We start from the raw sequence: 72,089 nt of genomic DNA, 5'->3' as shown, positions 1-72,089 counted from the left end.
TCACACATCGATGTTTCCCTCCCTTTCTCCCTACCTTCCCCTCTCTCTAAAAATAAATAAATAAAATAAAATATTTTTTAAAATATTGAATGTAAATGAATGGAAAAAATTTAAGAACTTTAAAAATTAAAAAATAATTTAAAAATAACCAGGATAAATATGTTAAAAATATAACAAAAAATGTGGACAGAATGTGTGAAGAGATTGAGAATTTTAGCAGAGTAATAAAATATAAAAAAGTACCAAATGGAAATTATAGAAATAAAGTATTTGTTAGGAAAAATGACCAATTGATGGAAAACTGAACATAACAGAAAAGGATCACGGAGCTTCAAGATTATCTGAATAGAAGCCTTTGGAAAAAAAAAAAAGTGAAGGAAAATGAATCAGAGCATTTGAGGTCAATGGGGCAACATTCATCAGTCTTACACTACCAATAAATTGTCCAATTTGATATTTGTCAAAACTGCACTACAAAGTTGCAGATTTTTTCAAGTGTATATGGACTATTCACCAATATAGATTATATGGTGGGTCACAAATTAGGTCTCAACAAATTGTAAATTATTGAAATTACACAGAGTATGTTTCAGGTCACAATAATAATACATTAAAATTAATAATAATAACAACAACAACAAAAAACCTGGCTGAGTAACTCAGTTGGTTAGACTGTCATCCTAATATGCCAAGGCTGTGGGTTCGATCCCTGGTCAAGGCACATACAAGAGTTAACCAATGAATGTGTAAGTAAGTGGAACAACAAATTGATGTCTCTCTGTCAAAAAAATCAATAAATAAATTTTTTAAAAAGAACAATAGCAAAAAAATGGACCTCAATCCTAGGGGACAAAACAAACCTCTGGATCAAACTCATCCTGAAGCCATTTCTTTTGGATATCCCACTGCACAAGCTGGTATATTGCTTATTGTTTAAGTCCTTTTGAGTTGGACTGTCTGTTCTGTATAGTTAAAAGTATACTAATTAATGTAATTTTAAAAAGAGACATTTGGCTCACTTAGCACTAACCAAGTCTTACCACAACACCCTCATTGCCTGAGCAAGGCAAAGAGCGTGTACTGCCACTGTTTTCTTTCACTGATACCCTTTATGTTGCTCATTTATGGTCTCTTCTTCCAAAAGCTGTTCTTAACTAATTGAATTAGGTGCCTGATGCATGGTATACATACAGTAAATACGAGGTTCCATTCATTCACTGATGTGATTAATATTTCTTGAAGTCCTGCTGTGTACCAGGTACTGTTCTAGGTGCTGAGCATATACAGTGGTGAATAAACAGACAGAAATCTCTGCCTTCATACCAGTAGGGGGAGACAGATAATAAGAATCATAAATATGTAAATTATAGAAAGTATTAGAAGTTAGTATATATAGGGAAGAAAAAAAAACAGGATAAAGGGAATGGGGAGAGTTCAGGACAGGGAGCAGGCTGCCACCGAGATAATAATAAGCTATTACCACTATCTATCTATCTATCTATCTATCTATCTATCTATCTATCTATTTTTTAATTTGGGAACTTTGTATTATGTATTTTACTTTAAATTTAGACATGTGTCAGTTAAGCATGAGATAAAGAAGTATTTGCATAGAATAAAATCTAGAGGAATTACAAATTTTCACTCATTCCCAAAGATTTTGTCTGGGTGCTTCTTCCTTAGCTGTTGCCAAGCTGCTACTGTTGATGCATAGATGACATACCCCCAGAACAGTAGTACGATCACGAGGAGGAGCACTGAGTAAATCTAATCCAGGGTGCGACAACTCTCTGGCTTCATGGTAAGGAGGCGATGGCCTTCCGTGGGAAAGGGTAGGACCTGTAGGCTCTAGAGTAACCTTGCGGCTGTGGCTGCCGGGTGGTGACAGCCATCTTACGCCTGGCACCACTATCAATATTTATTGAAGCCCTGGCTGGTGTGGCTCAGTGGATGGAATGCCGGCCTGTGAACCAAAGGGTAACTGATTTGATTCCCAGTCAGGACACATGCCTGGGTTGTGGGCCAGGTCTCCGGTTGTGGGTGTATGAGAGGCAGCCACACAGTGATGCTTCTCTCCCTCTCTTTCTCCCTCCCTTCCCCTCTCTCTGAGTGAAAGTAAATAAATAAAGTTTAAAAAAAATATTTATGGAAGTCAGATCTTACCTGGCCCACAAAAGTGGCATTTATCTCACCTCTCCCTATGCCGCTACTACCTATGTCACAATGATTCTAGACGATCCATTCCCCACGCTAGAGAGGAGGCTGAATTGGGATATTGTTATATTCTGTGAAGGTGATGACATCACCATCATGCATCTCAGTACCTCGTGTAAATATTCATCCAAAGTCTCTTCATTTTCTGTATTTTTAACATTTGACTAATTAGTAACATATGCAATTCATGTTTTTGTATGTGAATTGATGTAGGGCTTCTATTGTCCTTTTCCCCAAATGCTTGTCTAATAGTCCCAGGACCATCTTCGAAGTAATTCACCAGATCTGTCATATACTAATTACTTACAGGCACTGTACGAGGCTAAACAATATGGAGTTGCTGTTTTAGCATCAGAGGGAGTAGAATATTAGCAATTCCATACGATTCAAGCTAATACTAACTTGGCAAAAGTGGACTTTCCTTTTGTTAAAGGAGGATGTAGAATATTTGAATGGTTGAAAAAAAATAAGCTCAGTTATAAAAGAATTCAGATGTGTGTCACCAAGAAATTTCAGCTGGCAAGAATAAATGAGTTGAGATGAGATGAAGTCAGTGGGTGGGGTTGACTCTCAAGCATTTTGTTCCCCTTAAAAATAAAAGTAAACACTGTACACTGCATTTTTAAAAATATGATATTCTTTTCCCCATGTAGACTTTTGGGTCCAGTTCACACCAGCTGAGCTCGCTCACTGAGCAGAGTTCTCCTTGTAAGGTCTTTCCTGCTCCCCCGTATTCTCCCTGCTGGTCTCATTATTAAAAATGTGCTACTGTCAGATATAAATGATGTTTCTCACTAAGTACACTCAATAGCATTTTCCTTTCACTCTGCTTTTCCTCCAAATCTAACAATAAGCCATTTTGCCTTAGTGAGAAAGATCCCAAGCCTCTCTGACTACTCCCAGGCTTGCAACTTGCCGTGACTGGCAGTGATTGATCCATAACCTTTGGGCACGCAGGCAATTATAAGTTGGCAATAAGCTTTGCTGTGCCAGCAGAGCAAATAAAAAAACTTGGGCATCTACTTCTGAGTCAGCAAAGTCCTCTTTTCATGATATTCTGTGAAATACGAATTATACCTGTAAGAGGGAACTCTTTAGAGCACAATGAGCATTATTTGTATTTTCCTTTGTAATCATCATGAACCATGATAGTGATTACTTATTTTTTCTTCTTTGTTCACGCTGCATTTTTTTCTCCTTCCAACCTTCAACATTTCTTCTAAAGCCTTTCCGCTAATCTAGATATTAGGGGAGAGAAACCCAAGTTTCTGGTGTTCAAAGAAAAATGAAAGTCAGAAATGGCCCTTGTGAACCAAAGATTCAATATTTCCATTCGCATAATTCTGGGAGTTGTCAATGGTTTTTATTTTCACTAATGAGGCAAAAACTCAGGAACTGGTCCTTTGCAGGAGACAGATATTATGAAACGGAACTGTCATTTGTCTCAGAGCTCTGCTTTATGCAGAGGCCTCTGTGTATGTGCTTGTAGGAAAATGGACAGTTTTTCCTTAGCCAAGATAGAATGAGCTGTAATAGACTGATTACTAGACAGTTGATCATAAAATCTTAGTACTGGAAGAGAACATTACAGGCCATCCAGTTCAATCTCCTGTCTACAAATATTCTTATTCAAAGCGTAAGGGCCAGGTTCACACGTTTTTGAAGCTGCTAAACACTGTTATCATCTAATTGTATGACTGACCTCTCTCTTTGCAAAATATTTTATGACACGTGTATTTTTACAATTGTCTTGAGAGTTTTGTGACATTGAGAAAAATTACAGGCATCCTAGACTAGGTTATAATACTCTCAGGAAAATGATGTTTTCCCAGAAGAATAACTAGTTCACTTTTCTATTTAGTTTTAGCTGTTATCTGCTGGTTGTAGGAAGAGAGCACACTGCTCCTAATCTCCCTGTGGTTGATTGTGAAATTAATGGCCTCCATGCACCACTCCTTCCTGTCTGCCCTGGTGTAGTCCCCCACCCCCACCCCAGAGAAGCTAGGCTTGGCCATGTGACTTCCTTTGGCCAATGACTTAGATGTCCAGTTCACCACACTTCACTACAGACATTCTGCTTTTGATATTTAGTGGAGTCAGAAATAAAAATAGAGAAAAAGTGAGTGATTAAATCATTTTGTGACTATAAGTTATGTTAGGAAAGATTCTCTTTAATTGGCAATACTTTAAGAACTCAGTGCAGATAAGTTTTTAGGTGGCTTATTTAAATGTATATGCCTCTGAAGAAAATGATGTATTATCTTCTTTTTTTATTTCAACCAGCTTGTGTGCAGTTTTAATTTAATTTAACTTAATTTAATTTTTAAAAAGATTTTATTTACTTATTTTTAGAGAGAGGAAAAGGGAGAGAGAAAGAGAGGGAGAGAAACATCAGTGTGTGGTTGCCTCTTGTGTACTCCCAACTGGGGATCTGGCCCACAACCCAGGCATGTGCGTTGACTGGGAATCGAACCAGCGACCCTTTGGTTTGCAGGCTGGTGCTCAATCCACTGAGCTACACCAGCCAGGGCCAGTTTTAATTTTAAAACTCATTTCTTGATTGATTGATAAATGTAATGCTTCACTAAAACAGACACTCATGCAACACTTACTATGTACCAAGATAGGTTTCAATGATAAATAATATATAATTTTTAATCTCAGGAAATTCTTCAGGTAGACTGAGGAAGGGCCAGGGAGAAAAATGTAACAAAATAGCACAATAATGTAAATTTGATAGGGTAATAGAATGTTGTACATAAGAAAAATAAATTATTTTAGGAATTGTTTTTTTAAATTTATTATTACCCAAGACTTAATTATATAGCTCACTGATAATGTAGAATCTCTTTAAAGGATTGACAGACTTATTTTTTTACTCTATCATTTATTTTTATAACAATTTCATCTTCATTTTTTAGTTAGTTTTTTGTTTTTAAATTAAATTTTAACTGCTCATAGTTGAAAGTGTGGTCTCAAAGTGTGGTCTGCAGGCCCCTGGCAGTCTCCAAGACACTTTCAGGGGGCCCATAATGTCACAATAGTAATAATACAAAAACTTTTTTGGCATTTTTTTCTGTGTTACCATCGCATTAATGATACAAAAACGAAGGTGGGTAAAACTTCTGACTCGTTAATGCAAATTAAGACACTGACATCACTATACTAGTAGTTATTATATTCTTCATCTCCACACAGCTGGGAAAAAAGTCAGTTTCACTTAACATGTCATTGAATATGCAGTAAAAATGATTAAATTTTGATCATGCACACATATCTTTTTAATAGTGTGTGTGATGAAATGACTATTATGCTCTATATGAAAAGATGATGGTTGTCTCAAGAAAAAGGACTCATGGGATTATTTGTGTTGTGAATCGAACTAATTGCTTTGTTCAGGGAGCACCATTTTTACTTGAAAGAATAACTGATAAACTATGGTGTTTTTGATATGGGTATTTGGCAGACATTTTCTCAAAAATGAATGAAGTGAGTCTGTCACTATAGGAAAATCAGCTGGCAGTATTTGTTGCCAATAAAAACTCACTAAATGCCTTCTTGTTCTTTTTTTAACATGTCAGAATCTCACAAATGTTAAGAATTTGTGAGGTGCATTGGACCCAAAGACCTTTGGAATTTGTTGACAGGCAATTTGGTTTCCATGAGAAACAAAGTACAAAGATTAGTGTGCAGTTCTGAGTATTTTTGTAAATAAATCTAGATGTGATTACTTTCACAATCTGTGACTCATAACTAAGGTTTGCAGGCAGTTAAATGCGTTGTGAATTTACCCACATATTCTGTGGCTTTTCTTGGAAGGACTTCCCTTGTTAAGGCAATTGAGCTCACCACAAGAATAAAATAGCTTGCTTACTCTCCACCATTAACCATGTCTTCTATTGTACTAAAAGGCCCATAACTGTAACCACAGATAATGTTTACACTTTTACAATAGGATGGTCAAAATATGGGAATAGGGCTTCGGAAAATGGGCTGAACTATTGGTAGACAAAGTAAAAGAAATAACAATGCATATTACATTTGTAAAGTTAGTCTTAAAAAGTTTTCTAGTTTAGAACATTCAGGATATTTTTTTTTAATGATGTACATTCTCATTATGTAAATAACACATACTCATTTTAGAAAATCTGGGCAAGAGAGAAAATCATAATGCAGAAAATGAAAATCCTTTCTAATCTTAATATCCCAAATTAACCATGATTAATCAGTGGGCGTGTTTTCTGCCAGCCTCTTCCTAATCCTTTCCAGACAGGGCTGGAAGGGACCTCACAAATTATCTAGTCCAACCTACTCATTTTACAGATGAAGGGACCCCATTAAAAGGTTGACTCTCTTTCTGGTTTTGTTTCAAGTCCTTTAAGCAAGAACAGTAGACTCTCATGATAAGAGAGTTCATTTTGCAGTGCAGATATATTTAGAAAAACCCTGGGTTAGATCGCGGGCCCCCAAAGAGCAGGCCCAGACAAAGAGCCTGATCTAACCCAGTTGGCTTCTAAAGCCTTCCTGCTTTTATCTTTGCCTGTGATGATGTGACATTTGGAGCTGCAGCAGCCTTTTGTGACCTAAAGTGACAAGCCTAAGGACAAAAAGCTCACACATTGAGGGTGACAGAATAAAATGATAGAAAGAACATGGGGTCTTTAATGACATAATTGAGCTGCCAAACCAACCCTAGAATTGTCTACCCTCAGATCTCTTGGTGAGAAAATCAAATGCTTCTATTGTTTAAGTTTCTTTAAGTTGGATATTCTGTTACTCATAGCCCCAAAATCCAAATTCGTAAACCCTGTGACCTTGAGCACATACAGGTATTAACTATTTTCTATTCTCTGCCTAGGTGCCTTTATTGGTAAAATAGAGATAATGTATACAAATCTTTTACAAAATTATACACATTTTTCTATTCTACTTCTGTCATCTAACATTATATCACGAGAGTCTTTTGTGTTCCTTAAAAGTTTTCTAAAAGGCACAAGCTTTGATGGTTACATGTTTTTCTCCAAATGCCCCTATTGTTGAGTGTTTACATTTTTAGCAAATTTTATTTTATGTAACCAAAGGTTGCAATGACGACTCCTTGTACATGATTTGTCGTATCTTCAATTATTTTCTGAGGATAAATTCCTAGAAACAGAAATACTGTATCATATTTTTTAAGATTTATGTTATCAATTGCTACATTGGCTTCCCTCTGCCTCCCACAGACTTAACATTGCTATTAAAAGTGTACAAGAGCCCTGTCAGGAACTCAGTTGGTTAGAGCATCATCCCAATATGCCAAGCTTGCAAGTTTGATCCCCGCTCAGGGCACATAAAAGAATCAACCAATGAATGCATAAATAAGTGGAACAAGAAATCAATGTTTCTCTCTCCCCCATTCCTCTCTCCCTCCTCTTCCTCTCTCTCCAATAATCAATTTAAAAGAAGACTGTATTTAAAAAAAGCGTACAAAAGTGTGCAATATTTGTTTTAATATGTAATGCACTTACATCATTCTAAAAGTATTTCAGTGTATTCAGAGGTATACACTGAAAAGTTCTCCCCTCCCTGTCCCTAGCTTCCCAGTTCTACTTCCAGTTACCTTAAGCATATATGGGGCCTTGGCAGGAAACAGATGGTACAGTCCAATTAATCAATTTAAGGAAAAGGAATACTTATAAAGTGAAGCGGAATGCTGAGGAGCCCAAAGGAAGAGTGTGATACCCTGGAGCTAAGAGCAAGGGCTTCCCAGGACTAAAGTGGAGAGACTGAAATGCAGGCAGGAGGGCTGTGTGGAGAAGGCTGGCTGAGAGGAGCTTTGAGCTTTAGCAGAGGAGCCCCAAATGGAGGGGCTGGGCGAATAAGCCACCTGAAGTCATCACCCTCCTGCTGGTGCTACACTCCTGCAGAAACCAGAGGACAAGGGAGCCTGCCGCCATCACCCCCATTGGTACTAGGAAGCCTGAGTTCGGGGCAGCATCTCCTCGGCTCAGTCTCAGTATGCAGAGGACAGCCACTCGCAGTTTCAGAGATAGTGTTACCCTTCCCACTAGCGCATTCCTTATTCTTTCACCGAAGTAAGTGTCCCGTGGGCCCTCCCATGGTTCTCCGGCTGCACATATTAATCCATTCTTACATTCTTTCTCTTTCACCTTGTGACCCCTTTTCGGTGCTCTGGCAGGTAGTTCCAGAATCTGTGAAACAGGCTATCTGCTGTCTGCCTGGGCTTCAAGGACCCATCCCGGCAACGTAATTAAGACCAGTCCCAGGGGGCCTTGTTGTGAGTGAAACTCTGGGTCGTGGCAGAATGCTCCCGTGATAATACATTTCTCTCCATCTAGCCTTATGATCCACTCCCGTGCCCCACTCCCACTGGTCCCAACTGTCATACTAGGGGTCTTTAGAAAGCGGAGCCCAACTCAATGCTTAAATCCCAATGCTTTATTGAAAGTGGGGTTTGCCTGGGGCTGTCCACGTTTTAGTACTGATCGTCCCATATTCTGGCAATGCCCTCAGTCCTAGGCAAGCCTGGGTGATCTGTCACCCTAATTGAGAGGTGCAATCCCAGGGCAGCGAGAATGAGGGGGCAAGGGCAGCAAGGCAAAGGAGCAGGGAAAGCAAATACAAGGTGATGGATTAACAGGCTGGTCAGACCTTCAGGAGAAAAATGCAGCTGCTTGCTCCATCATGTGACTTATCTCCAGAAAGGCTGCACCACGCCACTGCTCCTGGGAACTGTCTGTTGGAAGGAGGAAGGAAGAGGATTGTGTCTGCCAATTTCTGTCTGGCTCATATCTGTCACTGGTCAGAGTTCACCATGCGGAGTGTTAAGCCCTCTGCAACTCTGGGCTCTGTCACCTAGCCTTTCTGAAGGGCTGCTGGGGAAGTCACATTGCATACTTCCTGCTGCGGTACGGTGACTCCCCACTTAACACCGCTGATAGGTTCTTGGAACTGCAGCAAAAGGATGTACAATGAAACCAGTTTTACCATAGGTCAGTCGATACAAACAAGAGTTTAAGCTCCTATGGCATCTCATCAACTTCGTAAGAAAATGACGCTGAACGAAAGGACATTATTTGAGGACCTGCTGTAGTTCTTCTGAGTCTGTGGGTCTGGTTAGGTCAGACCTCTGGGCAGCGGAGCTCTATGGCTCCCACTGCAGTGCATGTAGTGGAGGCCGAGACCTGGCCCTCACTTGAGGGCCCATAGAAGAGTGGGCAGTGGTGGGAAGTGAGGCAAGTGAGGACCTGGAAGGCAGGTGCTCATAGAGCAAATCAGGGGAGGTGTATAAATGGGTTACAGTACAGTAGCTCATGTTCGTCGGTGGATTTGTCAATGTACGTTAATATTTTGAACTGGTGTGAAGGCAGCATAATAACATGGTGGTTTAATACTTGCACTCTGCAATCAAACTTGGATTTGAATCCCAGCTCTGCTCCTTGCCAGCAGTATTGTTGGGCAAGTTACTTAACCTCATACATACAATGGAGATGACAGTAGTGCCTTCTTCATATGTTTGTTATGGAAAGCAGAGGAGATAGGGCCTGTAAGGTGATTATAAGAGTGTTTGAAACTCAGAAGTATTTAGCAAGTGTTAGCGATTATTAATTTGTGTCAGTACTTCTAAAAGTACATTGCTTAGACACTTAGCAAAATTTCATTCAGATGTCCTCTTCTTTCATTCAGAATGGCTAATAATAACCACCACCACTTTCTGAATATTAGCTATGTACCAGGAACTATGCATTCAACATTCATTTCCACATAACACTCTGAAGAAGGTGTCTTCATTTTCCAAAGAGTAACTCAAGGCTTAGAGAGCTATGCAACGTCTCCAAGACTGTAAGTAGCTGGAAGGATTTTTAAAAGTTTATTTCCATTTTCTATCACTCAAGGTCCCTGTAGAGAACTTATGGCACGTTGAAATTGTATAATTGAAGGATGTTTAAAAAGTTGTGAGCAGGACAGCCAATATTGTTGTGCCCACCTCTATTTTTTGGTTAGATCGAGGTTTATGGAAACCAACAAAGATGGGACAGAACCCTGGGGTTAGCTACAACTGAAAGCTGTACTCACTCCTAGTCCTGAAGAAGAAGGTGGCTGGCCAAAGAGACTCAAATATTCACAAGACTGGTTACTTTGTGTACTTCATTATCAGGCCCACCTCGGAAATTGGATGACCTCTGCTGGGCATTTCTGGGGATACAAATATCTTCAAACTTGCTTTCCATTCTGAGAAATCCATCCGTATACCTCTCCCCTGTCCTTGTCATCAGTGTTTCAATCGTAGTCTTTCTAAATTCTCTGAACAGCCAGCCAATTTATTATTCACCTTAGTGTAGTCCTTATGTTAGGCCATTTCTTCTGCTGAAGAAAGTGGACAGCCAGGTTTATAAACTGAAGTTGGGCCCTCTGGGTGGATGGATTCCCCTTCACCAATGTCTCTCAAGGCCACCCACGTATAGGTGGCTCTTGACTTCTAGCTGCTGCTAGCATGCTATGCAGATCCATCTAGAAATCAGGCCTAAGCTTTACTGCTTCCATTAACTGGTCAGAGGGAACTCCTCATGAGGCCGTAAGTGTGGATTAAAGGCAATATGGTAAAGCAGTAGGAGCGGGTACCATGCGAGTGCAAGCCACCAGCTGGAGCAGTTTATTTGTGCCTTTTCTAGACTCGCTTGGATCTATTCCTATATGTACTATTTTTATTTTACAATGGAATGCTGCTGTGCAATTTAGCTTTATGATAAAGTGGGTAAGTTGATATCCAGTTCATAGTGGGCAGTTTACCTTGCTCAGGTACAGTTTCTACCAGGGCCTAGTAGCAAGTCAGGTATTGCTTTTCAAATGGAGACTTGTTGGTTAGAAGTTTCTTCTATTGAGACCTGCCTGAAGCTCCGTGCAGTTCTGCTGTCTGCTCCTAGATACTTCTGATAGTGGTTTGTTGACAGATAAGGCCCAAGTGACAGGACAATTAGTATTGCAGCTGGACCTACCACAGTCTTATCTTGCTCCAGGCCCCACTTAATGGGTTCAAGAAGCGTGACCAAATGTAGTCTGTGTTGACTCTAAAGTCACTGTTCCTCTTTCATTGTGATAGGTTATATAAGGAGAGGCGGCTTCTCTCATTAAGAGGCGATTTCCCAGCATACTCAAGACCACTAGACCCCTAGAAACCTAAATGATGGTCCAGGTCCCAGAGTCTTCTTGCTTCTTTCTTTGGCTCTGGCATGCATGTATCTTACTTCCTATGACTACTTCCAGTTCACTGGGTCCAGTTGCCCTAATGTCATAATTATACTGTGTCAGCATGCTACTTTGTGAGAAATCAAGATGATCAGGGGGTTCTCAGGCTCTATGATGGAAGAGAACAAGAGAGCTGACATAACCCTGAGTATACTCAGGTATACTGCTGTCCCTGCATGTGAAGTCAAATGGCTTCTAATAACCTCTGTTGACAGAGAGAGGTTAAACAAGTTTCTTATGTCAGTAGCTACAAACCAGGTGCCAGAGGTTCTATTTATTTGCCCATATAAAGGTACTATATCCAGAACCATAACTGTGATTGGAATCATTATCTGATTGGAAGACAGTCTGGAGGGTCTGCCTCCTCCAGGGAGGTGGGGTTGTTCAGGGAGATTTGGGATTCGAAATTCTCAGTCTTGTCTGCGTCTATCCAAATGTCCATTTCTATTGTATTTCTCAGGGCCCCACTTAGTATCCGTGAGCTTGGTCCACAACCATGTGTGCCCTGCAACTTCAGGAGGTGACCAACTACTTCAGGCGCCTTCAAGGCTTTCTAATTTTGCACCTGTGCCCTGAGTTGAAAACCAAGCTCTCAATTTATTCTCTCTCCCATATACTCTTTCTAGGATGATTAAAAATATTAGCTGATTCACAGTCTTTATAATCACTATTAATTATTGCATGGTGACCCAACTCCACAACTATTTGCTCTCACAAAATTTTGCCCTCCACCTCTACTATGTGATAATTTGAATTATTGTGGTGTCGCTGAATCCAGAGGGATTACCAGAGTTCCAAGGAAGTTATCTATGTACTCCTCAAATTTGTAATCCACTGTATTCCAGAATTTCATTTTAGTCTTCTGGGTCTTGGGGCCAATTCTGATGTCAATTACTGTATCATTCAGAGTTCCAGCATGAACCAAATTGCACATTCAAATGAAGTAATTAAGGTGAGCGAATAAAGGGGCCATTTACAAAGATGTGGGTAGGGTTGTAATACTCCAGGGCTAGCAACTGTATGAAGGAGCAAATTGAGGAAGAGTTATCAGAGCCAGGTAGAGTAGTTGTATGGAAAGGATCCCTAGAGAGAACCTATGGCCTTTGATACCCTCTCTACTCTCCTCCTACCTTCCAGTCTCTGGCTAAGACTGAACCCAATCTTAAACTGGAAGAATCAATAGTTCAGCCTTGGAGGCACAGAACAGAATATTGATAGGTGGAGAGGAGATTGGAGGATCAAATGAAAATGTCCAGCACAACTGTACATCCTGTGCTTCTCATTACTATATATGAAGATACTAGCCCCAGTCTATTATTTGTAATACCTTTAGAAATAGGAAATCTCAGAGAATTTCATGATTATTTTGTGTTTATCAGTCCAGGATTTTACTATGTCTGTTGAGATTGGGGAACCCAGTTCCATCCAGATGACAGTCACCACAAAGAGTTTCAAGGGTGGTGATACCTACATTTACTAATTTTTGAAAGGGATATGTATTTCATGCACTTTTTATGTATTAAAAAAATTTAAATAAGAAAATTACAATATTAAGAACACAAGTGCCTACATAGTCTTTTATTCAATTATGACTCTTCAGTCATTTATTTAATAAATTCCTACTGGATTGACTATTGCCAACAAACAAATAATCAAAACAAACAAAATTCATGAATTTCATTCTAGTGGGATAGTCAGACACATCAGAGACAAAGGCAGAGGCTAGATTATACAGTAAGGAGTTTGTACTTTCTTTGTGGCACAATATAAAGTCATTGGAGAATTTAAGCAAAAGAGTAATACGATTTCTGATCTATGTTGAGTGTAAATGATCATTTGGCTGCTGTCTGGAGACTAAACTACGGTGGAGAAAGGGTGGAAGTGGGACCATTTAGGAGCCTACTGTAGTAGCTTAGAAAAGAAATGATGGTGTTTTGAACTAATATGTTAAAAGAGGAGGCAGAGAGAGGAGGTTGTACATCTGATGGATTTTGGACATAGAGCTAACACAATTTACTAACAGATTGCAACTAAAGAGAGGAATGGAAAGAACTGAAGACAACTTCTATTCTCCTGTCTGGTCAACTGGATGATGGGAGATGCCAGTAATAGCTGTGGTAAGAGAATTCTGGGAGTCCAGGGTAGGGCATCAGGGGTCCTGTTTTGGCCATGTGAGGTTAGATATACATGTGTAGAATAGGTAGTTGGCTATAGGAACATGGCATTCAGAAGAGAGGGCAGGGCTGGAGATGTAAATATGGGAGTCATGAGAATACAGATGGTATTTCAAGTTATGGGACAGGATGAGTTATGCATGGAAAAGTGTGAGATAGAGAAGAAGACCCAGACGCTCAACCTTTAGAAGCTGGGAAGAGAAGATAGAGCCAGAAAGGAGACTGAAAGGGATAAGAGTGGTAAGCCAGGGGGATTTGACATTCTAGAAGCAAGTTCAGGAATGTGGAGCAGACAAATTTCCAATTGCAGATTAAAGATATTTAGGAGAAAGGAAGTGGAGAAAATGCATGTACCCAATCTTCCCATACATTTCACTGTGAATGGAACAGAGGAACGGAGCTATAAATAATTTAATCTCCTGCCATGGCTGGTGTGGCTCAGTTGGTTGGAGTGTCTTCCCATGAACCGAGAGGTCATGAGTTTGATTCCCCATCAGGGCATGTCCTGGTCAGGGCATGTGTGAGAAGCAACTGACGGATGCTTCTCTCCCTCCCTTCCTCTCAAAAAAAAAGTAATATTTTCTTCTCTCTGTTAATGCAGTGTTTAAAGATGACACCTTTTATAACATTTAGCTTTTGCTACAAAACAAACTACCCCAAACTCAGTGGCTTAGAAGATATATTTTTTAAATACACAAATATTTATAATTTCTTATTATTTGACTGGCTGTTCTGATCTGGGTAAGCTTGGCTGAGGTTGGCTTATCTCAGATGACCTCTTTCATGTGTCTGGCCCTATGTCAGGTAAGGCAGGGGATGACCTGGCCATGATTTCCTCATCATCCAGCAGGCTAACCCGGGCTCATTCACCTGGTCATGATTATAGAACTCTCAAGAACAATGCACATGCACTTTTTGGGTCTTTGCTTATGTCACATTTGCTGTTGTCCTATTAACGAAAGCAAGTCACATGAGCAAGCCAAGAGTCAGTGTGGGAGGGAAATGCTCAAGGGCAGAGAGAGGGAAGAAAGTATTGTAGTCCTTTTTGCAAGTAATCTTCCATAACTATTAATATATTTCTAATTATGTGAACTCATCCTCCTAGTTGCTCACGTTAGAAACCTCAGTTATTTTCTACTTTTTCTCTCCTGGTATAAAATAGAAAGTTATTTAATTAGCTAAGTAAAAATGTATTTTGTGGGCAATCATTTTCTCTCAGTACTTTAATAATCAAAATATTAATATAAACTTAGCTCACAGACCCATCACAGTTTTAATTAGTTATTTTCAGAAACTGGAGAGAAATAACATAATTGGCAGACTAAAATATGACATTTATCTAAATCCCTTATAAAAAATGTGGCTTAATAGCTCAGTAATGCATTTCATTTTATTTGTTTTCTTGCAAATATGAAAAGAGGTAATCACCAATAAGTGGTAATAGTTAGAAATATTAAGCAATACTCCTGTCTTAGATGATTGTGTATATGCTTCTTATCTGAAGTTGGAAGCAAATGAAATTAAATCGTTTTTCAAATGACTGCTTTATTAATTCACCTTCTTTCAGCTAATTGATTGATCTTTGTCATTGCTGCTTCCCAAGCAGGTCACTTGCACTAAGTGGGTGTTCATGGGAGATGGTATCGCACATGTGCAGAGCTTCCCGGGCCAGCATTCACCACGTCAGACCCACTGAGTGAGCCCCCTTGTTGTTACAAAGGATGGCGCTGTCCACACAGAGTGGAGGAGGGTCTCCGTGACACAGAACAGGGATAGGCAGGTTAACATAAGATGCCTCTGTGAAAGGTTGCAGGTCATCCTGGGATCAGTAACCACCAGAAGTCTCGACTCCCAGAAGGCTGCCTGGATGTGGTTAGTGAAGGTCCCAGGAGTGGAACGGCGGGCAGTAGGAGAGGCCTCAGGGGCAGCAGCAAACTGCAGTACAGCTCACTGGCCAGCATTCTTTCACTTCTTTGGTTAAATTTATTTCTAAGTATTTAATTTTTTAAATGCCATTGTGAATGGGATTGTATTCTTTATTTGTTTTTCAGATATTTCATCATTCGTGTATTGAAATGCAACTGATTTCTGCATGTTGATTTTGTATCCTGCTATTTTACTGAATTGGTTCATTATCTCTAATAGTGTTTTGGTGAAGTCTTTAGGGTTTTTATATATAAAATTATATGATCTGCAAACAGAGGCAATTTTACTTCTTTTCTAATTCAGATGCCTGTTATTTCTTCTTCTTGCCTAATTGCTTTGGCCAGGAATTCCAGTACTATGTTGAATAGAAGAAGGAAAGGTGAGCACTCTTTTCTTGTTCCTGATTTTAGAGGAAAAGCTTTCAAACTTTCACCATTGAGTATGGTGGTAGCTGTGGGTTTGTCATAAATATACTGTATTACATTGAAGTACATTCCTTATATACCTAATTTCTTGAATGTTTTTCATCATAAAAGTATGTTGTATTTTTATCACATGTTTTTTCTTCATCTATGGAAATGATCGTGATTTTTATCTTTCATTCTATTAATGAAGTGTAGCATATTATTGATTCATATGTGCTGAATCATCCTTGCAATCCAGGAATAAATCCAACTGGGTCTTGTTATATAATCCCCTTTATGTGTTGTTAAATTCAGTTTTTTAATATTTTGTTGAGAATTTTTGCATCTATATTTATCAGGCATATTGGTTCCTAGTTTTCTTCTAGTATCTTTATCTGACTTTGATATCAGGGTAATGCTGGCCTGGTAAAATGAGTTTGGAAGTGTTCATTCTTCATTTTTTTTGAGGAGTTTGAGAAGAATTGGTATTAATTCTTCTTTAAATGTTTGGTACAGCTACCCAGTGAATCTATCTGATCCTGAGGTTTTCTGTATTGGGAGTGTTTTTTATTGAATCAGCAATCTCCTTACTCATTATTGTTCTGTTCAGAATTTCTTCATCATTCAGTCTTGGTAGGTTATATGTTTCTAGGAATTGATTTATTTCTTCTAAGTTATCTAATTTGTTGACACATAATTGTTCATAGTTGTCTTGTATGATTCTTTCTATCTCTATAGTATCAGTTGTAATAATGTCTCTTTCATTTCAGATTTTGAGTCTCTCTTTTTTCTTAGTCTAGCTAAAGTTCTACCAATTTTTTTTTTGGAAAAAAGAAAGTTTTTAGTTTCATTGATTTTCTTAAAAATTCTTTTCTGGTCTCTATTTCATTTATTTCTACTCCGATTTTTATTTCTTTCCTTCTGCTTACTTTGCTCTTAGTTTGTTCTTTTTTCTAGTTCCTTGAGGTGTAAAGTTAGGTCATTTATTTGAGATCTTTCTTTTTTCTTAAAGTAGGCATTTATCACTGTAAGCTTCCCTTTTAGAACTGCTTTTGCTATATCCAATAAGTTTTGGTATTTTTTCCCCCTATTTTCATTTGTTTCTAGATATTTTTTGATTTTCCTTTTGATTTCTTCTTTGACCCATTTTTTGTTCAGGAGTGTGTTAATTTCCACATATTTGTGAATTTTTCAGTTTTCCTCTTCATATTGATTTCTACTTTCATACCATGTGGTCAGAAAAGATACTCGGAATGATTTCAGTCTTCTTAAATTTGCTGAGACTTGTTTTGTGACTTGTTCTGTATGCACTTCAGAAGACTGTATATTCTGCTGTTATTGTATGGAATATTCTGTGCATGTCTGTTAGCTACATTTCATCTGAAGTATAGTTAAAGTCCAATGTTTCTTTATTGATTTTTTTTTTGTCTGGGTGATGTATCCATTGTTGAAAGTGGGGTATTGAAGTCCTCTCATATTATTGTATTTTTGTCTATTTCTTCCTTCAGATGTAAATTTATTTAGGTGCTCAGATGCTGGGTTTATGTATATATTTATGATTATTATACCTTCTTGATGAATTAACCCTTTTATCATTATATAATGACTTTCTTTGTCTCTTGTTACCATTTTTGGCTGGAAGTCTATTTTGTCTGATATAAGTATTGCTACCCTTGCTCTCTTTTTGTTTCCACTCACATGGAATATTTTTTTTATTCCTTCATTTTGAGTGCATGTTATGTCCTTAAAGCTGAAGTGAGTCTCTTGCAGATAGTATAAACAAACAAAAACAAAAACAAAAACTAAAATGAAAGACTTTATTTGGCTCAGAACAAATTATGGAGGTAACATTTAAGCACAAACTCAAATTCATCCAGCCACTCTGTGCTTTTTGATTGGACAATTTAATTTAATCCATTTACCTTTAGAGTAATTATTGATAAGTAAGGACTTACTTATGCCATCTTATTGTTTCATTTTTTTTTTTTCCATTGGGTAAATTAGATCTCCATGTCCTTGAGGTAGGTTCCTGGAAAATTATGACCCTTTCATGGTGTCATGATTTTTTGATTTACCATGTTCCTTGAAGTCTTGCATTGTTGTTATCTCATTTAAAATAGCAGTCACCTCCTCCAGTATTTTGCCTTAGGGAGCAAAATACCTTCCATTGGCCTTCCTAGGGATTCTGAAGCTTTCCCAGATCTTCTGTGGATACACCTGCTCCACGCTTCTTGCTCCATGCTTCTTGCTCCATGCTTCTTGCTCCCTCTTGTGGCAAAATTCTTAAGCTTATGTGCCTTCTATTGATCCTGCAATGCTGACAGCACAGGGTGGGGTGTATATGGGTGTGTTACAGAGTACTGAATGTACCCATGGCCCCATTGATGGGATCTCCAGGTGAGGTGTTTCCAGCTGCTCATGAGAGGGCTTCTTGATGGAGTCCTTGACAGTTAGTAGGATTTGCATCCCTTTAATTCTTTCTGAGCATCCTATCTGCTGCTCTGTCTGCTGTTCTCCCAGCCATGTCTGCTCCCTAATCTTTTCTTTTTTAAAAGATTTTATTTATTTATGTATAGAGAGAGGGGAAGAGAAAGAGAGAGAGGGAGAGAAACATCAGTGTGTGGTTGCCTCTCACGCACGCCCAACCAGGGACCTGGCCTGCAGCCCAGACATGTGCCCTGACTGGGAATTGAACTGGTGACCCTTTGGTTCACAGGCTGGCACCCAATCCACTGAGCCACACCAGCCAAGGCTGTTCCCTAGTTTTTGCATCTGATGACTCATTACTCTGGATTGGGTGAGTGAGAGGAATGGGTCTCTCTGCCAGCAGGGGAAGCTAGGTGCTCACTCATGCACTCCCTGAGGGACAAATCATGGGCCAGGAAGGCCTCTCTTGACGCTGAGCTGTGCCACCTTGGGAAAGGGTGAGGTGGGTGAAGTAAAATGCAGCAACTTCTCTGTTGCAAACCTGTACTTCCACATAGGCTCTCTTATTCCTGCTCTAAGACTCTGTTCTCCAGGGTCTCCCAGACCATGACTGCGAGGGGCCAGAGCTGGTTCATGGGTCCTGCAGTATCTACAGTGGAGACCAAAAGCTGTCTGTTTAATACCTGGAAAGTATTATCTTTAGAATATTATCTATATCTTAGAAACAAGAGATTTGAGTTTGTGCCTACATGTTACCTCCATGATTTGTTCTGGGTCAAGTAAAGTTTTTTTTATCCAGGTAAATGGTGGTTTGGGTAAAGAAGCAGGTAGTCTGCCCACCTGGTTAGTAACTAAGACATGTAACAGGAACCACCTCCCACCCTCTCTTCACTGAAGTCACAATGAAACCAGGCAGAGCCAGCATCTGGGAGGTTCCTGGCCACTAGAGCCAGCAAGCCACCCAGCTGAAGTCAAGAACGTCTGAACTGGAGCATGCTGCTGCTTACGTTATGAGTCCAGTTCATTCAAAATGAGGAAAATGAGGCTAGAATGTTTTTAAGGAAAAAGAAATGTAGTTTCAATGTGTTCCACAGAGATGTCTCTGTTTTTCAGCCTTGCAAAGACTTTCCGGAACATGTCTTAAGCAAATTAATCAAGTAGAGAATGTGTGTCTTTGGGGTAACTGTCCATGTCCTCTAAAAGCCCCATGTGTTCCTTTTAAGCATAATGCTTTCCTTCCTACCCATCCCTGTTTGAAATAAAAAATAACTTTAAGCGTTCTTCCCCTCCCCCCCATATCATTTGATTTCCCAGAAGCAATCATGAATGTCTTGCTCCTTCCTCACTTCTCTTGAGGCTAAATGCTCTCTTTCTAGTGTGTGCTCCTCTCTTCCTTCTGGGCTGCACTTCTAGAAGGGGAATGAAGGGAGGTTCTTGTGGCCTTAGAGAAGATGGGAGAGAATACGGGAGATGGCCTTTTCCAGCTGAACACTGTAGTCTCTTGTAGGAAGTAAAAACAAACAAACAAACAGAAACACACATGCACAAAACAACTTTATTTGGCCCAGAACAAATGGGATTCTGATGCTAGATTCTTCAGTGTTTGTTCCCTGAATTTTAAGGGATATTCTCTTTGAGAAAGAGACTTAGAAAATATATACTAAAGTATTTAAGGTACAGAGTCACAATGTATGCAATTACTCTCCAATGAGTCAGGGTACATATATTATATATGCATGTACATGTAGGTATATATTTATGCTCAATTATTTGAGAGTAACAGAGAGAATATGTATATGTATGTATGTATGCATACACACACACACACAAATACACATACAAAGTGTGTCCTCAATGTCATCAATAGATTCTGTGACTTTAAGAGAAATGAGGTATAGTAAAACCAATTTTATCATAGGCTAATTGATATAAACAAGCTTTCTGCAGCATCTCATCAAAATTATAACAAAATGAAATTGAACGAACAAAATGATATTAGTTGAGGACCTGATCTGTGTGTGTTTGTGTGTGTACATACATACATACATACATACATACATATATATATATATATATATAGAGAGAGAGAGAGAGGGAGAGAGAACCAGAGTACAAATGATAAAGCAAATGAGGCAAGATGTTGACAATAAGTGATCGATAACAAACTCTGGATAAAGGATCGGCTGTTCTATGTACTATTCATATTCTTGCAGCTTTTCTGTATGCTTGAAACTACCTCCAAAGAAAATGTTAAATGCAAAATGTTAAAACTACTCTTTTTAAATGAAGTGTTTGTATGCAATCATCTATTTCTTATATCATGCCTCCCACTTTTTCAGGAAGTGTGGCTTCAGAGTGACCCTGTCACCCCTGAGCTGTTAGGTGGAGGGAAGGCAAGCGTTGAGGCAGCCTGGACCTTCCATGTCTCCTTCTAGCCCACTCAGCGGTCCGCTCCTCAGAAAGTGGGCCCCCTGCCCTCCCCGATCTGATATCCAGGCAAACAGACCTGGGTGGGACTTTCTTGCTCCCAGCATGTGCTTTATCTCTTCTTTCTAGGCCTTAGCTTCGCTTGCCTTCCAAGGCGGCACACAGCGAACCCACCAAGGGACCCGTGTGAAAGAGCTCCACGAAAGGCAGTCAGTACTGCTGTTTTTTCTCAGCCACTTGCTCTTCTGCTGTTACCTTCTGTGAGAGTGACAAAGAAGAGATAATTCAATGAAAAGGAAAAGGTGGTAGAGGCTAGGGCCTGTCGTAAAATATATTGCAAAAACTGCCACAGATTCTTCCCACACCTGTCTGCATGCCTCTGTTCAATGTGGCCTTGCAGATACTCCCATTCAGAGGTGGCCTTCGTTTCTCCACCTTCTGGGCTGGCTTTGTGACCCAGCAACCTGACCCCAGCAGAGGCCTGAAAGCCTCCTGTGCTAGGACTCCTTCCGCTGCACTTGGAACCCTGAGACCCCCATGTGAACGAGCCCAAGCTAGCCTGCTGGATGATGGGAAACACGTGTGGCAGAGTCATCCCCATTGTCCTGGCTGACGCTGAGCCAGTTTCGAGACAGGTGCGTGAGGCTATCCTAGTCCCTCCATGCCCTGCTGAGCCACCAGCTGGCCCCAGTCACAGTGTGAGTTCTGCAGAAGTCACTAAAATGGAGCAGGCAAAAAGAAGTGCCCCACCAGCCCAGAGTAGAGTGAGAAGGAATTCCCACTCGTTTTAAGTCACTCAATTCTAGAAAGGGTTCATTTGCAGTGAAAGCTAACCATAATAGGGTTTGTCCCCAGTCAACACGGGTGCTGTGTTTGGACTCTGAAGCCATTACTTCAGCATCACGTCACACGGAGAGCTGCCTTGCTTACCTGAATGTTTGGCTTTCTCTGGCTTCCCTCTTGGTCGGTTGGGCTCCAGCCAATTGTCACTGGTCCAAAACAAACAAACAAACAAAAAAAGGAGAGCGCCGTGGCTAATTTACTTCTGAAACTTCTACTTGATCTGACCTAGTATGCTTTCTGTCTATGCTGGGAAATCATTGTCCTGAAAGGAGCAGTCAATTTTACATTATAAACTGTTATTCTCTTTAAGGAAGCAAACAGTTAAATGTATATGTGGCCTGTTTGTTTTGATGACAGCTTCTATCTAGAGGGTGATATCTTTATCAAGAAGTAGTCAAGATGTAGATGAACACCAGAGGGATTCCTGGAAAAACACCCCTCTGCGGTGTATTTCATAATAGCAATGGCCCCATCCATCTCCAGAGAGGGAAGGAGGTGGCAGCTGGAGAGGGGTTTCTAGTTCTGTGAATAAAGGTTTATTACTTTCCTGTACCTTCCATCAATCAGCTCAATGTTAGGAGAACTAAAAAGAAAAGAGCAAACCTAATCTTTGTGTCTGCTCATAAACTAAAATGGGCAGAATATTCCCTCATTCCTGACCTTGAAAGTAACTTTTTCAAACTTGGGTAAAACCAGGGAACATTACGTGATTAGAAACAGAAACTGGAAGAGAGGATCTCTAGCTTTCAATATCAGCTTCAACATTTGTCCAACTGTCACAGTTCAAGGGAGCAAACGTTTAGGGGCCCCTACTTAGTGCAGGGAGCAAGGTCAATGATGCAGAGAGCACCGAGATGGCCAGGACACAGTATCTGCCCTCTCTAGATTCACAAAATAGCAGGTAGTATAAGACACAAGTAATATGCAACAGAAGGTGTTAGAATCCAAGGACAAGTGAATGAAGGGAAGGGACAGATTAATTCTGACTTTGGGGCCAGGATAACTTAACAGCCAGAGTAGCTGGCCTTTTTGCAAAGGCACTTGGTTTTCACAGGCAGAAATCTGGGAAAGATGGCTTCTGAGAGATGGGAGAGCTGGAGCATTTGCCTGGACAATAGATAGAAGCTGTATCTTTAGGAAGCCCCAGACTTTTTACCCTAGGACTATTGGATGAGAGAGAAATAAATTTGCATCTTGTTTCAGCCATTGTCTTAAAAAGAAGTGGTGGGAAGAGAATTCTAGACAAAGAACAGGACAGAGAAGGGGAAAGTGCATCAGGCAGTTCAGCAATCGCAGGAATCCAGGGAAGGCTGGTTGGGCAGTAGGGGTCAGGTGTGGAAAGGGGAAGGTGGAGAAGAGCTTGTTGGAAAGGTGGAGGCGGGGGTAAGGGAATGGAGGAGCTGCTTGTGTGCTTAAGATTGTATCTGAAAACATAAGCCCCCCTCACCGCCCCCACCAGAGAATTTTCTTTGCTACTATTGGGGGCATGGGGACACTAGCAGTACAGGATCACTCCATCCAGTTTGAGGACAGGAAGTTTGGTGATCCCCTTGAATGACTTGAGGCTGGGCTGCATGTTCATGTGGGTTTGCTTTCAGCTTTTTCTGACTCCTAGAGTAAGTTACCAAGGTGTGCACCCTTGATAGGCCCTAGACCCTGACATTTGTCTTCCTAGTCCTGAGAATCCACCACAGCATAACTTGCTCTCTCAGCTGCCCAGTCAGGATTAACAATGCCCCCAATATCCCCCAACCCAAGGGCACAACCAACATAAATGCTGCTGTCATCTTCTCAAATTTCTTCACAGATTAGTTTCTCGCCACTATTTTTTTTAAAGATTTTATTTATTTACTTTTAGAGAGAGGGGAAGGGAGGGAGAAAGAGAAGGAGAGAAATGGCAATGTGCAAGAGACACATCAGTCGGTGGCCTCTCGCGTGCCTCCAACCAGGAACCTTGCTCACAACCCAGGCATGTGCCGTGACTGGGAATCGAACCGGCAACTCTTTGGTTCTCAGGCCGGCACTCAATCCACTGTGCCACACCACACAGGGCTTATGCCATGCATTTCATTTTCATGTTTCTTTAGTCATCTTTATTCTGGAATAGTTCCTCAGCCTTTCTTTAAGTGTCATCACCTTGACACTTTAAAAAAGTAGAGGCAAAAAAAAAAAAAGTAGAGGCCAGATATTTTGTAGAATGTCCCTCAATTTGGGTTTAATCTTATGCTTCCTTATGATTAGATTCAGCTTGTGCATTTTGACAAAAGTACTGCCTAAGTGACATTGATCCTTCTTGGTGCTTAATACAAAGAGGCACTCAATATCTTTACCATTCCTGGGGCAAAATGGTGTTTTCTTAAGTCATCATTCTCTCTAGATTTATTAGTTGGTATTAGTTAGCATATAAGAAAGAACTTTTTCTTTCATCTTTCGATCTATCAATCAATAGGGATCCATAGATTTCTATTTTTTTTTTTTTGAGTGGGTTATAATTCATTGCTATATAATATATTTTGACATTAAATTTTCCCAGATTTGATTAGAGGAATCCTCTTCCAGGTGACTCCTGTGTACTTCTAATGTGCACCATACATTTCCTGAGCACTTTCTTACTTTCTGACACACACAATAATGTTTCAGGCTCATCTTATAGTTTGTATCCTAGTCCTGGATTCAGCCATTTGTCCAAGGATCCTTGATTCCTTTCAGTGAGAAATGATATTTAGAAACAAAGATTTGGTACTAGGTGTTGTGATTGCTATTGTGCGTGACCTTTTGCATTTGTAGAAGTTGGCAAACTGTCTCTGGAAGGCTGTAGTCTTTATATTGGATTCTTGAGCTTGAAGTCAGCAGTGCAGGCAATTGGGAGGGGAAGATAGCCGTAAATGGGGTGGATCAAGGACAAATAGGAACTCATGAGAAAGGATTAGAGCGCTTGTCAATCTCTCATGGCCTTAGACTACAACTTTGGTGATGTGGGTGTCCTACAGCAGGAGCTGACATACTCTGTTATGGAGCAAATCATGTATCTGGCCCAGGAGTCAGAGAAGCAGAAGGTGGATGAGGTGGAAGGTGAAGCAGCTGCAGGCCCAGCTGCTGCCCTCCACCAAGCAGGTGAGATGATGGGTAAGTGACAATGTGCACAAACTGCAATGTCACCTGGTGCCCCTGCACTGACCTTTCGAGCATAATAAAACAATGTCACTTTTCTGACTTTCACAAAAATGTCTTCTGTGATCAGAAGTATTTAGAGAAAGGAATTCTGGGAAGTAGAGATTAGCCTAGGCAAGTTGACACATTACAAAGCCACTATGCTGTTCAAAGTTAGAGTCATTATTTTCGTATGCCCTGTTCCTCAGAAAAGAGCTCTTCCTGCAACCCTCCTTATTTCAGGATATACTGTTACCATCACCCAAGTTGTCTAACCTGGGAATTTCTGAGTCACCTCCACTTTTTCCTCTCACCAACCCACCCTTCCTCCCACTCATGCCACATCCAGTTAGTCACCAAGTCTTGCCAATCCTAAGTCATCAACTTTTTTCACATTTATCCTCTTCATGCAATCCCATATCCTAAACCGGTCTTGTCTGGTCCATGGACTGGAAGCGCTGGTTCCTCCCCACCACATTCACCTTCCACATAGCCACCAGGATGCACTTTCCAAATTTAAGTCAATCCAATAGTCTCATTTCCTTAACATGATGTCTTTCCTGGGTCCTTTTTTAACTTTAGATGAATAAAAACTCTCAAACATGTAGATTGGATTGTTATTCCTAATTCTTCACTGTCTTAATAATAGAATTAAACATCCCCAGGCTTTGCCATGTGATTTTTCAGTTCTTGCTGTAATGTGGACACAGTATACTTTCCTATCTTGTGCAACTTACATTGGTCAGTGGAATTTCGGCTGATGGGATATGAGCAGACTTTAAATGGACTTATATGGTTTGGATCCCTCTCTTTGGCTTCAGCTATTGTCAGAATAAATGCATACCCAGAAATGTATGCTCCATACAGATAGCCACAGTTCCGAGAATGGAACTTGGAGCAGAACTTGCTCTGCAGCCTGGAGCCAAGCCAAGCTGAACCCAAGCAGGCCCAGCAAAAATCAACCAAAATAAGTCCTGACTGGTGTTGCTCAATGCGTTGGGTGTCATCCCGCATAATGATGGGGTCACCAGTTCTATTACCAATCGGGGCACATGCCTGGGTTAGGGGCCAGGTCTCTGGTTGGGGGCATGTGTGCGGAAGGCAACCAATCGATGTTTCTCTTCCTCTCTTTTTCCCTCCCCCCTCTCTCTAAAAATAAAACATAACATCTTTAAAAAAATCAACCAAAATAAGCCACACCTGAGCTGACTCTCCTGCGAGTTAGAAAATAAATGCTATTGTGAGCCACTAACATTGAGGGGGGGATGTTGTTTGTTATGCAGCATTATTGCATCGGTGATTGAATAACACATGTAATATACAAACTCTCCACAATCTAAACTCTGCTAGACTTTTAGTGCCAATCTCAAGCGCTTTTCACCCATGTACCTGTAAAACTCATCATTCTCATGTTTTGAACACCTACTCTTTTCATGCCAGGATGACTTGCTCAGGCATCCAGTTAGTGAATGGGTAACAGAACTAAGAATCATGTATGTCACAGTCCAGAGCAGTGTGTGTTATTCTTACATTTCCATTCTGTTATTCTGTTCTCCAGCCACAGAATGGAATTTCCCATACATGTCTATAAAGGAAGGCTGCGCTTCTCCACCTACTTTTGTAGGTCAAATCTCAGGCTCCCTTTTATATATATAGCCTGCTAGTATAATAACGACTAATGTTTGTTGACTGCTATGTTCCAGACACTGTTCTAAGTTACTCTTTTATTTAAAGTATATTTTATTGATTATGCTATTACAGTGCTCCCAACTTTTCCCCCTTTTCCCTCCTCCACCCAGTACCCCCCTTCCCTCCAGCAATCCCTCCCTTAGTTCATGTCCATGGGCCATGCATATAAGTTCTTTGGCTTCTCCATTTCCTACTGTTCTTAACATTCCCCTGTCTATTTTGTTCCTACCAATTATGTTTTTTAATCCCTGTACCTTTTCCCCCACTCTTCCCCTTCCCCCTACCAGCTGAAAACCCTCCATATGGTCTCCATATCTATGATTCTGTTTCTGTTCTAGTTGTTTGCTTAGTTTGTTTTTGTGTTTACTTTTTTAGATTCAGTTGTTGATAGTTGTGAGTTTGTCATTTTAATGTTCATAGTTTTGATGTTCTTATTTTTCTTAAGTAGGTCCCTTTAACATTTCATGTAAAATGAAATGACTTGGTGATGGCAAACTCCTTTAGCTTTACCTTGTCTGAGAAGCACTTCATCTGCCCTTCCATTCTAAATGATAGCTTTGCTGGATAGAGTACTCTTGGTTGTAGGTCCTTGCTTTTCATTATTTTGAATACTTCTTGCCAGTCCCTTCTTGCCTGCAAAGTTTCTTTTGAGAAATCAGCTGAGAGTCCTATAGGCACCCCTTTGTAGGTAACTCTGCTTTTCTCTTGCTGCTTTTAAGATTTTCTCCCTATCTTTAACCTTTGGCATTTTAATTATGATGTGTCTTGGTGTGGTCCTCTTCGGGTCTAGCTTGTTTGGGACTTTCTGTACTTCCGGGACTTGTAGTCTATTTCCTTTGCCAAATTAAGAAACTTTTCTTCCGTTATTTTTTCAAATAAGTTTTCAATTTCTTGCTCTTCCTCTTCTCCTTCTGGCATCTCTGTGATTTGGATGTTGGCACTTTTGGAGATGTCCCCAATTCTTCTTATTTTCTCCTCATTTTTTTGAATTCTTATTTCTTTACTCTGTTCTCAAATGTTCATTTCTTCCTTATGTTCCAAATCGTTGATTTAAACTCTGGCTTCCTTCCCTTCACTGTTGGTTTCCTGTAGATTCTTCTTTATTTTATTTAGTGTAGCCTTCATTTCTTCCCTTATGCTTTTGCCACACTTAATGAGTTCTCTGAGCATTCTTATCATAGTGTTTTCAACTCTGCATCAGATTGGTTGGCTATCTCTGTTTCATTTAGTTCTTCTTCTGGGGTTTTGTTCTGTTCTTTCATTTGGGCCATATTTCTTTGTCCCCTCAATTTGACAGCGTCCCTGTGTTTCTTTCCGTGTATTAGGTAGAGTTGCTTTGACTCCTTGTCTTGGCACATCTGTTACGTTATATGGGGCAAAGCCTTAGGTAATCGCCAGGGTGGGGCAACCCACTTCACCACTTTGTGGCTCTGTATGTGGAGGAGGGGTCTGACAGGGATCAATGCTGTTGCTTGGCTGCTGGAGGCTTGCTCAGTACTCTCCATGTTTCTAGTTACTTTACCCACTTTCCATATGCAACTGGCGTCCCCCTAGCTGTCGCCTGGGTGGTGGTTCCCAGAGTGGATGGGTTTGCGTACATTCTAGGGCTGTGCAGGCCCTTTAAACAGACTCTCTGGAGAGACTGGCAGTTTCTTCTGCCACCCCAACCCCCACTAGATTTTACAGCCAGAAGTTATGAGGCTTTATTTTTCCAACCTTGGAACCAGGGGCTGGGATCGCTCGATCCATCACATGTAAATATGGGACCACCCATTCTGCCAGCCATGGCCACCTTGTTGCTTTACTACATCCTCTCTGCCCAGGCTCCTCGCCTTCGTCCCTCCTACCGGTCTGGATGAATATGGCTTCTTGAAATCCTTGGTTGTTGGATTTTCATACAGCTCGATATTTTGGCAGTTCTGGGTGTTTTTTGTTTTGAGGTTATCTGTGATCTTTCTTATGGTTTTTCAAGGAGGCAAAGCATGTCTACCTGTGTCTTCATCTTGACTGGAAGTCTCATGTACTCTTCATAATAACCTTATGAGGTAGATACTATCATTATCATTATTAGAGAGGAGGAAACTGAGACACAGAGAGGCAAATAGCTTGCAAGGTCAAACAGTGAATCACAGATCTGAGATTTAAATATGCTCTTAACTATTCTACTGAATCCCCATCCATTGTTTTTGGGCCTCTGTGTCACTGGACTACTCTGTACATACCTGTATCACAACTCTGCACATTTCATGATGATTACTTCTACTACTATTTTCCCACTTCACTGTGAACTTTTAGAAGTCAAGGACTCAATTTTAGGTGTTCTTCTATGTCTGGTATCTAGTAACGTGGCTGGCCCAGAGCTACTTCGCACTAAGTGTTTGTGAATGCTATTTGAGCTGCCTTGTCATCAGTCAAATTTCCATTACAGATTGCTGGAGAGCTGGTCCAAATTGCCTTTCTCAGAAACATGAAAATGATACAACGCATTCTGAGAGTGATTTATAGAAAATCATGTATTTCATACAGTTGGAAAGGGTACAATGATAAGAAAATTTTCAAATTTCCCCTAAGGCATTTGCCTTTCAAACATCAATCAAACAATCAACATATCATGGTTTAGTCCTTCCTATGCATCAAAAACAGGCCAACCACTTATACTAGAGGTGGCTAACTAATTACATTGAGCTCTGGTGGCTGGGTTTTTTTTTTTTTTTTTTAGATCAAGTCTTGTTTTTGTGTCTTTGAGCAGTTGGGATCAATGAATATGGAAAGAAGTTAAGATAAAATAAAAATGTTATCTGACAGCCTTTTTGGAAGCTTCAATGGCTTTGGGAGTCTTTATTGATTCCTAAGAAAAATTACAATTCTCTTTTAAGGAAGGGTGAAATAAAGGAGGATTTAGTGAATAAAAGGAATCAGAGCAATTACTATAGCCTTTTAAAATCTGGGATTATCTCCATTGATTAGATAGCTTTAGAATTGTTGAAAGTAATGGAAATTATGTATGCGAGCTAGATAGGAGTTAGGTCCTCCAAACAAGACACTCCTTTTTGAAGAAAGAAGCCCAGGGTTGAGATTCTGTCATGATAGTAAAGTGAGAATTTCTGAAGGTTTTAAAGTGTTGTAGGAAAAACATTATTTTTTCCTTATAAAGGTTAGCTATTCAGAGGCATGTGTTGAGATTTTGGGGACCAATACAAAGTACCCAGTTAGGACACAGTAATCAAAACAAAAAGGGAAACTAGAGGTAATCTTTATTCACCCTGTTACACCTATGAAAGTGAACAGGGAAAGTGGCAATGGTAAGTAAAGTCTCATTCTTCTCAAAGTTCGGGGTTTGTTGGTGGGTTATTTGCTTTCAATAAATGTATGAATATTTTTCTTTGGTGGTGGGACATTTTTGGCAGATTCATTGTCCTAACCAAACAGAAAAAATGCATATAGTTAGAACCCAAATGTTTTAGCATTAGTTTATCAAAGAAAAAAAATAGGTGAGCAACATTTTCTTCCTTAGCATTGAGTTCTTACCAGTTCCGTGTGAATACACTCAGTGAAAAAAGTGGATTTTTCAATGGTCTAGTGATTTGTTTGGTCAAATCTTGCCTGGGTTTTAGAGAATTAAAACAGATGCACATTTCCTTTATCATATGCATTTGCTGAATCAACAGAATGGTTCGTATCCCAGATGTGGGGAATGCAATTTAAGAAAAGTAAGTCTCAAGGTTGAAGAAGGAATATAATGATGAAAAACATAATTGAGACAAGAAAGCACAGAGCTCAGTATTTTGTTGGTTGGGGTAATTTTGAAAATCATTTATAAAGAGGAAGACGGAATATGGTGCTTTGGTGGTTCTTTGTGTGGTGTGATAGCACGAGATGAATGGTACACAATTAGGGTGTATGCAAAAGTACATTGTAATGAACAGGGGAGAGAGTTGGCTTTGAACATAGGCCTTCACTCCCCATCTAAGTCAGGTTTTTCATCAATACACATGCTCTCATCTATTCCATTGTACAACCTGTTGTTTGCTTTACGTACATTCATTTATTCATCAACATGTATTGAGTCTGTGCAATGTGCTTGGTTGAGGACACAACAACTCTTCTCTGTCCTTAAATCTGTCACTCCCACCATCTTTCCTTTTGGGAAGACATCACTATATGTCTTGCCTTTAGACCCAGGCACAAGGTACAGACAGGGTTGCTGCCATGGGACCTGCCCTCTGAAGTGTCCTTCTTGGGTCCTCTTTAGGTCACAGCCCTCACCAGAGGGTGAGGAGTCCATAGGACCAAGGACATCCCACTGACAAGCTTAGTCCACTGAGAGCTTGTGTCCATCGAGAGACTTTTCGCCCACCCTTGTAGAGCAAACTCTGGGTCAGGGCCGGTTTCATGGGCATGCAACCTGTGCAGTTATACAGGGCCCGGTGCTCAGAAAGACCCACCCTTGATTTCAGGTTCTGCTGTTACTGTCTTGAAATTGTTAATGATTTCGTCTTTGAACTTGTGCTTTGTGAATGAAGTCTGATGTGACAATGGACACGCATGCGAGCAGAGGAGAGACACTATGTCTCCTATGTGCTGCATCGCTGCTGCTGATTGCTGCCCCTTTAGCATGTAGGGTTTGCAGTGCCCGGTGAGCACAGAACGCTGGTGGATGTGCATGTGTGGGAGTTGAGTGAGACTGAAAGCAAGTACAGGTAAGTCTGTTACACCTATGATGGAGGAAGTGAGGGAACAAACTGCTTTCCATTTGAACTAGAACTTGCTTTGAGTGCAGAAAGAAGGTAATTCTAAGAAAGTATGAATGACCCAGGAACCCTATCATATCCTGTCTTACTCATTTACTTGTCTGTATTAACTAACCACTTTTGTTGAAAAATGAAGGTATAGAAAGAAGGTAAGGGAAACATGGGCTAAGGCATGATTCCTATTTCTTTCAGTCCTTCCTTACTCATCAGTACACTGAAGGTAGAGCGTATTGATAGAATGTGCACATATCAAGAAGTGAAGTAAGTGCTGACTGGTGTGGCTCAGTGGATTGAGCACCGGCCTGTGAGCTGGGGGGTCGCCAGCTCGATTCCCAGTCAGGGCACATGCCTGGGTTGTGGGCCAGGTCTCCAGTTGAGGGTATGTGAAAGGCAACCATACATTGATGTTTCTCTCTCTTTCTTTTCTTTCTTTTCTTTCTTTCTTTCTTTCTTTCTTTCTTTCTTTCTTTCTTTCTTTCTTTCTTTCTTTCTTCCTTCCTTCCTTCCTTCCTTCCTTCCTTCCTTCCTTCCTTCCTTCCTTCCTTCCTTCCTTTCTTTCTTTCTTTCTTTCTTTCTTTCTTTCTTTCTTTCTTTCTTTCTTTCTTTCTTTCTTTCTTTCTCCCTTCCCCTCTCTCTAATATTAAATAAACAAAATCTTTTTTTAAAAATGTGAAATAAAAACAATTAACTTAATTTTGTGCAGACTTCCCATTGTTCTGGTAAGAATGAAATACAGATGCATATACTGGTTATAAAATAGGAGTTGTATAATTTTGGTGGTTCTTTGTGTGAGTTAAAAGCTCTTCTGTTTCCATTTGAAAGTGGCATTGCACAATAAAAGATGAATGATAAAACTCATGCTAATAATTTAATTTTTCTTTATTTCAAATGGCATTAAATAGTAAATAAACAGCACCATGACAAGCTGAGAGAGACCATGGAAGAAAGGAACAAGCTTTATGTTTTAGTAACTTTAACAGTGCTTCCCTCACCCCCCTACTTTCAGAACACTGGACTTTGCATTTTCATCTTGTACTGGGCCACACAAATTATGTAGCCAATCTTGCTCAAAATATCTGGGACTCAAGACTCCCTTGCTCAAAGGGTCGTTATCTCTCTTCCAGACCTTTTCCCCAGATAGATCCTTCTGACGGCAGACAGCATCATTGCTCTGTGCACTGCTAGGTGAGGGGATGCCCAAAAGGCAGCTGTTGGCACAACTGTAGAAAGAGCTTGAACTTGCAGCCTGGGACACCCACTACATGGCACTAGGTTTGGGGTTGTTAGTTGTGTGGCAGTATAAGCAAGAACACATAGATTGTCTTTTTATTTTCTGTTTCCTGCACTAAACTCTGAGAGCATGTGGTACCTTGTTCACTGTTACATTCCCAACTACAGCAGGTCCTCAGATAATGCTGTTTTGTTCAACATCTTTTTGTTATAGTGTTGATGAGATGCCATAGGCACTTAACTTTTGTTTATATTAATTAGCCTATGGTAAAATTGGTTTCGTTATTCATCGTTTTGCTTAAAGTCGCAGAACCTGTCAACATTAAGTGAGGACTTGACTATACTAGCACATAGCCTGACTCCTAGTAGGTACTTAGTAAGTACTTGCTAAGTTAGTAAATGAATGACTGAATGAACATGAATAGCACACAACAGGCAATCGTTGGTATTATGGCCTGTTGTGTGCAGCAGGCAACAGGCAATAATAATACCATGAAGTTAAACTTGATAACACAGGTAATAAAAAAATAAAAATGAATGACCAAATAAAGATAAGGAACTATGGGCCCACCTAACTCAGCTTTGAAACTGTCTAGGCCAGTGGTGCTCAACTTTGGGTGAATATTAGAATTATTTAGGATTTTTTAAAAAGCTCAGTAATTATGATTTATTTGGCCACATCCTAGATCAATTAAAACCAGAATCTCTGGGAATGGCACCCAGATAGCAAGCCCTTCTTAAAGCTCCTCAGGTGTTTCTGAGATGAGGACCACAGCACTAGGCTGGGTTATGAAAGATTAGCAGAATCCAGGCAAACGGTGGCTGGAGTAGCGAGGGTGGGACGATGCTGTAGGAAGAGAAAAGAAGATGGATTGGAGGGTAAGTAACTTCCTTCAATTCCTGGAGCCTCATTGGTCTCATCTGTAAAATATGGCTAAAAATATTTAGCTCATAGGCTTGTTGTAAGGACTAAAGAGATGATTCCTGTAAAGTGCCCAGTTCATAAGACGTGTACAGTAATACAGAATTTAGAGATTTTATGTACGCAGTTGTTGATAATTTGTTTTTGTGCGTGTTCTGTGTTGCTTGGAGTGTAGGGAATCTGTCACCAAGTCTCTGAGCGTTTTTCCAAGGAGGCAAGGCACGCTGAAGGGTTCCTTCGAAGTGGTATGCGGAAGCAGAAGCCAAACCTCTCCCCAAAGGCCCAACAGGTTTCTGGTTCCTCGTTTCCTAGTGGCGAGCTTCCTTGTCACTAATCATTAAGCTCTGTTCAGTTTTTTATTATATTTCTCTTTGGCAGCTTGATTTCCAATCCACCTCCTCTGCCTCAGTCAAATGCATTGCAGCTATATTCTTAAAGGGAAATACGAAAAGATATTTCCGTTAGCATTTCTCAATAGCTTAAGGGCTCTATCGTGCCTTTTTTCAGTTTGGGGCCCTAAGGATGGGACATGGGGATTTCAGAGGTCTCAGGAAGTTGAGTCTATGTGAATAAGCCTGAGTGCTTGGATGCTAGGGAATAATTTGTACTAAATCCTTTGATCCAAAGCTTCTAGAATTCAGTGAAGGAGTTGGACCAGCTCAAATCTAAAGGAGTGAAATGGAGGTGAGGGAAACATGGCCCCTAAATAGAGGCAGTTAGGACAGTGCTTCTCAAGCGATCTGTGGTCAAGGATTAGATATTTTAAAAAATTTCCAGCCCATAGGAAGCTGACAGTTTTGTAAAAATACAGTAAAACTAAAATGCTGGAAAATAAAATAAGAAAGAAACAAAAACATAAAATTCAAGTTTAACTGTTTTATGATATTCAACAGATAGCAAATTACATTTCACTTCAAAAAAAGAAAAAGAAATGCACAATAGAAAAAATAATTAAATATGATCAAAGCAAATATAACATAATAAAGAATTACAGGAACCATACATGTTTATGAAAATATACCTATAGGCGATTAATATAATCACTGTTACACCTAATTTTTGTTATTCCACAATCACAACTAAACAAAAAATAGGTGAAGTAGCAAGTCCCCATATCAAATGGCTATGCATATTTTTCACCAAACAATATTTGAAGTTTTGATGTAGCAGATGAGCTTGCTTCTTGCTTGTTAACTAATCTAGACACCACTATTCACAGGCATAATGCATATCTAAAATGTTTCTATGTTTTGTTTTAGTAATGCTCATAGTAGAGAGATCAATCTTGCATAAGTGTGCAATAGGGAAATAGAAGATAGTTTAAGTCAATTTCAGCATGCTCAGGGTATTTGTTTTAACTTTTTTCCAAAATGAACTAAGCAATGCTGTGTTTTCAAAATTCATCTTCACTCTTTCATCAGCAGCCAGTTCTAACAACCCTGTCAAGTATAATTGAATGTAAATTATCTTTAAAAAATTTTAAATCTTTTTTATTTTTCAATTACAGTTGACATACAATGTTGTATTAGTTTCAGGTGTAAACTCCAGTGATTAGACATTATATAACTTACTAAGTGATCATCCCGATAAACCTAGTACCCATCTTGCACCATACATAGCTATTACAATATGATTGACTATATTCCCTATGCTGTATTTTACATCCCCATGACTATTCTGTAACAACCAGTCTGTACTTATTAATCCCATCAACCTTTTACCCACAACCTACCTCCCATCTGGCAACCATCAAAATGTTCTCTGCATCTATGAATCTGTTTCTGTTTTGCTTGTTCATTTATTTATTTTTTGATTCATGTGTTGATATGTATTTATTTCCATTTTATGGTTCATTTTTTTTGATCTTTGTTTTCTTCTTTTTCTTAAAGAAGACCCCTTAACATTTCATGTAAGGCTGGTTTGGTGGTGATAAACTCCTTCAGCTTTTCCTTGTCTGGAAATCTATTTATATGTCCTTCAATTCTAAATGATAGCTTTGCTGGGTAATCTTCACAGTAGGCCCTTGCTTTTCATTCCTTTGAATATTCCTTGCCACTCCCTTATGGCCTGCAAACTTTCTGTTGAGAAATCAGCTGACAGTCTTATGGGAGCTACCTTATAGGTAACTAACTGCTTTTCTCATGCTGCTTTTAAAATTCTCTCTTTGACTTTTACTGTTTGCATTTTAATTATGATGTGTCTCGGTGTGGGCCTCTTTGGATTCATTTCATTTGGGACTCTTTGTGCTTCCTGGACTTGTATGTCTATTTCCTTCACCAGGTTAGGGAAGTTTTCTGTCATTATTTTTTTGACTAGGTTTTTAATTTCTCGCTCTTTTACTTCTCCTTCTGGTACCCCCAGGCTCCTTCCACTATCTTCATATTCTTGGATTCTTTTTTTCTTTTAGCTGTTCTGATTGTTTTTTGCTTCCTTATATTCCAAAATACTGATTTAATTCTCGGCTTCATCTACTGTACTGTTGATTCCTTGAAAATTATTCTTCATGTCAGTTAGTGTATCCTTCATTACTAACTGTTTTATTTTATGGTTTCCATGTCCTTTTTTATGCTGTTGAAGTTCTCTCTAAGTTTGCTTGCTCTTCCCCTAAGTTTGTTGAGCATCCTTATAACCAGTGTTTTGAGCTCTGCATCTAGTAGATTGCTTGTCTCTGTTTTGTTTAGTTCTATTTCTGGAGTTTTGTTCTGTTTTTTCATTTGGGCCATGTTTCTTTGTCTCCTCATTTTGACAGCTTTCCTGTGTTTGTTTCTATGTATTAGGCTGAGCTGCTTCACCTCCCAGGCTTGGTAGAGTGGCCTAATGTAGTTGGTGTCCTGTGTGGTCCAGTGGTACAGCTTCCTTGTTCAGCCAAGCTGGGAGCTCCAGTTGCACTCCCCCACTGTGTAGGCTGTGTACATTCTCCTTTTGTTGTTGAGTCCTGTTTACTGTTGGCAAATCAGTGGGAGGGATTTACCCCCAAGCCATTTGGCTGTAAAGATGGGCTGTGACCACTTACCACTATGGAGGATAAGCTGTGTTGGGATCTGCCCCAAAGAGCAGGACTTATTTCAGTGGAGCTCTGGTGCCTGCTCGGTCCACCCCTTGAGTGTGTCGCTGTGATGGTGGGTGGGTGGTGTTTCGGGATGGTCTCCTGCCCACCAGGTACACTGGCTCTGAGGCCTCCTGCTGCCTGTGTTCTTCCCAGGGCCACTGGCTTGAGCTACTAAGTGATCTGCAGGTGGCTGCTACTTGTGCTGAGCTTGGAGGTGCCCAGGAGAGACCAACCTGCAAATCATGGCTGGCTGCTGCTAGTGCCAGGCCTGAGGCTTACTGAGAGGTATGGGGCACACTGAGGCCAGATGCTGCCTATTTGAGAGAATTTAGGAAAGTCTGATGTATGAGCCAAACAGGCCATTTATATGGAAAAGGCACTGGGGGCAGGTTGGGTGGGCCTGCAAATTTGGTGTTGTGGGGTCTCAGGGAGTCATCAGGGCAGGGCTAACAATGATAGCCTGGTTGATGGAGACTCAGATATGGCACCCTACTGCTGTCTCTGAGTGAAGAGGGCTCATCAAAGGAATAATGGCCTCTGCCAGCACTTTTGTCTGTGAGAAAGCTGCCCCCACTCCAGCTATTGCCCTGATGCCAGATCTCACTACGCCTCAATTCCTGCTGGTTTTTAGTCAGAAGTTATGGATACTTCTTTTCCCAGCACTGGAACCCTGGGCTGGGGGTTCTGGTGTGGGGCTTGGATTCCTTGATCCTCAGGGGGGACCTCTGCATCCAAGATATCCCTCCTGATTTTTATCCACCACATGTAGGTGTGGCACTAGTTCTGTGCCATGTCTCCACCCCTTCTACCAGTCTCAATGTAGTTTCTTCTTTAATTCCCTAGTTGTAGGTCTTCCATTCAGCTAGATTTTAGGTGGTTCTGAATGATGGTTGTTCTGTAGTTTAGTTGTGATTTTGATCTAGCAGTGTGTTTATCTATGCCATCTTGGCCGGAATTCCAAGGATCATTTTAAATTGTCTTTTTATGAGAGATGGGTTAAAGATTCATGAATTTCCTGTGTATGAATTTTTTTGAAGTACAATAAAATTTAAAGCGTTCTATCAGATTTGAAAGCTATTCAGAGAACACTGTTTGCAGATACGCAATATTAAGATCATTATCTAAGTCAATGATAATTGCAGAATTATGGACTATGTCATAACAACCTGTAAAAACTTTGTTCTTCCAAGGTTCAGATTTTTGCTTTGGGTTTTAGATCTTATCTGTCATCTAAAAAATATGTACTATGTCCTTGCATGAGATAAATACAGAGCTTAGATAAAAAATGTACTGAAAATATAACAAAAATATCAAATTGGCTGTCTAATTCGTATCTTTAAAAAAATTGGGTTAAGTTGGCTTTTTATGCAGCAGAAACACTGAGAGTTTAGTCTGCAGTTCAAAGTCTTGACAGAACTTTCCTGTTGATTATCATCACACCCAACTTGCAGTAATCATTGTTTATGTTCAGCTTCTATGTTACCACAAAATATAGAGAATAATCTGAAATGTAATGCATTAGCTCTACTGTAACTCAGATTTTAGCATGTCAGTCAGTACACTGTTTAGTTCATTTGGCATTGTTTTTGTAGCAAAAGTATCTTGATGAAGGGAAATGCAGTGATTTACATTCTGGGGACACCTTAATCTGAGTACCTACTCACAAGGTTTTCATGTAAGTGCAGCTGAGTCATCAGAGTACTTTTACATGAAACCTAAACTTTAAACCACATTTGTTGACAATATTTTATACAAAACATTTGTCTCCATGGTTTTATACGATGCAGTGCTAGTAGCATTTTCAGTAGCAAGTTGAAAAAACAAGTCTTCCATAATATTTCCATCATGTTAAATTTGTACTTATGCTAAAAATCGCTTTATTCATATTTGGTAATGATATCAAGTTGCAACGGAAAACACTTTGCTAGCTTCACGTTTTGTATGAGTCAGTCTTCTATAAACTAGCCTGTTCCTGTTGCTGCCAAGAGATACTGGGGCTACCAGCTTTGCCAGCAATTCACCTAACATTTCTAAGCAAATTTCTTTGTTGTGTCTTTCTCTAATGCCTTGGCAATTGTATATGGCTTTTTAGTCTTAGCAAACAGAAGGGCTACTTTATTAGAAGCCTGCACGGCACTAATGTGTATGTACGAAAAGTTGAATATCTGCTTCTGTCAATTTTTTATTTCAACAAATAAAAAGTCCTTCTTTCAAAGATTCTGTACCCCACCCTGCCCAGTTTTGAACTTATTTCTCTATGCTTGGTATGTAAATGCTGCTTATATTTTGATTTTTATTTCTTCTTTTAGCTAGGAACTCTCTACTGGTAATATACCAGTTATGGCTACAAAATTAAACTCACCATTTGAAGGAAAATACTTCTGACCGAAAACCAGTACAAACTCGCGGTCTTAATTTATCAAGGCTCAGTTTGATCAGCATCATTTGGCTTTCTATGACTGTTGCAATCAGCAATTCTTTGCCTTCTTTTTAAAATATGTTTATTGATTTTAGAGAGAGAGAGAAACATTGTTGTGAGAGAGAAACATTGATTGGTTTCTTCCCATATGCACCCTAACTGGGGATTGAACCTGTAACCTAACTATGTGCCCTGACTGGGAATTGAACCTGTAACCTTTTGTTGTATGGGATGATGCTCCAACCAACTGAGCCACTCGGGTCAGGGCTTGTTTGTCTTTTTGACAAAAGAATCCAGTGAAGCTTATTTTACTTCCTTAATTTAGTTAATGATATTAATCTCTAAAAATTGAAACATTGTAAAAATAAAAAAATTACTAGAACAAGTAAATTTCTAAATTGCCTGTGATTTTATACTTTAGAGTTACAGTCAACAAAGTAATCCTAAAATATGACGTGTTGTGATGTGGTCTTACTGAGTATGTCTTGTGTGCAGCTTTTAGCTCATATAACTCACCAAGCGAGTATGACAACATTCAAGCTGGTCCATGTCCTGTTCAATAAGCCAATTCCATTGATGTGCCCTTTCTTGGATGTTGCAGGAATGTCAAAATGTTGTCAAAGTTTCCAAATGCTTACTCCCAATTAATTTCACTTATCTCGACCATAACTAATACTTCATGGAATAGCACCAGTCTGGGGATTACCCTTTAAAGTACAGGATTTGGAATCTAGAGAGATCTGACTTCAAAATCAAGTTTTATTACTTACCAGCTTTGTGATCATGGGCAAATTCTGCATCCTCTTTGCAACCTCCACTTCTCTAAAATGGAGACAATAACGTCAGTCTCAAAGGGTTGTTGTAAAGATGAAATAAAGCATTTATGCATTTGGTCATTCAACAATATTTATTGAGTCCCACTGTGTGCCATAAGCTGTTCTAGAATCTTGAGTTACATCAAAGAACAAAACAGATGACAGCAGGAGAAAGACAATAATAACAAAAACAACGTCAATACAACAAATAAGTAAATTATAAAGTATGTTAAAAGGTGATGTGTTATGCAAAAAAGTACACAATAGAATATGGTTAAGGGGAATCAAGAGTCCTGGATGGGGTGGTGGGAATAGATTGCAGTTTTCATAGTGTTATCAGGAAAAAAAATTAAACTCGATTCAATAATGCAGAATCACTAGCACAGAGAGTAGTTAGTACTTAGTAAATAGTAGCTTTTATCGTAATTAGTTCACGATGACTTTGTGTTGCCCTTCAGGAAGCTCAAATGCCTTTATTTGGGGGTGCTTATTACAAATGAGTGTATATACATGTATGCATGCACTCAGACACACATACTCACATGCCATAGATATTTCATTTGGATTCAGCCAGCTCCTTGTAGAGCACATCTTCTATTTGCATTCATGAACATTTGAGGGCCCTGATAAGTGGATTGGTTTTAGTGTTGCATAGGACAATATGAGGAGCTCACAATATTTTTGCTGTCAAAGGGCTAGGTAGGACCAGCATTTGATTTCACCCCAATTCTCTGTGTGTCTAACTTGACTCTTTTTCTCTTTGTTAAAGTGTCACTGTCTCTTTTGATCCTGCAAGATGTATTACATTTGGCAAAAGCCACGGGAGCAAGTATATCAGGGAAGTGAAAACTGTTGTCATCCACTAACCTCACAGTTGATGTTTCTTGAAGATTCAACTGACCCTCACTACCTTTTCAGGAATAAATTACTCTGGGAATTGTATACACAGCATGATAAAACTTTCATTAAATAAAAAACAGTATAGGTGTCTACAGAAAAAAAAAGATTATTTTAGAGTAGTGGAATATTTTTCAACTTTCTACAATCAGTATGTATTTTGTTTTTAATAATCAAGAACAGCCGGTAAGTGTTATTTATTTATTTTTTTTGAAGAGAGAAAATAACCCACTCTTAGTAATACAAGGAGGCTTGTTCTTTTGTGCTTTCATTTTCATCATCGGGGAGGTGGAGGAGTGGAATATATTGGTTTGGGGATTGTTTTGAGAATTTCTCTTTTGGATTTTATCTCCACATTCTCGGAAAAAACTCGACATGAATTTACTACTCAAGCTGCTTTGCTGTTTTATTATTAGACCATCCTCCTCTAAAACTTGGCCGGAAATCAAAGGCTCATCCAGATAAGAATCTCCACAATGTGCATTTTCAGAGCAAGTCAGAAGCTGCTTTGTTTTAACACTGGGAGAAAGCTTTTGTATTTTCAATTTCAAGTGCTCTGCAGTAAACCAGCACTCTATACAGATTATACAAAAGGGTCAGATGTTGGTTTGAGCCAGTTTCTGGGGGGGGGGGGGAATCACCATTGAGGAAAAGCAAGTGTTTAAACAATGAACTGACAGCTGCCAGTCCATTAGACCCCTCCACGGGCCAGCTCCTGCGCTTTTCAATTTCACTGTGATATTCTGTAGATACAGCTCTTCATAGCGGGGCTGGTGGTGATGAGCTATGTTCCAAGAGCACCTGCACTTATCGGAGCAATACCTTTTATCAGAGGACTCTCATGTAAAGTCCTTTATAAGGAAGAGAAGCAGTGCCAGCTTAGGAAGAGAGAAGAAAATACATACCTATTTCAAGTTCTGTATTGGCCACTTAAGTACTTGTAGAGTTAGAACTAAAAGCTTGAAACTCTTCATTTATACTATATTCTCCTTGGCCATTCTCAGGAGTATCAGGATCCACCCTTAGCTAGAGTTTAATCCAAATAGTTAAACCTCATCGTTTGCTAAAGTAAGTGGTAATTTAATGACGGTGTCTATCTTTTTAAAAAAAAATGCCTTCCTGTTGGTAGACTTAAAGAAGCCACATGAAAGAATATTTTCTTCAGCTTTTGCTTCAGGGAACTACAAGCCTCTTTACTGGAGTCAGGTGTTTATAATCATCAGCCCTCTGGAACAACCCAGGAGTTTGGTCCAGGGTTTTGCTGGAGGAGAGTAAAAAGTCCTAGGTGAAGACAAGCTTTGATTCTGTGTATCAAGGTTTTTCCTCACCTTTGATTTAACTCTCTGCTGAATCACTCCTTCCCTTTAGTCCCTTCGAATGTCTTCCTTTGGGATCTCTGGTTTAGATTTTTGGTTTGGGCTCACTGCTTGCCCTTACCACATCTCAGATCTACCAAATCTTTCTTCAGTTCTTAACCCCATTACATCCTCTCACCTTGGATCCTTAATAACTGCATCTCTGATTTCCTAGACATGACTTAAACCTGCAGCCATCTGTGCCCAGGCTGAACCTAAATAGGTTTTAGTTCTACCAGTTTGAACTGAGCAGTCAGTTTAACCAATCAATTCAATTTATATTCCCCAAATCAGTCACATTAGTCCTTCAATTCAATGGATTTACTTTTTTTTTGTTAACGAATGAGCAGATTTTTGACTGCACTAATGATCAAGTCAAAACAGGTCTCCAACAAGTCTTCCAGCCTTTTATTCCCCTGCAAGGCTACTGAGTTGATTTAGTAGGTGTAGGGAATAAGTATTTTTAATTTCATAGTTTAAAGCTTCATAGTTTGACCCCAAAGCAGAAAGAGGCTGCCTCATTTTATCAGATTAAGTGGAAAATAGTGGGCAGTGCTTTATATGGACAGCAAAGGAGACTAAAGTTGATGCTCTGAGGCCTGCAGTAAATAATTACTCCATTACCTAAAACCCGCCATTTAAAGCCCAGTGCACACACTGTGTTCCAGTTAGTGGTTATTGCTGTTTGGACTCTTCTCTCTCAGGACACATGTAAGTGCCTTGAGATTAGGCATGTCCCACTCATATTTGTATCTTTCACGATACCTGGTGCCAAATTCAGTGCCCAGGTAAGTCCCCAGCAGTCACGGCATTGAATTAAATTCATGGTTAACCTGAAGAATGAAAAGGCTTACCCTGAAAAATATAGGTTCATGCAACTTTTCTTAGGTGGTAAATATTCATATAACGCAGGAATGAAGGAGGATGTAAATAATACCTTAGTAGAAGTGCTTCAAAAGAACCTCAGGGGGACCTTTAACCACTCAGAATAGATTGATGTCACATCACCTTAACAATGGGGGAAGGAAATCAAAATAGGTTTACTATTCAAACAGCCACTTTAAAAGTTAAAACTGCTACAAAAAAAATCCAGCATAATACTTTTACCCAAAAAGACTCATAAGGCATTGGATGGCAAGATAACAGTAAAAGATTCATTATACTTGCTTAATCCAACCGGAATGAGATGAGCTATGGAGCTCTTTTATCTGGACATGGAGGCATCCAGCCTTCTCTGTATCAGACAGAAACATTCAACCCAATGAAATGAATGCAAACAGTGGGAAACATTCTCTATGTATAATCAGAATATAGAGCAACATAATTTATTTATTTATTTTTTTGGTGTTTTTCAAATATTTTATTGCATTTTTTAAATTTTTATTTTATTTTATTTTTATTTTGGTTTTTCAATTACAGTTGTCCCCTTTTCCCCTAATTTCTCTCCCCCACCCAACCCACCCCCAACATAATTTATTAATAGGTCACTGGATAAAGTCTGAAGTACTACCACTGTCTAAATGTGGACACTGATTTTATTCACTTCTTGAGATCTAAATTGGAAAATCAAAAAGGATCAGATTGAACACAGGTCTTTATGATATACTGCAATCAAAGACAATATAGAGCTAGGACTACAATGCACAATGGACGGTCCTGAAGGATGGAATTTGCTGATTCCGGGATGGAGGAATGAGCTGCCTTAATCAGAATGACTTTTGTCCCACAACATAGTGATTTATTACGCAGTTGCCGAACACAGATCATTGTCACGTCACTCAGAGAAGGAAATCTGAAGCTTTGTAAAGAATAAGTACGGAAAAGGAAAGACCTAAACCCACAAATAAATGTGCAACTAAAGAAAGAGAAAGCTAATTTGCAATCAAATGGTTTTTATCTTCACTTAAAAAATACAGAGGCACAAAGAAGCAGTTCTTCCCTGTGGTTATATATAAGTAGAGTTGTTTAAAATTTTAAAGACATTAGCTTTCATAGAGAAATGTATTTAGAGAGAAGCGAAAATGGAGTTGGAGAGCTCCAGTCTGAAATGTTTGCTTCCTTTGCCAGATGATTGTTTCATTAATTAAGGCACTAGGTCAGGCATCAGTAGACTGGTTCACAGGCGAAATGTGACCCACAGCCTGTTTCTGTACCACCCCAGGTCTAAGAGTGGTTTTGATATTTGTAGGTGATTATAAAAAATTTTTTTTTAAAGAATAATATATCCTGACATGTAGACATTAAATGAAACTCAGAATTTGGTATCCATAAATAAAGTTTTATTGGAACATAGCCACGTCATGTGCTTACAGATTGTCTGTGGCTGCTGTCACATTACAAGGCAGAGTTGAATAGTTGTGAGAAACCATATGGCCTGCAGAGCCTAAAATGTTTATTATCTGGCCCTTCATGGAAAAAGTTCAGCAACCCCTGTATTATAATATTAATGACATATGTATTTAAACCCAGAAAGAGTGTCACTGAGCAAAATGGGGCCTGTTCTCGTGGCATCTTGGTGTGTGACTCAACAATTACTGATGAGAAAAACAGGTCTTTATTTAAAAGATTCCAATATTGGGGGTGCTGGGAGCACTGCTGCTCAGAGCCCTGTTCTCCCACAACACCCAGCCTTTCCCTTGCTCCTCAAAAGGCAATAAGCCAAAACCAAGCCCAATAGTTCCCCATTCTTTATCTGTCAGCTCTCCCCTTCAGGATCTGGGGTATGTTGTCCTCAGCCTCTGTGTAATAATCCAGGAAAATATGTGCTGTGTTAACACTTTATCATGGTGACGTCCAGGAAAGGCACACGTCCTAAGTGAGTGTCCTCTCCATATGTCCCAAGTTCCAAGAGTCCAGATAGAGTCCTGGTCTGCAAGGCAGAGCCCTTGGTGGCTTTGGAGTCAGATGAAGCGGGCGCGATCCAAGCAGCAGCGGGCCTGCTTTCCTACTAGCCCAGGCCGCATGGCCAGATCCTGGCTACAAACTGCACAGCTGCTTGCTGCTTCCCACAGGCTGCTATGACATCCTTTCCTACATCATGGCACCCTTACATGCTCCTTCTCTCAGTGCTGCCCGCACTTCCTTTTAAATCCTGGAAGTCACCCTGGCTGGTGTGGCTCAGTGAATCGAGTGCCGGCCTGTGAACCAAAGGGTCACTGGTTCGATTCCCAGTCAGGGCACATGCCTAGGTTGTGGGCCAGGTTCACAGTTGGGGGCATGTGAGAGGCAACCACACATTGATGTCTCTCTCCCTCTCTTTCTCCCTCCCTTCCCTTCTCTCTAAAAATAAATAAATAAAGTCTTTAAAAAAATCCTGAAAGTCAGGTACACCTTTTGCCCTTGGGTGGTAACACAGCTATTATCTAGCTACCATCTTGCCATAGATATGCAAAGTACCTTAAATGCTGTATTATCTCATTCCTCCATCCTGCAACTGTGGGCTGTGGGGATTATCTGTACCCTGTTTCAAGAGAACATGTTTAGATAGAGGCTGGGACTTCATGTAACTTTACATCTGAAAAAAGAATTCTCCTATGCAGACACACTTACCTCCAAGCACATACATATGGGGCACCTACAGATGACCTGTAAGGGCAGCTAATACAGCTCAGAGATACTTTTTTAAAATTTTATGCTTTTATTTAATCCAACAATTAACAGTTATATATGTAACATAAACTTGCATAAGTGACTTTAAAGCTACCTACTCTTTTTTGCTTTTAATTAAAAAATGTTTTTCCATTTTTTTAATTGTTCTATTACAGTTCTCCCATCTTTCCCCCATTGCTCTCCCCTGCCCTGCCCACCTGCATAGATACTTTTGATAGAAGGGTGAATTCACGTATTACCTGGAGATCTACTTATGAGAGGAGGTTAGCGTTTGGAATAGATCCCTGGTGGGTTTTTTTTGTTTGTTTGTTTTCTTTATGATTGGAATAGATGGGCCGTGTTTGACTGAGCTGCTTCATAAAATTTTAGACCTGTACAGCAAAAAGGAATACCAAGGTTAAGTTTTCCCAAATTTAAATATATTGAATGTCACCAGTACGTACCATTGAGAACCTAATTATTCTTCAAAACTTGCAACATTAACAAAGAAATTGCAGTCTCCTTGACACCATCTACTTCCCATACCCCGAATACATGCTAGGTTGTATGTTTTCTGAATACATGAGGACTTGGCCAGAGAGAAAATGGAGCATGCACAGGAAAATAAATTGTTGAATTTCTTGGTTATGCCTTTCTTATTTTAGACAACTGAAGTGTAAATGCAATCCTGACCTTTAAACATCCACACGATGATGTGTGAAAAATATACAATATAAGCAATAAACAACCAGCCAACCATTATATTTATAATTTAGTTTGCTACTGTCTTATAGCATGCTGATTTGCTAAATATAAGTTGTAGCATTGCTACCGGGCAGAAAGCCACTGCCCACAAGCATGCTCTCTGAGTAAAATTGTCCTGTAAAGTCTCTTTCACAGAGAAACAAATACATTACAATTTTTTTTCCTTGTATGTGTGAATGATCCTGAGAATCAAAACAAATAGTGCTATGTAATATATAAATCAGTGGATACTATGGAACACTAGCTATTTTTATTAGATTTTAATATGTTGGAATATTGTGATGTATCTGTGGGACCCAATAACTTAAGAGGCAAAACAAGTGACTGTGGGAAACAAGGAAGAGAAACATTGCTCATGGGGTGAGAAAGGAGGATTATGCCTGCAGGGCTTTGAACAAAGCGCTTCTAGGGGGCATTTCTTCTGTCACAGACAGTGTAGTTGATTGCAAAAAAAGGCCACAAATTTCTCCCATCTCCATATGTATGCTCTGTTAAAAAGAAAACCACAGGCCCAAAATGGCGTCACTTGTGCTAAGGCTCAAGATACCAAACCTAGATTTAATACCCGACCTAGCTGATGTTTCAAACTGTCCCAGAAACATAATCTTAATGAACTAGTCTAGAATTTTTTGGTCAACGGGTAATCTGTCATGTGGGCCCTTTCCATCCCCCATAGAAGGAAGAAGCAATCTACATGATAAAAAACCTTGCTGTTCTCTTCCCCCCACATGAAGATATTCTGGTATAAAAATAATCCTTTCTTGTTTTTTTTTTTTTTCCCAACAATTCCTTTGCTCTTTTTCCTATAAAAACCTTTCATTTGTACAACCCCTAAGAGTGCCCTTTTAGGAAATGCTGCCTGATTCATGAATCGCTTAATAAAGCCAATTAGATCTCCAAATGTACTCAGTCAAATTTTGTTCTTTATCAGCCTTTGCATGTTAACTTTGGTGTTCCTCTCCTCAAGAGGTGAAGTCTATTTTCCCACCCTTTGACTCTGAACTTGGCCGTGCGATAGTAGCACATATTACACAAACAGAATCTTGAATAACCCCTGCCCTTTGGAGTTTGCCCTCTCTTGGTGCTCTTTGCAACCAACCCTGAGTCCACCATGTGAAGAAGCCCAGGCTAGCCTGCTGGACTCTATAAAGCAGAGATAAACCTTTCCATCTATGGCCCCTTAGACCAACCACCCTGACAGCTACCAGACATGTGGGTGAGATTGTCAGTGGGAGAGACCTAGTTCTTGTTGACGCATGTAAAGAATTACTGATCAGCAAATCTATTAGCGTGCAAGCAAAGTTTATTAGTGAGTGGGAAACCAAAAGCGAGGAAGGCTAAGAGCAAGGGTGGCAAAAGCAAGGGTGGCCAAAGGCTGGGGTGGCAAGCTCGCCCTAGCGTGGCCAGAGGCCTGGTGACCAAAGAGCGCAAATCCTTTGTTATGAGGACATATATAGTTGGCAGGATGGGGGTGAAGAAGTTACATATTGATTGACGGGTAAAAGTAGAGCCAGCTTTTCCTGGGGGCATGTGACTACCCAAACTTAGGTATGCAGGGGTCTGTTAGCCTAAATCCTTATCTTGCTCCAGACTCTATTTGTTCATATAGAATTTCAAGGACTTTCCTCCTCCTGTGCTAACATAGTGTTTCTTGTGATGTTGGAGCGCCTGGCAATATTATCAGACCAGGCCCAGGACTGCTTGGTTAGCGGGTGAGACACGTCTCCCTGTGCTTCTAGTCTCCTCTGTTAAGTTCTTTGTTAGATTGCAATGGTGAGGGTCCTGCCTTTATTTCCTCTCTGCTACGCATTCTACTGTAACAAGATCATATAAGGCAGCCCAGACCAGAAGAACCTCTCAGCTGACCCACAGAACCAGGAGAATTAATAAGTGCTTATTGTTTTAAGCTACTAAATTTTGGAATGGCTTGTTATGCAGCAAGTAGCAAAAGCTCCAGGAGGTGCTAGCATAGTGGACCCTGAGTGGTTCCTACTTTGGTGGGGGGGTCCCATCATACTGCTTTTGCCCAGCATTTGCCTGACTGTGAGGGCCATTACATCCAAGTTCAATGAAGGCTTCCAGGCTATGTGCTGATTGCTTGGGCTTGTTTACGGGGTCTAGAGTTATCCTAGGAAATGCAGGATAATGAAAAGTTCTTAGGGATCTTCCTGCGCTGACAGCCACCTCGTCAAACGTTGTTAGAAGTGCTGACTCCTTTGGGTTTCTTGCTTGTCTGCTGGAATGGTTCAGGTCCATGCAGTTGGGGAAGCCCCTGAAAATTCCCCATCAGGTCAGAGTTCTTTTTAATTCACATCCTCTAAGGAAGGGTCTGCTGACATTTACACATGTTTCCTGCAGTTGCTCTGACTCTGCTGAGAATCTTTGGGATAGTCACTGGGGCTCCAAGGACAGGGACAAAGGCAGACACCCACACTATAGGCCTAGGGGGTTGGATGGTGCCAGGCTCCCTGGAGGCAAACTGTACTCATGAAGAGGACGGTAAGTTTTGTCAAGGGCCTGGGTTCTAGATTGAATTGAGCCACAGATGAGCTCTATATCCTTGACCAAAAACAAGCAAGCAAACAAACAAAAATAAATAAATAAATACCTTCACTTTTCTGGGCCTTAGCTTTCCAAATCAATATAGTAGGGAAAACCATAATGGATGGTATTTACTGTCTTTGCTGGATTCAGCAGTCTTTGGAGAATTATTTCCCAGACTTTGCACCATTTCTTTCTCCATTCCTCATTTCTTTTGACTTTACACTGTCAGCCCTTCACCCAGAGTGGTGACTTTGAGGGAGAAGTGAGGCAGGCCCTTTTCAGGATGAGGACAAGAGCCATACGCACAGACTCTACTCAGAGTTCATCTAACCGATGTTGAGTGACTTCTCTCAGCAGAACGGGAGGGAGGGTTTGGCCTGAAAGGACTTTACAGGGGTATTGTGGGAGGAGGGTGAGGGAACAGCCCAAAGAAGAATGCTAGGAAGAGGGTCTAATAAACTAACTACTCTCAGTTACTACTGTAAGAGTTTCATTTTGTCTGTTAATGGGGTAAGGGAGCAAGGGAGTTAAAAAACCAACAATTAAAAAAAATTATTATTTAAATAAGGGCTTAAGTATTTTATACTGAATGCTTATACACCAGTCCCCATTCAAAACCCACACAATGGCTTCCCATCGAATAAAATCCTCACTAGTCCCCACAGCCTGAAAGTTGCTTTGGGATGGCCTTTCTTGCTACCTCACCTTCCACCTCTCTCTCCATCACTCAGTCTTACCCGCAGTTCCTGGAATACCCCGAGATTGTTCCTACCCCGTGGCCTTTGCCCTGTCTCTTCCCTGTGCCTGGAATGCTCCCATCCCAGGCCTTCTTGTGATTTGCTGCTCTGCCGGGATGCAGGCTTTTTCAAATTCTCCAGAATGTTCTAATGTACAGCCAGGGCTGAGAATAACTGAGTTAGAGTATCATGTAGGCTCTAAGCTCCTCACCCTTAAAATATGGGTGTCAACCACCTGGCAATCTAATTCCAATGCAGATTCCGATTCCGGATTGCAGAGGGACTGGAGATTCTGCGCTTCTAACAAAGTCTCAGGTGATGCTTCCCTTCCACCCCAATGGTGAGTCCCCCGAGACCAGGGAATATTCGCCAATTTGTGCCAACTGTGAAGTAGGCACACGGTGACCGTTTGCTGACTGAAAGCTTCATGTTGCCACAGCTTTCTTTTATGGCCCCATGCCACCACCAGCAGGTTCTGAGGACCTAAAATAAGATGGGAAGTGTTACTTAATCAAGATTTCAACCTCTGTACTGTACATATGGATGTTATAAAAGGACTCTACATTTGGGTAAACATTTCGTATTAAATCTTTACATTCTAGACCAAGAACAAGGCGTTCAGCTTTCCTGCTATGATAAAATGGGCTCTTGTTCTTTAAATCCTTCCCCATGGTTATTATTATCCTCTCAGTTTTGCTGGGTTTGACATGGAGTGAGGTAGACTTCAGCTCGAGAGACTTTCTGAGGGAAAAAATGGGAAAGTAAAGATGCTGCTTTCCTTTCGGTCTCCAATACCTTCTGTATGTCCATAAATAGCACTGATTCCTGACATCCATGCCACGTAACTAAGTTTCCAAGTCTCCATTCTGTCAACAGCTTCATCAATTGCTTTTATAGCACTTTATTCTGAAGTCTGCTTTGTGCCACTTTATATATCTTCCCTGCCCAGAGTGTCCTCACCCAAAAGACATCCCTTAGGCGCCCCATTTAGTCACCCGCTAAATCCCAAATGAAGTTGCTCCTGGTCTTGCCCCATCTTGCACGAGCAGAGAAGAGAATCTAATTTCAGGGCCTGCATCGTCTCTTCTCCCCAGAGTATAAGAGAATGGAATTTCTTCCTAACGAGGTTAACAGGGATATTGTGGTTTCAGGGTTTGCTGACAGGCTGAAGATTTATCTTCTCCACTCTTTTTCCTGACTCTGAAGAGAATTGCAGACCTGGAATCTGCAGTGCCTCTGGGTCACTTTGGTAATTTAAAACCGATGACTTGGAAAGAGAATGGAGATAAAGACGCTGTCCTGGGATGTGTCCTTTTATAGAGTGACATTGTAATTTGGGGGTGATGCTCTCTCATGCAGCTCGTTTGGAAAAAAAATCACGGTGGTTTAGGAATGTACTTTGATCAATGACCTAATCAGCCAGACACTCATGGCCCTTTCTGAATAGAGAGACAAAGATGTACAATTTACTGATTAGAAAAGGGGAGCACGAGGTTCTAATTAAAACCTTAAGAGTACAATGGTGTATGATTCCATTCTGCTATGCTCAAAACTGCACAAAACTACTATTTTCACTTTGTGAACTATTATTGATCTGTACACTTAGAATTTGTGTACTTTTCTGTATACTACACTTCATTACAGAGTTTATCAATACATATCTGTCAAATATAAACACTCTTTTAAATCAAGTTCTCTACTTATGAATAAGTTGTACATTTAGGAAATCACTGCCCGAGACTCTTTTTGAAAATCGGTTGTTCAATTAAAGGACAGATTCCCCCCTCCTCCCCAATTCACATTTTCCCACTCAGCCATTGGTGCTGTGTGTTAGTCCTCTTCATGATTCTAACAGTTTTGCTTTGATTGTGCTTAATGCTGAAAAAGTCATGACCTGGAGGGAGCTGTAAGCTTAACAGGCTTCTTTATGTTGCTGACCAGTTGTATCTTAGATACATGCTTGTGTTGAAGTATGCAGCCTTCCATCAGTTGTTTGTCACTGAAATGCCCCAGATCTACATGACAGTGCTCACTATCAACATCTGCAGGACAAGACTAGGGGCCCTTCTGATCAAGCCTAAAGCTTCCTGGGTACTAATTAAGTCTCCCCACAATGGAGCTGACTTTGCTGACCACGTTAAGGAATGAATCAAAATGTGGAGACAGATTCATACTGATGCCTGCTTTACTGCCTAGGAACAAACTGGCTGGAATAAAGAAATTTGTGATTCTTTTTCTTCCCTGTTGTAAATGTATTTATTAAATTTCTGGGATGGCTATACCTTCCCATGGCTCATGAATCTCAAAGCACAAATAGTGAACAGGAAATGGTATTTCTCCCTCCTCTGCCCTTCATCAGCCAATGTCCACCCCCATCTCACTGTTGATAGTGTCTTTGTATCTTCCAGAGACTATTAGTGTATACACAAATAAAATTTGAAAGCATTAATAAGAAGACTCTATTAGGCCCTCGGATCACTAACAAATCCCTTACCACTCCAAGTGTGGTCTGCAGGCCAGCAGCATCAGCATCCCTTGGGAGCTGATTAGAAATACAGACTCTCAGGCCCCAGCCCAGACCCATGAATCAGAATCTGTGTTTTAACCAGATCTCCTGGGGAGTCATAGCACCTTAAAGTGTGAGAAACAATGCTTTAGGGGAAAGGGACCTTAAGGGGTGTCAAGATCGGTGGGTTACAAAGGCACCCAACTTATGCCCAAGGAGTTCCTTGTTCTTTGGAGGAGAAGTTAATTCAATGTAGTCTCATTATCCTTGTCACAATTTCCTCGGAGAGTTTTCTCTCATGTGTGTATAAAATGATGCGCATGCGCAGTTGTCTGAGACATTGATGGCTCTCTGAATGCTTGGCCCGGTCTCCTCTATCTCTAGTACTTGAGAACTGTCGCCTGAGTATGTCTGGACCAGAATGTTGGTGACACAGCCCCAGGAAGGAGTCGTTTGGCCTCAGGACCTGCCTCTCAGGAGAATTTGGTAAGTTACTGGCTTGCCCAAACTTCCTTTCTTGCCCCTCCCCCTGCCCTTTCATTGTTGACCTCTACCTATCTTGCCTAATGTTTTGGCCCAGTGCCCTCAGTTGGAGGCAGCATCAGCGCTCTTCGCAGCCACCATCTTCATAAGCCTTTGCCATTTATATGGGTGGGTCATCTTGGGTTCAGGGATCCTCTGCACAGCCCTCAGACACATTGCCCTGTTCTATGCGAGGACTTGGAGCCAGGGAGTTATCAACATGGGAAACAAGGGAAAGAAATTGCTTTCTATTCTCATTGCTTCTTAGAATAAGAACATAGCGATACTGTTTTTGACTTTTAGTGAAGGGAAGACATTCCATGGAGTGCTTAGCTTTTGCACTGACATGTCACCTTTTTGCTAGCTAAGTCCATTGGTGTGAGGCATCTTTTTGCCTTGGTGTGTTCTGGTTTCTCCAAGAAGGGACATACTAAAACTTGACACACCTTCTCACTTTCCTTCCTCTATTTTTCCAGGTTTTTTCCTCAAGAGAAAGATATTAGTCACAAAACACACCGTTATACTCCCCAACCATTCACCTCTCCTCTAGATTTCCTTCACTGCAATTTACAGTCAGTAGGCATCTGTCAGAGTTTGATGCACAGGATCTTTTCCCATGATTTAAAACATTTAAATAAAATGTGGTAAGAGCACTTAACATGAGGTCTACTCTCTTAACCAGTTTTTAAGTGTGAGATACATTATTGTCAACTACAGTTACACTGTTGTCCTGCAGATCTCTAGAGCTTATTCCTCTTGCCTAACTGAAACTTTGTGCCTGTCAAATGAGTTTCTATTAAATTATAATATAACTGCAAAAAAGTGCACATGCTGTAAGCCTACAGCTCAGCGAGGTTTCAAAGACTGATTGCACCCATGAAACCAGCACCCAGATCAGAAAATATAGCCCAGCATCTCAGAAGCACTCTCATGCCCCCTGTGTAGTCACCACATGCCTCCCTGGGTAACCACTCTCTTGACTCCTAACAGCGTATTAAACTAACATTTGTATGATTGATGTAACTGGCGTCCTGCATTATGTACTCTTGCATCTGGTTTCTCTCACTCAGTATTATGCTTGTGAGATCCAACTGTATTGTGTGCAAAGTTGGAGATCATTCATTCTCATTGCTGGATTATTTATTTGTTTCCCTGTTGATAATTGCTTGGTGGTTTCCAGTTTGGGGCTAACATGACTAGTGCTGCTATGGAAATTCTTGCACCTGTCTTGTCATGAAAATACATAAACTATTCTGTGGGGTACACACCAAAGATGAAAATTGCTGGGAGATGCTGCTTTTTAATGTATCAAGGCTGATGACTTTGTGCACATCAGTGCCAAAGAAGCAAGGTATGTGATTAGGTAGGTAAGCACGCATTCAGACACCCAAGCTTAAGAATAGGAGCCGAAATCCTTTCTCCCTCATGTGAAAAAGGAACTTTCTGCCTGTCGGCAGTTTCTGAGCTCCCGCCTTATTCCAGCCTTCCAGGGATGCAGTGTTGATTGCTTTAGTTTATTTTATGTTTTTAATGAGATCAGCCCACTGCTGCAATCGCTTTTCTAAGCATGACACATCCTGGCTCCATAGTGAGAATCGAGTCAATTCTCAGCTGTGTGCCAGCGGCAGCTAAGAAATTGCTATTCATGATTTTCCGCTTTAGAATCTCCATCCTTGAGGGTGACTTAGCGGAGGCAGGACAAGCCGTAGGCAGAGGAGGTGGCCGCCTGCACGCTGTCATTGGAAGCCCTGCCTGGCCCTTAAATAGCTCTGCCATAAATGCCCTCTTCCTGGAGGACCTAGGACCCCCCACCATGCAAGCTGGCATTTTAGGTTAGACCACTGAGGCAGGTGATGTGCTGCTGCTGAAATGTGCTGGTTTCCTGCAGAGAGGGAGAGTGTTTCTAACTGTCTCTGAGAGGGTTAATAAGTCCTAAACTTGGCAGCGAAGAGAAGTCAGTGCTAGGGGCACAGGAATAGAGGGTTTGATGGAGGCAGTGAGGCTAGGAGAGAGACTGCAGAGGTGGAGATTGAACTGAAGGAACAGAATCTTGGGAAGAATCTAGGCCTGGAGGGCATTTGTGGGGTGGGGGTGGGGGGGCTGGCTGGACCACCTACAAGGTAGGGCTGGGCTTAAGAGAACACCCAGGAACAGTCTGCTGAGAAGTCACTTGGATCCTTACTGGTTGGTCGGCTCCTCAGATTCTCTGATTTCATCTGAGGATTAAAAAAACATTTTGATCTTTATATTGAAAAATCCCTGCTGTTTGTATTTTCCTTATTATGCTAATCTTATTTGGGTATATTTTAGGGACTTCTTGTGGGAGAGGGTAATGGGGCCATAATCTGATGCTCTATTCTCAGCTCCAGGTCGTTCAAGACTTTTCTGTTAAATTTATGGTATTTTTCTCTATATTCATACATATACATTATATATATTATATACATATATGAATATTATCTGTGTTTATATATAGACTTTGAGATCTTTAAATTCTATCATAATAGTGATTTTCAAGGAGAGGAGACATGTTCTAAGAGACTCAACCACATTGAACAGACTTAAAAAAATCTTTATTGCTTTTCTGATTATAAAATAATGCATACTCATAAAAAAATTCCACATTTACAGAAATAAAGTAGAAAGTGAAAGCCCTATATACCTGGAGTGTGTGTTAAAGATATAGTAGGAGTTAGCGATGTTTGTTTTGCATGTTTTTTGATAATAAAGGGCATCTTTTTCAAAAACTATTCTGACTGCTTCTTATATATAACAACATTAAATACACATACTAAAAAATTCTCTATAACAAGTGTCCTGCTTGGCAATGGAATGTGCTGGGCCTTCTGGGGAATAGAGCAGAGCCTGGCCTTTCCCTTTGCTTTTTTCTGGCTCCTTCTCCACCTTCCATTAAGGTTTATGAAGCAAGGAGAGACCACTTAATGAGACAACTCCACACATGTGAAGATACTTTAAAAAATTAGAAACTTATCGTAATGCCACAAAAGATTATATAAGAACTTTCATAACTTTTCTTCATAATAGCCCAAACTGGCAATGATTCAAATTCCCATCAATAGTCAAACTGATAAAGAAATGGCAGTGTGTTCATACAATGGAAAACTTCTCAGCAATAGAAAGGAACAAGATACTTACCGATCATGCAACATTATGAGTAAATCTCAAGAATGTTTTGTTGAGCAAAAAGAAAAAGAAAGAAAGAAAGAAAGCTAGACTCAAGTGTATGTACTGTATGATTTAATTTATGTGCAATTCTAAAAGTCTAACCTAATCTAAGGTGATAGAGATCACAACACTGGTTGATTCGGGTGGGGGTTGGAGGTGGGGGAGAGTGGGCAGGGATTGGCTACAAGGGGCACAAGGGGCTTCCTGGGATAATGGAAACGTTCCTTATCTCAAATGAGTTGGTGTTTTCATGGGCACATACATTTGTCAAACTTCATCATTGTGTCTCCTTACGATCTCTGCTTTTTATTGCATATAAATTATAGTTCAGCCAAAATAAGCTGAAAAGAATTCCGCAGTTTGTGAGAGGGGGCATGCAGCACATGGCTCTGTTGTGCGTGTCATGTCGCCTAGTTCAGCTGCAGCTGTTAGGGACGGTACTGACTCACCTCTCAGTGCCACTTCCACCTTCTGTGCCAGGCCTTCTCCAATGCCGGGAACATGCTGAACCCTCACTGAAGCACTGCCTGTGAGTTGTCATCCCGGGGGGCCACCCCCAAGTGATGGGGAACAGGAGTTCATGAATAAATACTCCAGCCTGTCAGGTGGAGAGTTCCAGAAGTTCTTCTATGTGCTGTTCAGTGGTCCGGGAGCAGTCTAGTCCCTGGGAGGTAAACAAAGCGCCCTTACAGTGGTTAGTTCTTCTGCCCCGTCTCACCGTTCCTGAACCTGCACTCCTGCACTTTGGGATCCCCACCCAAATTACAGCCTGCACCCCCATCTCAAGCTTTGCTTTCAGAGGATCTCAAACTGAGGAAGGCAACCCAGTGGGCAGAGGAGAAAGATGCGGCGGTCCTCACTCCAGCACTCCCCTGCTTCCTCACTCCTCTCTCTCCCCTCTCCTTTCATTGCAACATTTTCTGTGACTATATTTTAGGAAAAATATAAGGGAAGGAAGATGACTTAAAGGGGGGTTAGGAAGGGTAATTTAGGACAGGAGAAGAAGTAAAGGAGAGATCACTTTATATATGTGTGTATATTCCCCATTCAAGCACCATAATCTAATGTGAGAACAGTTTCATCACCCCAAAGAAAACCTTGTACCCATTAGTAGTCAGTCACTCTCCCACCCCTCTACTTGCCTCTGGTTCCTTCAGCCCCCAACCCCTAGCAATCATCAGCCCCCAGCCCCTAGCAATCATCAGCCCCCAGCCCCTAGCAATCATTAATCTACTTACTCTCTTGATGGATTTGCCAATTCTGGACATTTCATGTATGTTTTGATTAGTGAAAAAAGTGGAAACAACCCAAAGGACCATGAAAAGATAAATGGATTAAAAAATTATAGTATATACATACAATGGAATATTACCAAGCTATGAAAAGCGGGGAAGCTTTGCTACATGCTACAACACGAATACACCTTCAAAATATAATAAATGAAAGAAGCCACTCATAAAGAGACCACATAATGTGCTGTCCCCTTTATATGAAATGCCTGTTGATTTGGTGTCTTTGCATTTTTTGGTAGTGTGAATAGTGTTGCATGAACTTTGGTGTGCAAGCTTTAATTTGAACACCTATTTCCAGACCTTTCGCAGTATATACCTAGATGTGGAATTGTTGAGTCCTTTGGTAGTTGAGTCAATTGGTAATTCCGTGTTTAGCTATTTTTTAAAAGATTTTATTTATTTGTTTTCAGAGAGAGGGGAAAGGAGGGAGAAAGAGAGGGAGAGAGACATCAATGTGTGGTTGCCTCTCACACACCCTTAACTGGGGACCTGGCCCGCAACCCAGGCATGTCCCCTGACTGGGAATCGAACCCATGACCTTTGGTTTGTAGGCCAGCGCTCCATCCTCTGAGCCACACCAGCCAGGGCTGTGTTTAGCTTTTTGAGGAACCACCAGACTGTTTTCCATAGTGGTTGCACTATTTTACATTTCCACTGGTAATATTTCAATTTATATACTGCCTTTTTAAAAAACCTGTTTTTTCCTCAAGCTTTCCCTCAACATTTATGGGGAATATATATTCATATTCATCTCTCCTTCACTTTCTCTGTTCTACATTTTTCTTGTTAACCTTCCTCTAATGCAGCTTTCTTCTTCTCTATTTTTCCTAAAATGAAGTCCCTTCCGCTGACAAATCTCCATCAGGACCATGTCAAACCAGGAAAGGAGTGAGACAAAGATCACAGTTTCTTTTCTCCCAGGACATTCTTTGGTCCCTGAGGACATTGCCCATCTCTTCCCCAGAAACAGCTCTATGCTGTACCAAGTGTTGGGAAGGAGAGATCTTGCCAGGACCTAAAGTGATAACTAGTTATAGATTTGATAGGAAGTTTCACATGTTTTCATCTCTCTCGTTCTCTCTCTCAGAATAGTTTGTGTAGTTTTTAAATTTTTTACTATAAAATATATTATTTATAACTGGAAAACTAAATCAAAGGAGAAAAAAATGTGAGGGCTTTAAAAAAAAAATCCCCAGTGGTGTCTCAGTATTTAAACACACAATCTACTTAATTATGCAAACTTAAGGTTACTTATCAAACCCCCTGTAATTTATGACATGCTAAGTTGATGTGGGAGTCCCCACCTACTGAATTGGAAGAAAGCCTGATTCGTTCATTTATTTATTTTTACTGAATACTCTGAGTATCTCTAGGGATGCTAATGGTGATTGGTGCACAACTCTGTGAATATACTAAAAACTATTGAATTAGTGTGCTTTAAATGAATGGGTGAACTTCATAGTAGTATGTAAGTCATCTATGAATAAAGCTGTTAAAAGAATTAGTCATGGCCCAGGGCAGGGGGTCAGCACTAATTTCAGGAAACAGATTTTTCTTTTATTTTAAATCTGGTTGATAAAATTCCGAGGATCATAGACAGTGGAGAATTATACACCTTTACTCATATGATATTTTCCCCAGAAGTCCTGTTTCCTGAATTAATTCATTATCTAAATTATTTAACAAATATTTAAGTATTAATTACCATTGTGTGCACGTAGAGATGCAAAGGTAAATAGGAAGTCCCTGTTCATACCTCATGGAAATCAAAGTCTAGTGGAGCAAACAGAAAAAGGGACAAGAAATTAGAAAAAGAGGCTGAGAAATGCCATAATAAAAACAACGGGGGTGCTCTGCCTTGGGGACCCGAAGAGCCTGTGCTTTTGGTGGGCAGAACTGGATAGTGTCCCCCTCCCTCTGCACTGAGGTTCAGGGACTGTAGAAACGTGTCTAATGCATCAGGACGGTTCCTGGCTATATTTTTGAATTTTCTCTATTATTTTTAAAATTTTTATTTATTTTGAGAGAGAGAGAAAGTGGGGGAGAGAAACATCGTTGTGCAAGAGAAATACTGATCTGTGCCTCTTGTGTGCTCTCAACTGGGGAACTGGCCTGCAACCCAGGCACGTGGCCTGATGGGGAAATGAACTGGTGGCCTTTCAGTTCACAGGCCAGTACTCTATCCATTGAGCCATTCTTGATGTTCTTGCTTCTGGGGCCTTGGATGAGGGCTGAATAAGAAGGGACTATCCCTTCCAAGGTTAGCTAATTCCTAGAGAGTGTGCCTTTCATACACAAACAAACCAATCCAGAGCCCACACTTCCCCCCACCTCCTCTATCTGGCTGTTACACACCAGGCCAAGATTCCCTGTCCTAATTACCCCAGGGCCAGGTCATAGACACCTCAGGACAGCCTGCAGAGCTTATTCAAACTAGCCAATCCTAAACCTGCTTACCCTGCCTCACCTGTTCCTTCCCATGGAAATCACAATAAAAGCCCTGTCCACCTTTTCCACAGGGCTCCCTCTGTCTCTTGATCAATGGAGCTTCTTCTCTGTGTGGTGAGGCATGCCCCTGATCTTGGGATCTGGGAGGAACAAACTCTTTTCGATCGTAGTCGTCTCCTGATCTATTGGCCCCACTACGTAGTACCTGACTAATAATAAAACCTGCATTTGAAATCAGCTTGCTGCAGTTAAGAACAAGTCTTCACAGAGGAGGGGAGCCTGGTGGCTCCACTCTGCCCAAGGTCAAAACATTAGAAGGGAAGATTTGTTCTTCATATAAAATACGGGGGCTATGAAACTGCATTCAAAGATGCTGGTAAGCATTTCTAGAAATTCTTAGATGTACTTGGTAAAAACCAAAATTGGGCTTTCTTTTAATTCAGTAGGTGGGGACGCTAACATCAACTTAACATGTCATGAATTACAGGAAATTTGATAAACAACCTTAAGTTTGGAAAAATCATCACTGGGGGATTTTTCAAGAAAGCCCGCACATTTTTTTCTCCTTTGATTTATTGTTTTTTTAGTGATAAATAATATATTCTTATAGTAATAAATTTAAAATCTATACAAAATATTCCAAGAGAGGGAGGAAGAAAGAGAGAGAGAGAGACCATTTTAGGTCCTGGCAAAGCTCTCTCTCCCCCAATACTCTGTACAACACCGAACTGTTCCTGGGGTAAATCGGTACCCAGGGACCAAAGAGTCTCCAAGGAGAAAAGAGACTGTGACCTCTGTCATATTTCTTTAATGTTTTAAAATGGTTCTGCCGAAGGTTTGTCAGTAGGCAGGGCATGAAAGGCCCCAAAGGGACTCCACAACAGAGGAAGGCTTGATGGGTGATAGGATCCAACCCCAGTCTGTATGTGTAGGTAGATGAGAGCTTTTTCTGATACAGTGTGTGATCTAGGCTGGATATCTGTCCTGACAAAAGGTGCTTTGCGGACAATAACTAAGCATGTGAATGTAAACCTAGTTAGAGTTAAATACTCAGCTATTGTCAGTGGTATTGTCCTTCCTTGAGGAATAGCTGGGGCCTGCAGAGATCTGGACTAGGGTATAGTGTCATGGCTTCCAAATGACACCTTATGGGTGCCACAAAGGCAATACCAGTAAGAAACAGGCCTATTAGGGATGGATCAAAACATATCTAACATTTTGTTCCAAGTCTGAGGGCATCACATGCATTTATTTATTTGACCCTATTTACTTATTTAACCCTCACAATAATCTCATGAGATGGCTACAATTTAAAAATCACTGGCATTTACAGATGAGTAGGAGAGAAACAGAGCCCTGAAGTAGTTCCTTATGTTAGTGATGGACTGTGCTAAATTGTACCATTGCTCAACGATAATTCCCTCTCATGCGAGAAGGGTACTTCCCTGCTACATTTATCTGGGGCGTGACCAATGCACTTCACTTATCCATTGTTGCAAAACTAACTACCCTAAAAGTTAGTGGCTTAAAACATCACTTTATTATTTCTCATGATTCTATGGTTTTGCTGGGACTCAGTGGGAGGTTGTGCTGGGTTAACTTGGGATCTCCCATTCATATCAACTGGAATCTAGCTGAGGCTGGAATGTCCAGGATGGCCTCTCATCCCTCAGGACTTCCTTTCACATGGATTCTACTCATTCTATAGTCCAGTCTGGGATTCCTTCCAGCATGCCAGCCAGCTGCTAAGACAAAGGAGGTGCAATCTGTCAGCCTTCTTAAGATCTGGGCTTGAAAATCCTAAAATGACACTTCCTGACATATTCTATTGGTCAAGGCAAGTTTATAAGGCCAGTCCATATTCAAGAGGATTGGAAATAGACCCCACTTTTTGATGGTTGGAGCAGCACATACATACAGGAAAGGGAGAAATTGATGGTAGAACCCATACCATGTGACTTAGTTTAGCCAAGAGGATATGAATAGGCATGAATTGGATATGAATAGGATATCCAAGCAGAAGCTTTAAGAGTGTTCACATAGTATAGCTCAGTCTCTTTTGTCTTCCACTAGAGCAGGCATTTCTCAGATCAAGATTGCTCCTTCAGTCAAGTAGACACATGGTCCAGACTCTACCATAACCCAGAGTCAGGAGCATAGTCAAAACAGTTTACCTAGAGCTATGCACATGCTAAATGAAGGAGACATATGTATTTGTTGTTGTAATTCACTTTTTTTTATTATGCAGACATAACCTAGTGATAACTGACTAATACAGAGGTAGAGCTAGGATTTGAACTCAGGCAGTGTAGTTTGAGAATCCAAGCTCTTAGCTACTATACTATACACTTCACCCAGAAGCAGTATTTCAACTTTGGGTTAAGAAGGCCTTGAGGATTCTGAGACAAACTGGGAGAGTCAGGGAGGTGCTAAGAGAGACATTTGGCAAATGTGAAGAGGTAGAGGCTACAGCAAGAAGTTGAACTATTATAAGGAGATGTGATCCCATTTACATCAGAAACTGGACAAGTGGGCCATTCTGCTTTTTCAACTAATATATGTAACACATTTCTCACCTGTACTGTACCTTAACCTCCACCCTAATTAAAGGGACCTTTACTTTCTACCTTCATTATTTATTATTTTTAATATTTTAAAAAGAAAGAATATTAAAACTAGATTACTCTGTAAGGGAAAAGTAGTCCTTTTTCCAACTCAACACGGTAAATTTTTTTTACTGATACTAAAGATTGAGACAGAGAGAACTGCTAAAAATTTAATTGTAACTATTAAGAGCTTCTTGTATATCAATCCAATGGTCAACTCTCTGTTCTCATGTTACCCTACCTATCAGCATGATGAGGCAGAGTTGAGTACCCCTCATCCAAGTCCTATATAAGTTAAGAAATAGAATAGAGTATTTTTTAGAAGTTGGAAGTCCAGCAAGGTGTATTCATATTTTTTCACCAAAGCCAGTAGGAGAGTAAAGATAGAGAGGAGCTTGGCCTACCTCACTGAATTCTTTATGTGCTTCTGTTCCCGGGACTGGGTTGAATGAATTCAGCAGCCCTCAGCTACACTTTAATGGCACATGGCCACATCTGGCTTCTCTGAGCTCACACAGCTGTTCTGTCAACTCCCTGTGGGTTTACGTCCCCTCCTCTTCTAGGAAATTGCACTGCCTATTGGCAATTAGCCCTAATGAAGCAGCAGGAATTTCCTGAGAGGAATGCATTGCTGACAAGTATAATTACTGTTAGCAGCTGTGGGGCCTCTGGCTCCGTGAAAGTAACCCATTCCACCTGTCAGAGTGTGGAGCACCACTGCTAAAGCTGCACCTAGCAGCCAGAGCAGCACTCTAAGCCAGGCCACTGGGTGATGAGAACAAGAGCCTGTCATTTGGAAGCCAGTTGAGAGCGTTTACTTCCAATGTTCAGATTTCTGCAACTCAGCTGCATGAGCTGTGGAGCCATGGCAAATCACCAATTTGTATCTTTCAGTTCAACATGATCAGTGTCTCTTTCAAGCATCCATAATGCCTGCCTATATTTAGGAAGGAGTGGGTGCCTCCACAGGGATGCAGGAATTTCTAATTGTATTTATTGGTTTTTTATCAAAAAAGAAAGGAGACAAGCTTTACACCTATATAATATCTAACCAACACAAGTTTCTTTACTGGGTCAGTGTGAGACCTCCATGTCCCACTTTTGGGGGAAGCTTTGGAGTTCTACAGTGAAGAAGGTTTATAATGGCTCTCTTTGGGTGATATATTTCTATGGTAGACGAAATATGGCTGAAAAATATTTTCTGTTCCTGACAGGTGGAATCTAATTGCCCTGCTCTTGAATCTAGGCTGGCCTTACTGGCTTACTTGACCAATAATGTATGGTAGAAGTAACACTATGCCACTTATGGATCTAGCCCATAAAAAGCCTCTGCGTTATACTTTTAGAACCTTTGGGCAACCATACTGTGAGGAAGCCCAAGCTAGCCAAGTGGAGAAGCTGTGTGGAGAGAAATACTTGGCTGGCTCACTGTTCCAACTCCCAGACAATCAAGTTATCCCAGCTGACATTCAAAACCTCATGAAGCAGAGATGAGCTGTTCCCACTGTGCCTTGTCCAAATTCCTGACTCACAAAATTGTTATATTTAATAATAATGATACTAAATTATTATTTTAAGCTCCTACGCTTTGGGGTAGTTAGTTATACAGCAGTGGATAGTAGAAACAATTGCAGTTTTTGCAAGCCTAGTTGAGAAGATTTACAGATTATATTAAGTTTAAATGAACTCTTGAGACACTGATAAGGGCCTTAAGAGATTCTTACAAAGAATCCTCAAATGGATGAAAATACTAATTATACATTACAAGACTAATATTGTGTTGGCCAAAAAGTCCGTTCAGCTTTTTTCTGTAAAATAAGACAGATTTTTCTTTTTTTTAAAGTATATTTTATTGATTATATTGTTACAATAGTTCCAATTTTTTCCCCTTTACTCCCCTGCACCCAGCATCTCCCTCCCCCAGCAATCCCCCCCCAAGTCCGTGCCCATGGTTCGTACATACAAGCTTTCCCGCTTCACCCTTTCATATATCCTTCTTTTCTTTAATAAATAAGTGATTAATTAATTATTTTAACAATGAAAAATAACAATCCCTCCCTCTCAGATATTAAGACCCTTTATAATCTTATAAAGGACAATGGGCGGAGGTCTCAAGCTCCTCTAGCTGCTTCAAGCTGGACATGGTCGTCGTCCTACCTACCCTAAATAAGACACATTTTTCATTTTCACCATTAAGTTTATTGATTTGGATATTATGAGTATGCCGGCTATCTCCTGCTATTGGCTTCTAGTGGGTAGAGGTCAAGGGTGCTGCTAAACATCTGCCAATGCATGAGACAGCCCCACAGCAAAGAATTGTTTGGCTAAAATGTCAATAGTACCAAGAAATTTCACAAACCACTTTTGACATGTTCAGTCAGTCACAGCACCTTCTCCATACACTGTACAACTCTTTTTTGTGTTTAAGTTGCATTTTTACCTCTTTTTGAAATAATAAAGCATGATACGCTGAAAATGTTGTGTATTTTCTTCAATATTAAAATGTTCGCACAAAAATTCACCGATTTTAAGTTTTTTTAAAAAAAAAATGCATGCTGATATGACAGCTGTCACAGTACAATCTAACAAAATTGTTTCAAATGAAGTTAAAGGCAACTAAGCGCTACTAGAGGCATCATATGGAAAACACTAAATGAAGTTTTTGGCCAACCCAGTACAAGTAAATGGAAGAGCTGACACTCTTCCTACATTTAGAACTAGGTCTTTGCCAGCCATAGAATGAAGTAAAAATAGTGACAATCTTATGAAATCTAGCAAGAAGTTACACAAACAATTGAAATTATTGAAGAAGACTACTTGAAAAAATGAACATACACTCAATATCATTAACAATATACATTACCTTAAGTCGGTGGTTCTCAACCTGTGGGTTGCGACCCCTTTGGGGGTCGAACGACCCTTTCACAGGGGTTGTCTAAGACCATCGGAAAACATATATAATTACATATTGTTTTTGTGATTAATCACTATGCTTTAATTATGTTCAATTTGTAACAATGGAAATACATCCTGCCTATCAGATATTTACATTACGATTCATAACAGTAGCAAAATTACAGTTATGAAATAGCAACGAAAATAATTTTATGGTTGGGGGGTCACCACAACATGAGGAACTGTATTAAAGGGTCGCGGCATTAGGAAGGTTGAGAACCACTGCGCTAAGTGTATATTTGTCTTGAGAAATTCACTAATGTGAAACTATCATGATTAGCAAGACATTAAAAGCTAAATGTTCAAAACATGAAGCCAAACTTTTACTCAATAGCAGAAGTGTGGTATTTTTGAACCATATTAAAATAATATTTATTTTATTTTGCTCTGCCCTGTAAAAATGTTTGTAGTTATGTGTTTTCTAATTTTTATGTACAGTACTTACATATAAAATTTATCTACGGTTATTCCCATTAACTTGAAAACTTATTATGAACTATGTCACATACATAAATTATACACATAAGGGTATGAAATATACACATACAAATTAAAGAATAATAATAAAGTGCACACTCATGGACCTACCACCCAGCTTTAGAAATAGAGCATTACCATGACCTTAGAAGCTCCCTGGAGATCATGTCTCTAAACCCCCAGGCAACCAGTATCCTGGGTTTTGTATGGATAATTAGGTCATTTGCTTCATCGTTTTTTTTTTTAACCACACATGATGCATCCGTCAATAATATGTTGCTTAGTTTTCCCTGCTGGATCCTGGAATGGAAGCTTTCTTCTTTTTTACTACAAATGACACTGTTGGGACAATTGATTTGTTTGGAACATACACTGCTGATTAAATCAAAGTATTGCATTAAGGTTACATTTCCTAAATTTGATAATTGTGTTTTGGTCATGTAAAAGAATACCTCTGTTCTTATGAAATATTAAGGGCTTAAGAAACATAAAGATGTAGTCCACTCTCAAATGATCCAGAAAAAAATGAGACAGAATAATAAAGCACATCCAGCAAAATGTCAAAAATTGTTGAATCTGGGTTAAAAAAATATGGAAATTTTTTGTACTCTTCTTGCTGATACCTCTGGTTGAAACTTTTTCCAAAGTAAAAAGTAAAATAACAACAGCAATACTAACGATGCAGCTCCACAAGATTAAAGCCTGTCCAAGGACATTTCCCATTCAGCTCCATGCCCCATCACTGTAGAGTAAGCTCTGACAGGTTGTTTGTTTGTTTGTTTGTTTGCAATGCAAGTGCCTGACTTAAGCTTTGATTGTTGAGGCCTCCTTTTCAAAGAGGCATCCACTTTAAGAGAGCTATTTTGAGCCTACACATTGCCAGCCTCACAACTAGACAAAGAGCCAGAAAGCCGGCAAGCACAGGTGACCCTGGCCCCCATATCCACTCTGAGGTTCCTTTGTTTTGGAATTCTGGTTGATTTAGATAACTCACCATTTGGGCCACTTGAAATGTCTGCTCTTATGTTTTAAATTCACTCAGAAAGAGTGAGCCTGTGAAACCCTCGGCCCCCACTCTCTGCTCCAATTAAAGCAGAATCTCTCTCTTTGCCTACAACCTTGCTGTGTGGCCCCAGGTGTGCTGTGTAATTTCCAGGTCCTGTGAATACAACTTTCTTTTGTCAGTTTCCTGGTGGTTATTGCCAAAGGGAGTCTTGCAGTCATAGTAAGAACCACGAGGGCTGTTCCAACCACAACATTGGTTATTCATAGGCTGAGACCTACATGAAAGAGCCACCATAGCCCATGATGAAGCTTTTACCACATGTACTGCAGAGTGAGATGAGAACCCCGGAGAAGAAGGCAGTTCCACGTCCTCACCGTACTTCACTTGGGGACGCTAAAACTCCAGTTACCTTTCATCAACCTAGCCAGCCCCATCCAAAATGGCACTTAACTTGCCCAAGGTCTCGCAGATCCCAAGTGGTAGAGCTTAGCTGGAACCCACGCTTTGGTCCAGTGCTCTGTGTATTCATTCATTAATTCATTAATTTGGTCATCTGAAAACTGTATTTCACAAGAAAAAAATTGTAACTGTGTATGGTGATGGATGTTAACTAGACTTATTGTGATCATTTCACAATATATACAAATATTGAATCATCATGTTGTACACTTGAAGCTAATATATGTCAATTATACCTCAGTAAAAAAATATCCTAAAAACTGTATTTAGTGATCACTCACTAGGGATCAGGTACTGTTTTAGGTCCTTGGGATACAGCTGTGAACAAAACAAACAAGATTTCTGCTGTCATGGAACTTAGAGTAGTAGGGAAGACAGATAATGTTACAGAAACAGGGGAGTCCAAAAATCCCCGGAGTTTGCGGCTGGGGGATGGGGAGAAGGAAGCAGCTTTCAGAATGCCTCCACACGCCTGAGGCTGGTGGCTGGTGTCTTTCATTATGCAAAATTGCTTGGATGCTTCCAAGGCCTCAGGTGGATGGGAGGAGTCTTGAACCCGGGGATGGTATGGAAAGCACACAGAGCCTACGTGGGGTTCTGTGAATGGTCAGAACTGTTGGCAACACCCACTGCGTCAGAGGACGCAGTCAGGGATATATAGGCAGCTGCTAACACTTTAGGGACAGCGCGCTCTGGGGCTGTCTCCCTCGCTGGCGGGTGTTCGCAGTGGTGCTCTGGAGAAGGAGAGGAGATCCATGCGGTTTACAGAAAGAAGACAGTTTGCAAGGAGGCTGAGAATCCCGGCGGTTTTGCATTGAGAGCTGAAGGGCACCACAGCACAGAAAGGACCTCCCCAATCAGATTGAATGATTGTCAGCCGCTGGTAAAGCTGAACTGTGTTTGGGAAGTAGGGAAACAGTGTTTCTGACCTTCCTAAAACTGGCTAGGTTTGGTAGGGGGGAGGCAAGGATATTTGTAACTGTTAAATAAACAATTTTCTTTTCACTCAACTGAAGTATTAAGAGGTGTAATTCCGTTGGCGGGCAATCGAACCCCTAACTAAAGAACCCATGGGTTTGTTTTCAATTGGAGCAGCCCAGGGGTTCTGTAACAATAATACACAGAGAAGTAAATAAGAACGAGTGAGAAAGGATTTCCAGAAAATGAAAATAGAGTGATATTTAAAACAGCGTATGCATGCGTGGCTATTTTAAATTGGGAAAACTAAAACAGATCTTGAATGACAAGGAGACAGCCATGGAAGTCTGGGGAAAGACATTCCTCGCTGAACACATAGAAAATGCAAAGGCTCTGAGGCAAGAACGATTTGGGCATTTTCAAAGAACAAAAAGAAGGCAATGTGGCTGTGCTGTCATACATGTAAGTGTGTGTATCGAGTGGGAGAAGAAGGAGGGAAGGTGGAAGGGAGAGAAGGAGAGAGACAAAGAAGAAGGAGGAGGAAGAAGAGAAAGAGAAGAAGAGAATGAAGGAGGAGGAGAGGAGGAAAAGGAAGAGGGAAGGGAAAGGGAGAAGGTGAGAGAAAAGAGGAGAAGGAAGAGGAAGTGGAGAGAAAGGCAGAGATGCAGAAGAGACAGAGAGCTTGTTCTAAGAACAGAGGGAAACCATTTGAAGGCTTTAAGTAGGTCACTGTTACTTGAAAGGAGAGTGGGTTGTCAGGGTGCAGTGGTTCAAGTAATAGACAGTGGTGACTTGGGTGACATCAGTGGTAGTGGAGATGGAGAAAAGTGGAAATTGGAGGAAGAGTTGGCAGAATGTACTGACAGACTGGCTGTAAAGGGTGAAAGAACAAAAGGAATCAAGACTAATTCCTAGAGTTTTGACTTGAGCCCCTCACTGGAAGGCAGTGCTATTTAATGAGTTGAGAAAGGGTGGCTGGAAAGGTAGGTGGGGGGAAGCTGACAGGGAGGGAGGTGGGGAGTCAAGAGTACTGCTTTGAACCTGTTAAATCACATACCTGTCAGCCACATGGAGTTGTCAAATAGACGCTAGGAAGGGTGAGTCTGAAGTTGTAAAGAGGGGTCAGAACGGTAGGTTTAGAGCAGGAAGTCCTCAGTGTATGGGCCAGAGACGCAGAAAGAGAGACAGAGAACTTGTTTTAAGAACAGAGGGAAACCATTTGAAGGCTTTAAGGAGGTCATTGATATTTGAAAGGTTGTCAGGGTGCAGGGGTTCAAGTAACAGACCATGGCTTATGGAGCAAGTGCTCTCGGGAGAAGGGGAAGAGTGTTCAACGAGGGTGGTCTAGACTAGAGGCTGATTTCAGCCCAGTTCCAGGGAAGCCCTGGAGCACGAACAGCATCCCAAGGTCGGTCCCACCTTGAGATGGTTGGCCTTTTGTACACTTGTGCCAGTCAGTCTTTGGCCCCTGGAAGTGGCCAGGGTGTTACTCTCCTGCCCTTCTACCAGCTAGAAAAATGAGGGCACCAGCCAGGGAAATGGTATCTGGGCATTGTGTCAATGGCATCTACTGCCCAATGGTAATGGGCATTAGGATTTGAAGCCAGGTCTTCTGGGCTCTGTCCCATGGAGTGTCTTGCTAGATTCACACTGCACTGTGAGATCAATACTGGGTCCTTAACAGAATGCACCTTTTTACTGTGGGAGGTAGAGGAGTTAGACCTGAATAGTAGGAAGAGGGCAGCATAATAACGGAAGTTCAAGTGAAATGGGAGTAAGGAAAGATACTAGAAATAGAAGATAAACTTGATCCTTTTATTAACATTACTTGTATTGATTGAAATAACAAGTCCTATGTTCCAAGTCTGTGACTAGATCTTTTCATTCTTATAGTCAGCCTCATTATCCATATCTTCCATATTAGACATTTAATTTGCAAAACTGGTCACATGGAAAAACAATGTTCAAGTTCGGGCCAGTCATCTTGGTAGAAATGGAAGGCAGGGTTGGTTGACCAAATTGCTCTTGTAAACATTTAAAACACCTTTGTCTTTACATAACACCTAACTTGATTTCAGATGTTTCCATTGTCTTCTTTTCATGAGCTGACTTTTAAGATAATGCTGGAATTAGTTAGACTTTGCTATAAAACCCCAGCACCTTTTCATGTCCATTTTCCCTTCTTTCGTGACCTCAGGATAATTAAGTGTCTTTTTCTCCCAGGAAGAAATGTGAAGCATGTAGCAAGCCTGCTGGTCTATTTGCTGATTTATGGGTCAAGTCTCCAGTTATTACAGGCTAAATTTGAAAGTCTCTGATTAAGAAGCCCTGCTGATTTAAGGATCTCACTAGAAATATGTGCATAATGAATTATCTACAGATAATAATTCAAATTGTCCCTGGGTGATTCATATCACCCCCTTTTATTAAATTATCCATTTTCTTGGGGATATTCAGGTCTGCACAAAGTAAGATGTAGGGATGCAGTGATATTGTAAGATATTGAACAGGAAACAGTTTTATGGCAGGAGAGCATTTACACCAAATTTAAAGCTAATTTTCACACGGCCGTGAGTATGTGTGTGTGTGTGTGTGACATACAGATTTTTAAAAACTCCCTGTCATGCGTATGCTTGAGCACTCAGCTCCTTTAAAAGTGGTTCCTGTGAAAAAATAACTATTTTCTTATGAGTGGTGGTAGAGAGAAACAGGATAAAAATAATCAAATTATTTCTTTGGGGAAAAAAATGGAAACAGCAGTCACCAGGGTCCTTTTTTAGCCAGACACATGGACCTGACAAGGCATTAGTTAAGAGAATATGTCAGCCTTAAATATGTGGGTTTATTTAACAATGGAACAAGTAGATATATAAAGAACAAAGCTCCAGTACTGAGAATTCAGAAAGACCTATTTTTCTTCTTTTTTTAAAATCCAGGAATGAAGATTTTTTTCAATCTCTTTTTATAGAACAAAAGGAAGGAAAGAAAACTTTCACAAAACAGATGCACCAATATTCAAAGAGGCAGAAACCAGACTGAGAAAAGAGATTCCCCATGTTTGTGCCCTCCTCTGAGAGACCCGGAACAGGTCTGGGGTGGGGGTGACAGGTTTAAACAGGGGCTACACATGTTTCCATCGGAGAACTTGATTGAGGTCTGCTCTTAAAGCACCTGGCTGGAAATATTGAGGGGGAGGAATTTAAAGCAAGCATACAAACCTTCTGGAAGCTCATCGATGCCTTCTGCTTCTCCACGTTTTGATTTTTCAGGTTATTTTAAGGTTTTCATACTTCAGGCAAGGTGATTTATTATTATTGGGACTTTATATAACTCTTTATTTTTGCAAAGTGCTTTACAGTCATTTTTTCTCTCCTTATTGTGTGCCATGCCTCCCCTCTCCTGCCACTATAATTGGTTTTGGGGGACGGCATACGTCCTTTCTTAAGGAAAAGAAGATGCTGTTTCTGATTGGAGGCGCTTACTGAGGTTTTACCTTTGTTTCTCCTGTGCTTTCCTCCTTTTGATCTCATTCCCAGCGGCCTCCCAACACCTGTTTCTTTGCTCCTATTCAGACCTGCACTCATTTGTACGCACCTCTGTCCTCAAGTCCCATACAGCCCTCTTGTTTTGGTCCCACATCCTCAGCTGAATCATTCTGTCACCTCTGGGCTCCAGCTTGATGTGTGTCCTTGGGACATGGGCATTCGTTCCTGTCCTACACGTCTGCTGCTGAACACCCTGGGCACCAGAACCCGGTGTGATGCTAGCAATGAGTGCTCCCTACTGTGGTAACGTAAGAGACCAGAGTTACCACCTCCACTCGGAGCTCCATCTATTCAGATCTTAAATTAAAATTAGCAGAAAGTTGTAGCCATGACTCCCAGGCCACTGCTAAAAAAAACAAAACAAAACCACACACACACAAAAACCAAAAAAACCATTCCCTTAGTATGCAGATACTCTTAGGTCAAACCATATGACATTGTCATTTTTGTAGGACAAAAATAGTGGATAGTAGCAATTTCCTGTGCTTCAAACTAAATGCTATTCTGCAGGATGGCTAGGTGCCAGGGGAGCCAGCCTGAAACTTCTCTGCAGCCACCAGGAGAATGCCAGGGTAAATTCTGTTGAAAACTCTG

General features: G+C 40.5%; 1 pseudogene; it reads right to left on the bottom strand.

The window, feature by feature from the left end:
* Nucleotides 1-1,641: 1,641 nt before the first annotated feature.
* Nucleotides 1,642-1,800, bottom strand: LOC149991680 (transition zone microprotein 1 pseudogene; annotated as a pseudogene).
* Between the last annotated feature and the right edge of the window lie 70,289 nt (nucleotides 1,801-72,089).

The sequence above is a fragment of the Furipterus horrens genome, unplaced genomic scaffold, assembly GCF_987537825.1.
Source record: "Furipterus horrens unplaced genomic scaffold, mFurHor1.1.pri manual_scaffold_17, whole genome shotgun sequence".
In the NCBI taxonomy this organism is placed as follows: Eukaryota; Metazoa; Chordata; class Mammalia; order Chiroptera; family Furipteridae; genus Furipterus; species Furipterus horrens.
Note: the sequence above shows the minus strand (reverse complement) of the source record. Positions and strands in the feature narration are given on the sequence as shown.